We start from the raw sequence: 72,089 nt of genomic DNA, 5'->3' as shown, positions 1-72,089 counted from the left end.
CGCCACCGGCTCCTCTCCCGCAAACAGAAACGTTCGTGCGACTCGTCCCTGTGAACCGAAGCCGCCGTCCCTCCCGGAACCAAAGGTCGCGCTCCCTCGATCCCATTCCTCCGCTCGCTCGCTCCTCCTCGGCGGCCCGACGCTGCTAACCGAGCTACACTCTCCGCTTTCTCTTATCCCCACTCGCCTAAACCTCCAGGCTCGATTCTCTCCCGGCCTCCATTGAAGAGCTTTTAGGAAGGTGAACTCTATATTTTTTTTTTTCTTCGCAAATTGTTGCTTGTCTCTGATGTGTAGATTAGGTTATTTGAGATTGAACGCCTAAAACTTTTTTATGCCGCTCTTCTTTTATCTGCACCTGTTTAAATCTTTAAATTTTGCTAGTTGATGTTGATTTGGATGAAAACTGGTCATAAGTTGAGATGTTAGCCAACCAAACAGCCTTAACTTTTTTTTTTTTTAATGTTTGGCCTGATTTATTCTTATTTCTTATTTTCCTTTAGACACTCAAGTGCACTTTCATTCTCTGAATTTCACCGTCTTTCGATGTTGACATTTTCCTGCTATAGTCCTCGACATCCAGATTTATCTTTTTTTTTTATCACAGTCATACAATGACAACAAAGATAACATAGAGATTCCCATGATTTCTTGTATTAAAAATGGAAATTGATGCGATTATCAAATCAAAAGAATTAGCAAATTTCAATCTAAGCGCCATCAAAGAATTTCCTCCATTTAATGAATACTTGCTAGGAGAACAGCTTGGATTATACGACGAAGATTGAACTGGCACCCAGATCTTCATTTGGAACTTCGATAAATGGGGTTCAGACTATACTTTAGTATGGAATGATGGAAAGATTACTAAGCTAATTATATTATCGTCTAGATTTGCATTCCAATACATCATTGATTAAAAAATACGTACATAAAAAACACGGTTCAAAGGGAAGGTTGTAATTGTAGTGGGTTTTCCTTAGTTGTTGTTCTCTCACTAACATGAATACCTTCTTCCCTGGATTGACCACTTGTAGCTCGTAAATTTGGGAAGCCGTAGAGCTGCTTTTCGGAGTGATAGGAGGCTTTGTTAGCACTATTTGGTCTTAATAGCTGCTGTCCGGAGTTATAAGAAGTTGTATGACCACTACCCAAAGCTCCAAGCCGCTATCCGGTGTCGTAGAAGTGTTCTAGGTTGTTGTCCAAGACTCCAAAACCACTGTTTGAAGTATGGAAGCGCTATAGGCTGCTGTCTAAAGCTCTAAAGTCACTGTTTGGGTTATAAGAAGCTGTAGGACCACTACCCAAAGCTCCAAGCCGCTGCTCGGTGTCGTAGAAGCGCTGTAAGCTGCTATCCAAGGCTCCAAAGCCACTGTTTGGAGTATGGAAGTACTATAGGTTGTTGTATAAGGCTCCAAAGCCACTGTTTGGAGTATAGGAACGCTGTAGGACCACTGTCCAAGGCTCCAAAGCTTTTATCTGGTGTCGTAGAAGCCACCTATGAGTTGTCCACCACTGTTTGTGTTCGTTGGAAACCACCTAGGTGTTGTCTATCGCTGTTTGGGTTTGTAGAAGCTATCTAGGTGTTGTCCACTAGTGTTTGGGCTCGTAGGAAGTCACCTAGGAGTTGTCCACCATTATTTGAGTTTCTAGGAAGTCATATAGGTGTTGTCCACTAGCGTTTGGGTTCGTAAGAAACCATCTAGGAGTTGTACACCACTATTTGGGTTTGTTGGAAGCCATATAGTAGCTGTCCACCACCATTTGGGTTCATAGAAAGCCATGTAGGTGATGTCCACTAGCGTATGGGTTCATAGGAAGTCATATAGGCGCTGTCCACCACTGTTTGGGTTCGTAGGAAGCCATCTAGGTGTTGTTCATTGTTGCTTGGGTTCATAGAAACTCATACATGTGCTATTCGAAATTCCTAACTATTGTCCGGAGTCATAGAATCACCATACACACTTGCTAGTTGCTTTCCGGAGCCGTAGGAGATCGTATGATCACCGTACTAGCTTGTTAGTTGCAGTCAGGAGTTGTAGGAAATTTTAAGATCACCTATTTGGAATTTCTAGCTGTTGTTACGACTTATTCTACCGCTTACTATTTTCTTCTTTTCTCTGCAATCTACTTAAATTCCCTACAAATTATATTGTGTTTTGTGAGTTAAACCTGCAACAGTGATAACAGCAGCAGATACGTCACGTACACATGTACATTTATCATTTATTGTTTTATCATTGCAATTTATTCTTCCTCTAACACATCATGCAGGTACTGAATACAATTTTATTTTCAAAACAAAACAATTTTCAAAACTTAAACAATATTTTCACAAAAAAAAACATAACACATCCTTTTGAATTTACGGGAATCCCTCGGAGGAGGTAACCCACGGTTGCTAACGAGATCTCCCCGGTTTAAATTGATTTCACAATTCATTTAAGCTAAGTAAATTCAAAAGAAAATAGTGATACCAGAATGAGGGAACCGTAGAATCTTAACAAGTGTCGCTCTAATCAACTTTAACCCCCCATAATGATAACAAAACTGAGACATTGAAACACATTGAAATGAAACACACATGGTACAACCTTTTGAACCTTAGACTTTATGACTGCTACTTCGACGAGGAACTTGGAGCTACTTCGTGTGCAGCGCGGCAAGGAGTTTGGCACATACTACAAGTGGAGGTGGTCGTCATTCTATAATAGTAAAATAAGTCTACACCAGCTAAACTCTTTTCTTATTCTAAATAACAATATATAGGATTTCAAGGTAACTCGCCCAGCGCAACGAAAATTCTCACCCTCTTCTAGGCTCATGCACAGTCATACTGAGCAGTATAAGTCTTAACTCGCCTTAGGTTCCGAGGTTGTCGTCCACAACAGCGTAAAACCTCTTATATCTGCGGGCTATTTGCATAACCAGTTATTATGCAAGTGTAAGTCCCGAATGAATAAAATTGACAGGATTAAACACTCAAATAACATCCTCTCCAAAACACAGCCACACAGTATGATATTTTGGGAAGTCACTGAGGATTCCCCTCAGGATCTATGACGTTCCCTACCTTTTACTTCCTTTGAACTCCTAAAAGAATTGTTTCCACTTGAGTCACACTCACTTGTTTTTTTTACGTCCTACCTTGAAAACCTAAACTTTGAATTTTTGAAGACTAGAACCACTGATCATTATCGAGAGTTTTCTCAAGTGACTTCCGTCACTTGGGATGTAATTAACTATAGGAGCTTGTCTCTATGGGGAACTTGGAACCAAGGTAAAATAAACTCTATTTAATATTTGTATTAAATAAGAAAATTTGTCAGTCACATATAAAAGATTTGCAGACCAAATGAATGTCACAAATCTCTTAGTTTGCAGGATTGAATCTATCACCGAGATCTACACTTATCTCTTGGAATGTATAATATTCAGGGTACCAGACACAATTATACAAATAATTGGACTAATGAGATTCATTCGGTCTCATTTTCTAAAAAATTAAAACGCTACTTTCATAATCTAAACTATATACTTTATATTTAAATTAAATTTTCAAAACAAATCAAATCAAATCAAATTTCTGAAAAGTTGACTGACACTACCTTTACTCCAAGATTCAAGTTTCTCTTATAATCGTTGTCAAATCAAAGTAGTGGTTCTTCATCATCAGAAACTTTCCGATAAAAGGGATTAGATTTCTCCCCTCAATTTGATGAGTTACTTTAATGACTATGGGTGATATTTTCAAATTTTCTTCTCTCATATGTGACAAGCTTCTGTTTTAGTTGGCGAAATTCTCTTCGCATGTCATTCATAGTGAGCTCCTAAACACAACTTTGCAAATTTTTCGTATGAGATATTGTTCTTTCTCTCGATCAAGGTTTCCAAAAGTTGTAGGGTTGTAGATAAAATGTTGATCGAAATTTAGGGTTATGGTCGAAGGGATTTGGGTGGACTTTTGTGGAGGCAGGAATGTTGGATTTTAAAAATTTTGAGTTATGATTAGGAATTACGATAAGGATGGTTAGGGCAGAGAATCTTTTGAAATTTTATATTTATGGGTATATTCCTAAAAATTTGGGGCTTGTCTGGATCTGATACCAAATGATATCGATATAAGGCTCCTAGATGGTATTCAGGAAGTGGGATTTGAGTGGAGGTAATAGTGGAATAGTAGGGGATGAAAACTAGGTGATGTTGATGGTGTTTGGCAGGAGATAGACGTCGATTGGCAGTTGTCACAACTGAAAATGACAAAAAAAACTCCTGATCGACGATGTTAGGACGACGAAGAGCTTCCACCACTTGTTCCTAGCCAAGATACTGGCAAACCACTTGCAACAGGAATAGGATACAACACACTATAGGTATAAACCAGATATTCTAATCTCCAAACTCACAAAACAACTCAAAAGTCCCCCAACCTAGAAAATTGCAACACATAAATAGCCTCTTCAGCAAAACTCTACATAGATATAAGAAAAATAGGAAATAAAGAAATATGAAATAATCAAAAGGAAAGAACGAAAGCTAAAATATGAAAGTCTTGGGCAGCTGTCAATCCCTCAATCACAAAAAATCCTAATACAAGATCACGCCTATCCCACAGCGGAATCATGAGTGCCCCTACAGTGGTTTTGCAATATGCTCTCGCATCATATAGGCACACAACTTGCAAAAGAAAAGATACAAAACTCATTAGTTCATAATTCATATAATACAATCTCTCAAAACCTCAAAAGCCAAAACTAAAAACACAAAACAACTAAACAATATATAAATAAACTCCTAGAAATAACCTAAATTAAAATGGAGAAATAATAAGAAACTAGAAAGGAAATAAGGATATAAGGAAACTTACTGAAAAATAGAAAAAAATAAAAATAGAATAAACTTGTTTTCCTGCGATTGCGGATCCGCGACAAGGGAATCGTGATAAAGATCGCAAGAGTTTTGCATGCTGGAAAAGAAGTGTTCTACGTCATTCTCCCTAGATAGAAGAAATTCTTCTTCTACTTCTCTACAAGGACTTAGACCCCACTATTAGTTGACCTATCCCACTAGACACCTAATGGGGTTTACAAAGTAGGGGGTCATCATTCTTAGCTGGCCAAGGTCTAGGACGACACTGTTGAAATACCTAAATTATTCCATATAGCCTTCTAAAAATATATTGGACATCCCTCAGTAATGGCAACTCAAAAAATTGATTGTATGTCTCAAAATCTTAATTTTTTTTTTATTTTAGGCTACCCTGTGCTGGTATCAGCTTCTCAAACTCATGACTCTTTTGGACAACCAATATTAGTTTTGTTGATGCTCCACTTAATGCCTGCAAAAAGATAATTCGTAGCACCACATCCTCAAACTTTGTATGAACGTTTGTTATCTCAGACTCACTTCTTTCTAAGACAACTAATGATAATCCGAAAAGAGTCTCTCTCTTGGACTCAACTTGAATTATTAGCATCTCTCCCTCGTCAAGTTGGCGCTCCTCTCCAATCTTCTCCTTTGGGTCTTCATCCTCTGCCTCCTACAAGACATCCTACTCGGTGAAATATATCATTATCCTATTTTAGCAATTTGATGTAATGTGCCCAAAACCAGTGACACTTGAGGCACTGCTTGGTTTGGATAGATTTGAGAGTGTTGGTGGGCTCCATCTTTTCTCCACTCCGGATTGACTTCTCCTTGAGTGTATTTTTGTTGCCTGACGTTGGGGTTAAACCATGCGAGTAAGGTGTGTCGGTCACTTGGTGACATTATATCTTTACCTTTAAAGCTAGGGTCTGGACATCGAGATGGCACCAACACGGCTGCAGCTGCAACACATTCTTTATAAATGACATTAGCCCTCCAAGATATCTTTCCACTGTATGTTCATCTAGTTCCACCAAATTGCATTTGAACATGAGTTGATCAAATTTTGTCGTGTTCCTCCAAAGAAAAATATCTTCGCAACAAGTTATGAATTTTTATGAACATACCATGTCAACAGTGTGGGGAAAGGTAAATGCACAACATCTCCCTTTTCATCTTAGACCATATGATGAACTTACTCTTCCCTTATCTTTGTCTAATACGCTTCAAGTTCTCTCACCACAATGAAATATTTTTTCTGAGTCTAATAGTTGCCAATTTAACTCTCCTGTCTCGAGGAACATTCTTGTACTAAGAAAATCCCTTCCCTGTTTGAAGTCACTCAATAAACCCATCTAGATCCATGCGCTCGTCAAAAACCAATAAATCCAACTTAACTCCAAGATCATGGCTTATTTGATACTACATGCAAAATCGTCGAGATAGTGGTTGTTTGTTACTGAAAACTACCTTTTATAAGAAATTCACTTCTTCTTGATCGACGAGTCGCCATTGTCGCTATGGGTGACTTCACCAAATTGCCTCCTCTTAAAGTTGACAAGTCTCTGTTGCAGTTAGAGAATGTCTCGTTGCATATCCTCCAAAATAAACTCCTAGACACCTATTTGTTGATTTCGTCTTGGCAACATGATGTATTTTCCTCTTGAATAGGTTACCGACTGATGTAGGATTGGAAATCAAGGCTGATCGAGGTTTGGGGTTTTGGTGTTTGGTGTCGAAATGAATTTTTTGTGGACGTACGAATGTTAGATTTTGAAAATTTAGGGTTATGGTTGGGAATTGTGGTAGAAATGGTGGAAAATATTTTTTTTGGATATTTGGATTTGGGGAAAAAAATGTAAATGCCCAAAAAATTAGGATTTGTCGGACTCTGATACCAGATTATACCAATTTAGGGCTTTTATAAGGTATTTTGAGCATGAATTTAGAGGGGAGGTGGTTGTGGAATAGCGAGGGAATGAGAATATGAGAGGTTGACGGTGTTTGGATGGGGATAGGCGCTATTCGACAGTTGTCCCAACTGAAAATGCAGGTCGAACAGCAAAACTACGAGATACAAGCGGCAAGGAGATTTTACCATCTATTCCTAAGTAAAATACAGACATACCAATTGTAAAAGAATATGAAACATCATTCCTTAGTTCATAATTCAGAGAATATAATATCTCAAAAAACTAAGATCAAACACTAAAACAACCAAACAACATAGTAATAAATATTCGGCCTAGTTACCTGATCACGGGAGCTTCTCTTGCGGGAAAATCAGTGTCCCATGTCAACGAGCCATGAGTCTAAAGAAGAAAACTTCATGACAATGAAGTTGACTAAATAGACTGAAGAGCCTTTTAACTATCAGATCACCTGACATGCAATTGGTACTTGAGCCTTATTTGGGATCAATTTTTTTTTTTTGTATTTTTTGTATTTTCTTTTAATTTTAAAAACATGTTTGTTTAGATTTTTTATTATATGTAATTATTTTTTATTTCTAAAATCAAATTAACATATTTTTTTAAAATACTCAGAACAACTTTTAGAAATTTTCAGTATTTTAAAAAACAACATATCTTAATCAAACATGCAAAAACATGTTTTATTTCATATCAAAACATTAATAAAATAAAAATGGAAAACAAAAAATAAAAGTGATCATAAACAACATCTAACATATCAAACAGTACTGTAACAAAATCTCAAATGACAATTAAATTTTCATCACTTGAAATGTACTCTACCTTTAACAAGTTTTAAGAATAACCCAATGGTCTTAATTTTTTAATTCTCTTGATCAACAAGATCATTTACTATTAATGATTAGATCTTAACAGGAAGGTCCCAAAAAAGAAAAAAACTACTTTATGATGTGCTACATAAAGTGAAAAATATCATTTAAACAAATGTATTTCTAGGTTATTTTTAGTTTTTCATATGAATCAGTGCATGCAAAGGAAAATTAAACTTAAATTACCGCTTTGAGTTGACTATAAGAAGGTGTCATCATAATTTTGGAGTTGCTAGTTATCTACAATGACAGCAAAACTACAAGATACAAGCGGCGAGGAGATTTTATCATCTATTTCTAAGCAAAATACAGACACACCAATTGTAAAAGAATATGAAGCATCATTCCTTAGTTCATAATTCAGAGAATATAATATCTCAAAATACTAAGATCTAACACTAAAACAACCAAACAACACACTAATAAATATTCGGCCTATTTCCCTGACCACAGGAGCTTCTCTTGCGGGAAAAGCAGTGTCCCATGTCAACGAGCCATGAGTCTAAAGAAGAAAACTTCATGACAAGGAATTTGACTAAATAGACTAAAGAGCCTTTTAACTATCAGATCAACTGACATGCAATTGGTACTTAAGCCTTATTTGGGATCAATTTTATTTTTTGTATTTTTTCTATTTTCTTTTAATTTTAAAAACATGTTTGTTTAGAGTTTTTATTATATGTAATAATTTTTTATTTCTAAAATCAAATTAACATGTTTTTTTAAATACTCAGAACAACTTTTAGAAGTTTTGAGTATTTTAAAAAACAACATATCTTAATCAAACATGCAAAAACATATTTTATTTCATATCAAAACATAAATAAAACAAAATTAAAATAAAAATGGAAAACAAAAAATAAAAGTGATCATAAACAACATCTAACATATCAAACAGTACTGTAACAAAATCTCAAATGACAATTAAATTTTCATCACTTGAAATGTACTCTACCTTTAACAAGTTTTAAGAATAACCCAATGGTCTTAATTTTTTAATTCTCTTGATCAACAAGATCATTTACTATTAATGATTAGATCTTAACAGGAAGGTCCCAAAAAAGAAAAAAACTACTTTATGATGTGCTACATAAAGTGAAAAATATCATTTAAACAAATGTATTTCTAGGTTAAACAAATGCATTTCTAGGTTATTTTTAGTTTTTCATATGAATCAGTGCATGCAATGGAAAATTAAACTTAAATTACCGCTTTGAGCTGACTATAAGAAGGTGTCATCATAATTTTGGAGCTGCTAGTTATCTGCAATGACTGCAAACTCTCAGAATCTATGAGAACTTTACCTGTAACAAAGAGTGAAAAGTATAAATATTTTTTTGTCTAGAATGATAATCGCATCCTTAGTTTCATTATAATGCAAAACTTATAATATAAGCTATCATTGATATTAGTTGTATTAAGTAACATCAAAAGCATATTGGACAAATCACAGCAAGACGCAAAACTTGATTGAAAAAATAATTTGTATATCTGACCAACCAATTTTTGAAAACATAATAGAATCCAGATCACAAGAACAATTTATATCTAATCTTGAATTCACAATTAGAAGGTAAAAGAGAGATAAGAAATCTGTTTGAAATTTATGCAAGAAGCAGTATGTTAAGAATTTCCCCTTCTATATATAAGATTAAAATAATTTATAAATATGATGATTTAGTCTTTTCTCATATGTTTTAGCATTGAGGTGTGTGCAAGCCAAATGCACTTTCAGTCTTTTAACACCATCAATAATTCTCTTACATAAATTTTATACTTTAAATAAGCATAAATGTTTTTTGCACCTTCTTTAGCTAATTCAACTTGAGCATCATATTTCAAGTTGGATCTCTTTATCCAAAACCGCTGGCCATTATAATAAATTTGAAAATAACAATACAAAAAGTTAATTAGAAAGGCAAAAATCAATCAATAGAAAAAATTAAAATAGATGCTTTTAAAAGATAACAAACATAGAGCTAGAAAGGAAAGAAAATCAATTTAAAGTAATTAAAAAACCATTTAAAAAGAATGAAAAAAATGTATATTTAGCATAATGCTAAGTTAAGTGTTGTCGAGATGAGAATCATTAGGTGGATGAGTGGCTTTACACTTAAGAGACAAAATGTGAAATGAATATATCTGTGATAGGGTTGGTGTAGCTCTTGTGACGGACAAAATTAGAGAAAGTCGTCTTAGATGGTTTGGTCACATTAAGCGTCGACCATTTGATGATCCGATTAGGAGAGTAGATGTTTTAGGTTCTACTTTTAAGAAAGGGTTAAGAAAGGCAAAGGTAGACCTAGGAAGGCTTGGGCTTATTGTATAAAAAATGATCTTAATTTTTTAGAACTAAATGAAACTATGACACTCAAAAGGACGCAATGGAGAAAAAGGATTCATGTAGCCGACCCCAAGTAGTAGGATTAAGGCTTTGTTGTTGTTGCTGTTGTAAGACCAAATAAAAATCTAACTAGTAATACAGTCAAAATAAATAAAAAGTAAAAAAAAATCAAATGAAAACTGAAAAAAATCAAATTGCAAAAATGCATATCTGGCATACATAATAAATTTAAATTGGAAAATACTATATGAGGTATATCATAATTTCATAAAACAAAGGAATTTTTTAAATTTTGATTATATGATAATTTGAGGCATCCACCTCAAGGCAAAAAACGTACACATCAAAAACACGTAAATCTTACTCAAATCATTACAATGTAAGCCAAAGCTGATTTTTGGGTGCCTCATTGTAAGGTGTGCCTCACCCCATGTTCCTTGAATGCCTTCTTAATCCATGACTTTTATTATAATATTATCATATGATTTTAACTTGATAGACATGGACAAAATAAATATCTTAAAATTATAATTCCACAATGTGAAAACTCAATTACATGATTCAATCAAAATCTCTACTTTTACACTGAACATATTTGTTGTGTCCAATAAAATATTATTCAACATTGTATAAGCTTTTAGTTGTAAATAATTTCTCATTAACTTCATTGTAAAAGTATTATAAAACTGTAGACTTGAACAAAGCCCAAAATCTAAATAATAGGCTGAACAAATACCTCTTCATTTTTTTGTCATGTAAATAAACTCCATAAATATCTCAACAAAGTTAACGAAATAATGCAATTAGATGCAATTAAATTCCGCTAGTTATTAACAGTACAACTAAATAAAGTAAGAAAAAACTAGCACCGACGGTGGTGTTGAATGAGTAAATCATATATGAATCATAATTATTGTGATCAACAATAATAACAACAAAAAACCTTTATCCCACTAAGTGGGATCGATCATAAATCTTTTGATCATTTAAAAAATAATTAAATATTTAAATTTAGTGGTCTTTAAATACTCACTCACATTTGGCTTTATTCTTCAATTTTATATTTGAATCGTTCCACAAGGTTAAACTCAGTGCAGTAGAGATTGATTGTTACAACATCACCCTTAATTGACTCATCATGACTTAACCCTTAAATTAACCATAGTATATTGAAAGTAGAGAAAGGTGGACAACAATAATATCTTTTAAGTAGCAACTTAACATATGAATGTAAAAAGTATTGTCTTATTAAATTCATTACAAGGACTTCAAATGGAAAGACATGAGATTATTAAGAATACAACAATAACAAAACCTTTATCCCACTAAGTGGGGTCGGCTACATGAATCATTCTCCATTGCATCTTATTTAGTGTCATATTTTCATTAAATTATAATAAACTAAGATCATTTTTTATACAATATACCGAAGTATTCCGAGCTCTACCTTTGTCTTTCTTAACATAAGTCGAATCTAAAACAACTACTCTTAATCAGATCATTAGATGGTAAACGTTTAATGTGACCAAGCCATCTAACACGACTCACTCTAATTTTGATTGTCACTGGAGCTACATGAGATTATTAAGAATGAAGCTTTAAAAAAATAAATAAATGCTGCTTGTCCACAAGAAATTAAAGGAAAAAATTTTCAAGGATGTTGTGGAAGTTTGAAGTTATTATGCATTAGAAAGATCAACAATAAGAATGGAGTTAAAATATTATCTAATAAAGATTTGAATGATAAAACTATTGATGTGGATAAGATTAGTGATGTGATTATTTTTAAGATAATTATTAGTGAATATATTATAGGCATTGTTTGTGATTATTCCCCTCAATTTGGAGTAAAAGATAATTTAAAAATCAATTTTGGCAAAATATTGTTCAACAACTATAGTGTGTACCTAAGAAAGAAAGGATATTTATTGGATATAATTTAAATGAACAAAATAATAAGACAAGTTTAGAGAGGATTAATGATGGTTATATAAACGAGATAGAAATGTAATTAGAGAAGTTATACTTGATTTCACAATATTGAATACATAGCTTAAGAAACAAGAAAATCATTTACTTATATAAGCAAAGGATCTAAATCACAAATAGTTTTTTTTTTCTTACTTATAAGGAAATAGAAATCTTCTTGCAATATTGTAAAGTGATTCTAAGAGAAAATTTTGACCATACAGCATAAAGTAGTTATTATAAATCTATATTAAAAGTTGTAAAGAAATAATTGTCATAGAATGGAGTGATCAAATTTGAAATATATATATATATATATAATATATATATATATATATATATTAAAGAGAAAGGGGTACAGATAGGTTGTATGAGTGGACCCAAAATAAGCACCCAACTCATACGGTACAACACACACAAAAAGAAAAGAAGAAAATTAAAAACCCAAAAGTAGATGGTACATAAAAGATCAACCAGGTCGACCCACTTTAGTACTGCCTCTGCCTCTAGTTCTCGAAAAATAACCAGCTAGCAGATTGGTGAGTGTGTACCATTGCCCGAAGTAACCAAAGTATCTTCCATTAGATTCTTTATCTCAAGTAGATCTCAATTCTTCTTCTTCCTCCTGGAAGTGTAGACCTGTCATTCCTCATCCGAAGATTTTTGCTCATTCGGATGAGGTGGTAGTGTTGCGGTAGAAAGATTGCCAACAGTTGGGCTAAGAAGTGTAGGTGAGGTAAGAGTTGTCACCTCTACCCCTGATATTTCCTGAAGATGGGTAGTTGCAAGGTTCTCTTGATTATTAGTCCGTGTAGGTAGGGGTCCAATAGGTTTTGAAAGTGTATGTTGCTCAGCAGGGTCAGCTAGCTTCTCATCGATCGCGAAAACAATATTTTCAGGGAAAGGGTCCACAGGGGAAGTTGAATCAGATATCAAATCTTGTCATGTGGTAGTTTTCTCTCCAGTAGAACAGATATATCCTTAGATCCATCATTATTCACTTGATCTTTAGATTTCAAATAAGGATGGAGCTTATGTCATTTAACAAGGGTATGCCCAAACATCTTACAAATAAGAACAATAAAGAGGTCTATGCTCCATGACAATTTGTTGTCAATATCTATTATATGTTGTACCCAACCAAACTTCAGTAACATCAGACAAAGTAAAATCTCTTTCCACGGGTATTTTAGCCACAGAAGATCTGGTAAGGTTGAAACTAGGTAGATCTAGCTTTATAGTGTTTCCAAGTATGGCACCAATAGAGTAAAGAACCTGATGATGAAAAAAGTGTAGCTTGTGACCAGATAAACTGAACCATACCGGTACAGTAAGAGGTTTATGATTGGTATCAAAATCAGGAGATCACTTGAGTAACTTCATTGGTTTACCATACCGGTACAGTAAGAGGTTTATGATTGGTATCAAAATCAGGAGATCTATATATATATATATATATACCTTCAAAATTAGGCTATTAGAAGAAGCAAATTAGAATTACCTAGTTGAGCCAAACAAGACATGAGATAAGACGCACACTAAGAAGATCATCAAATAAGAGTTGGAATGGCCTTGAAATAAGTCATACAATAATAAAGAAATCTGATGGACTAAGCTAGAATAAGAAAAATAATATATTTTTATGGGGGGTAAATTTTAAATATTATTAAAGTTCTTGGAAGAGACAAATTAGAATTACTTAATTGAGTTGAACATGATATGAGAAAAGATGCCCACTAAGAAGATTATCACATAAGAGTTGGTATAGTTTAGAAATAGATCGTACAATGATAAAGAGGCTTGATAGATTGAGGTGGAATAAGGAAAACAATGTATTTTTTAAAGGTGGAAAATTTTAAATATTATTAAGTGTTGTAATGATTGTAAGAAAGTTAGAAGTCCTGTAAAGAGTGTAGAAAGCAAGGAAAAAAATGCAGATTTACATATAACACCAATAAGCCTTTATCACACTAAGTGTGGTCAACCACATGAATGGTTTGCTCCATTTTCTTATAAAGTGCCATAATTTCCTTTAATTCTAATAAATTAAGATCGGTTTTTATACAACATACCCAAGTCTTTTTAGGTCTATCTCTACATTTCTTTGTGTAAGTCAAATCTAAAACATCTAATGTAGGCCTAAAAGACTCGTGCTCGAAAAAAAGTTCAAGTATTCAGCTTTAGTTCAACTCAAATAAAGGCATATAGACTCTAATGTAAACCTCCAAAATTCAAGTTTTTCCTAATTTTTTCTATTCTCATCAATAAGAATGATATTATGAGTGATTTTCCAATAAGAGCATCCATACTAAAGCAAAAAGATGTGATCTTAAAGTCAAAAGATATGGACTTAAAGGTCGATCCCTAATATAATCCAAGCAAAATATGAAAATACTTGGTCAATCCTCCTGTTTGAACACAAGAAATAGTGTTAGTATACATATCTTTAATGACTTGAATATAAGTCCAATCAACACATTTCTTTTCTAGAACTCTCCAAAGAACCTCTCTTGAAACCTTGTCATAAGTTTTTTCTAAATAATAATTGTCATATGGAGATCCTCCTTACTCTCTCTGTACTTCTCCATCGAATCTCTCAATAAATGTATAGCTTTCATAAAAGACTTGCCGACATAAATCAACACTGATTAGGAGAAATATTTATATCATGTCTTATCCTATGTTCAACTACTCTCTCTTATAATGTCAATATATGATGCATTAACTTAATTCCTCTACAATTTGTACACTCTTGTGCATCCACTTTACTCTTAAAAATGAGGACCAAAACACTCTTTCTACATTGCTCAAACATTTTTTTAATTTTTAAAATAGTATTAAAAACTCCCAAATCTCCTAAATATTTTCACATTTCTATTGGGATACCATCAGGTCCTAATGATTTTCTACCCTTGTTTTTTTTAAGCCTCCTCAACTTCATTTTGCTAATAAGACGATAAAAATAAAAGGTTTTATTATTATTAACGATATTAAGATCACTCAGGTTAATCGTATTTTGAAAACTTCATCGAAAATATTATTAACATGTCTCGCCTGCCTACGTTGAATATTTTCATCTAAGAAAAGTATTATTTGATTTTTATCTTTACTACACTTTATTTGAATTAAAATTTTACTTTACTTTATCTTTTTTCATACTCTTTAGTATCTAATTTATTTTAAAGATTACTAAAATTAAAATTCTTAACATCACAAATTAATCTCTTAGAATCCCTACTAGTCACCTTATATGTTTCCCAATTCTCTAAACTTTCACATTCAAACCAAATTTTATAACAAATTTTTTTATATTTTATATTTTTTTGCATATTATTATTTTATCATCAACTATTTTTATTTATATTTTTTTTTCTTTTGATTCTCTAAGCATATTTTTGGTGACTTGTTTAATCGTATTTGTTACTTTATCACACATAAAATTAGTTTCATCCCAAATTTTAAAATCTTAAATTTTATTCATAAAAATAATTTGATTGTCTTTTAGGTGCCCCTGTCTAATTCGATGATAATATTTCATTCTCTTTTTTATTTTTTAATACTTCATCTTAAAATTCAAGGCTAATAATTGTGTTGAGTACATAAACTTTCACTTGGAATGCGCTTACAATCTTTACATTCTCAACGATCTCATTTTTTTATAAGAAAATAATCAACTTATGTTTTAATAGATTCATTCTTATAAAAAAAATATGTTCATCTCTTTTATTAAATAAAGTATTAATAATGAAAAAATTATAAGTTAAAGCAAAACTTAATATAGTTCTACCTTCATCATTAATCACTCTAAAATTGTAGTCACCAAGAATATTTCTATAATCTTCTACAACTCTACCAACATGTCCATTTAAATCAATAAAACTTCTTTCTTTAAGAGGTATACTTTGTATTAATTCTTCTAGATCATTCAAAAAATTTTCTTTTGAACATATATCTAAACTTATTTAAGGAGCATAAGCACTTATAACATTAAAAATCTTAATATCAACAACAAACATTAGAGTTATAATTCTATTAATTTTTACAACATTATCTTTCAAACATTTACCTCTAATTACATCACCTTTTCTAGTGTGACTCTTACTTCAATACTAAAGTTTAAAATCTAAGTTATCAATCTCATAAGTTTTTTTCTCTAGCCCATTTAATTTCTTGAATGCATAAGATATTTAACTTCCTATAAACCATACTATCTAATAATCTCATTAATTTGCTTGTGGAGTACCTATATTTCAAAATATTATTCTAATATTAGTTTCATGAACTAACATTTTTGCCCACATCTGTTCATAATGTAGAAACCTTATTTAACACCACACCCGAGTGTCGGTGTAGTCATTGCACTTTTTTCAGTGTTTCATGTCATACAATGTGTTGCTTTCAAGGGACGTCCAGACATTTACACATATACTAAAAGGATTCATGTCATGATTTTCTCGACAAAAGTTTTATGATGGTTGTCAACTGCCTAAAGCCCTAACATTTACACAATGATATATAAAATATACATGCAAATAAAAAAAGGAAAAAATGAGAATATATAAATAGCTCAGGAAAGAGATTGATCTAGGGATTTTAATCATGTCAGATACCTTAGAGGTGAGGATAACAAAATATTGATTAATGGTGAAAATAATTGAGAAAAAATGAAAATGCTATTTTCATAAATTATTAAATGAACGTGTTAAGGACGAACTACATTAAAACCTCGCTCCTTTCCAGAACCCTCATCTACCTCACTCCTCCCTCTCCTAATTTCGTTCAAATCATCTCCTTTATGACAAAACCCTCCCTTCGTACAATACTGTTGCGTTTAGAGCTAGCTGAGAAGGCAATGATGAGATTTCAGTGTACAAATACCACTGAAACTTCTGTTTCTCTAATTCTTCTACTCTGTTCTTACCTGAAACCATTGAGGAAGATAATTGTGTTTTTCTCACCCTTCCTCTAAGTCTTCAGCTTCCTCCTTGTCTCCTCTTCTGCCTCAAGCATTTCTAGATTTACTAAAAAACACCAAATTATTGGATTTGCTAAATTTGGTTTTTAGCCAAAAATGGACAAAAAATGAATTTAGTAAATTCAAAGATTTAAAATATCCAAAATGATCAACTGTCTTAAAAGATTTAAGTTAAACTTCACTTAAATCCTTCCTTAAATCCAATACCACACAAGTACCACACAGCCCCTAAAGTGGTTGGTATCACAGAGGCTTGATGACCAACTAAGAATCACTATTCTCTTTGTTTCAAAAATATAAGTTATAGAAGACTATCAAAAGATTACACTTTAATTAATATGAAATTGGGGCATGCAAACAAAAATCTTTCCTTCCTACAAGGTCACTCATACCATAGCCAGAGCATCACTTATCATTAAGGGGTTGTGTGGGATGAGATTTAACTTAATTAGGATTTAGCAAATCCTGAAAATCCGGATTTAATAAATCCCGAAAGAGTTAAATCCTAAAAATTATTTGGCAACTGATTTAATAAATTTTGTTAAATCCTATAACAATGTTTGGCAATTTCTATAAAGATTTAGAAATTTGTTATGGTTGTTATAATATAACAATAAATCACAATAGGATTTAATAAATATTGAAAATTCAATTTCTTAAAACAATCCAAAATTATCAAAATTTATTAGTTTCTTAAATTCAATTAATATTTTATTTTAAATTATGACAATTATTAATTATATATTTACTAAATTAAACAATTTTTAATATTTTTTATTAAATAAATTGTTAAAAAGAAGCTTAACATTTATAAAAGAAAAATTAATTAGTTATTATTCATATCAATTAATAATTACTTATAATTTTATTTAATGAAGAAAAACTAATATCTATTTTTTAATAATTAATAATTAAAAACAATTATAAATTTATTAATTTATAATTAATATGGTAATATTTTAATAAATTTATAATTATTAATTATCAATATTAATAAAATAAACTTAAATAAAATTAAATTAATAAAACCTTCTCCAACATCACTCCCCTCGCCTTCCTAACTGAACCCTCGTGATACAGTCGCAAGTGGAGCTAGCTGAGAAATCAATGACGAGATCATGGCTTATAGAGACCCGAAGCTCCCACTTTTCTCCTCCTTCCTCCTCTCCTACCAAAACTATTGATAAAGATAACTTCACGTTTTCTTTTTCACGCGAGGCGTCCGTCCCGGATTTACTAAATTCACCGATTAAAATGTGGATTTATCAAATCCCACGCTTAATTTTGTCCAAAATGACTGTCTGCAAAATTTAGAGGGTGTTTGGTGGCAGACTTTTAATATGAATTAAAACTGAATTTCACCTAAATCCAGCGAAACTCAAAAAAATAAAAAGAGAATCAAGTACAACTCTCCGTGAAATCCAAATCTCTCCCATTCCGTCTGTTTTTCCTGGAGTAAATCCGAATTTATCAAATCTGAGTAGGAGGCGGATTAAGCCGATTTACGTCGTCGTTCTCGCCTGCCGTCTCGAGCTAACAAAAATTCGCAGATTTAATAAATCCTTTTAACGTAAATCTTCTTCTGCAGCCAAACGCTGCCTGGCTCTAACTCCTTTTGCCCAACAAAAACCAAAATAGAAAAAACAAAGAAAGGCTGTGCCAAGAGATTGAAAAAAACGAAAGAATTTCTCTAAAGGTGGCTGTAAAGGGAATATGTTCTCCCTCAGCGGCGTACCTTTATATATAAGCTTCTGAGCGAGAGGAGGGGTGTAGGTAAGAGGCTGGAGGCGGGACTTTAGATCCCCAACGGTGGATTCAGGAGAAAGGGAGATTGGGATCTTTTCGCCGCGGAACTTCACATTGACAGTGATGGAGGGGGCAGAGGGGGAAGCCTGTGAATCGCCGCCGGCAGCTTCTATGCTTTTCTCTGTCTTCTCCATGCCGGCCACTACCGTTAAACGGAGCAGCGCATAAACTGTTGCTTCCAGCAATTAGCAGAAAATCATTTTGGAAGAGCAAAGAATACTCGAGTCTATTTTGTTGCGAGTTCGCGGCTCTCTAGCAGCGGAATCTCAGCATGAATTATGTAGTTTTTCCCGCAAATCCTGTTCAACGGTTGAAAATTTCAAAATAAATCCTAGAACTTTTTCAAATCCTATTTCATCTCATAAATTTGAAATTTATTTAATTCCTCGGTTCGGCAAATATATGGAATTTACAAAGCATAGAACATACGAAAAGGGTTGAAGAAAAATGAGGGCGGTTTACCGATAGCTTCCCCTGTATCTTGACCAGACCAACCCTGGCTTTGGCTTCGAGATGCCATGGACTTCACCAGCTCAGTAGCGGCAATGGAGATTTTCTAGGAGTTCTACACGTTGATAAGGTTTCCTAGCTTTCCTGCAGCCGTGAACTTGATGGAAGAGAAGGAGCCACTTGAAGCTCGTAGCGATGTTCCTGGGTGGATTTGGAGATCGCATAATAGATAAATCCCATCTTCTCCTACAAGAAAATGGTTGTCGTCGAGGGTTTCGTGCCTGATTCTGCATGGAGGGTTTTGGGTATTTTGGCGGGAGAAAGGGAGGGGAGACAGGAACCAACGCACCGGATGGATAAATCCTGTCTTCTCACTATAGGTATAAGCAGCGAGAACGGAGCAGAAGGAAGCACCGGAGGAAAAAGAAGGGCTCCGTGCTGAAAGAAACTGAGAACACGAGGTTTAGAGGGAGCTGCGAACGAATTATTCACGTGCTGTGTAGGGCTGTGAATGAATGAATCAATGCATTTTGATGAATCAGTAGAACTCGGCTCGATTAAGGCTCAGACCAGGCTTGTACGATCTTTAAAATTTTGAAGTTTAAATCAACCGTATTCATTTATATTTACGAACAAATTTATTTGTTATTCAATATTTAACTTGTTAAATAATTGATACGAAGCTCCATCGAAATTTGTATCGTATATGATATATTATTTAAATAATATTTAATTAACTTTAATATTAACTTGATATATGATATATAAATACTCAATATTAAGTTGTTATAGGTTTTAAAGTTATCATTTTTAGGTATTTGGCTAGATTTAGGGTCTGTTTGGAGAATTTATTTGGTGCGACAGCGTTTTGAAAATGCACCTGGTCTGTTTGGGTAAACTGTGTTTTGGCAGCTTATGAGTTTTCAAAAATGTTGTAAATGGCATTGTAAACGGTGCTTTCACACCGCGCCTATCTAGGTGCGGTGGCAGCGGTCTAGTTTCTCCAAAAAAATAAAAAATTATAATAGTCACCGCACCTAGCTTATCAGCAGATTATTTTTAATCAGCTTATTATCAGATTATTTAATAAGCTTCTGCCCAAATAGACTCATAGATTAGATCATGCTTAAATAACACACAAACTATTCTACTAAACAATTTCTAAGCGAGAGATAGGGCACAATGAAAAAAAAAAAGATATTTAAGATACTGTAGGGTTTTTAATTTATAACCGATAACTTAATAGAGGCGATCAAATTTACAAAATTTTTTATTGAATTTTTTGCATGAAAATCCCGAGACTTGTTTGAATTATTAACTCGTTTAAATGCTCTTTCATTTGTCATAAACAAATCAAATACAAATCAAGTTCAAACATTAAAAAATATAAATAACTAAAGCTTGAACAATATATGAATGCTCGATACAAGCTCCAACTGACCATGAATACCAAGCCAAATCCGAACTATGATGTACTCGGCACGGGGATTAACATACACAACACTTCAAGGGCATTCTTTCACACACAATAAGTTTCTTGAGAAAGAGGAAGAGTCAATAAGAAGATCCGGTCTGTTGTTTTGGCCTTTCGGAGCATATTTTGGGTCGATTGTTTAGCTGCACCAGGATGAGCGCGTTCCCCGCACCACAAACCGCTTCGTGAGCTTTGGTGATTGTTTGGCTTGGGATACATACAAGCCATGTATTACACGCATGCCAAAGAATTCTGATTTATTTACATATCTCACAACTAAACTTTAAAATGTATTACATACATACAAATCTATATATACAAGAAAAAATTAAATCAAAATTTTGCATAATTCTGTAAAAATATACAAAAGTTGGTGAATTCTCTTTCCAACAACATGAGCATGAAGCGCATAAAAAATTTTATATAATATGATTAGAGAGGTGTTTTAGATATTATCCACAGACAGCTTATTTTAAACAATATTTTTCGAATAGAATAAATGTTTCTAAAACACTAGTTTTTAAACAGCAGATTTTTTAGAGTAATTTTTGAACTGAGATTTTATATCGCCGCAGTTGTTTCAAACGCAGATGAAATCAACAATTTTGTTCGAAAGAGGATGAGGCAACGGAGATGAATGTAGCGTGTTTTTTATGTTTATTAGGAGATTTTAGATGCTCAATTCATAAATAGAAAACTTCTTGTAAATACTTATGTTTTGAATGTCGGGTATGTAAATCTCATTTTTATATGATATATGTTTGGATGTAGCTTTTAAATATTTTTTAAAATTTAAACAATAAATTACTTAAATTTGAACAGTTTTATTTCACGAATACTTTCATTTATTATTCAATAAATAACTTATTAAATTATTTTTATTTGTATGGTATATTTTTTAAATAATTTTTTTACCTAAACTTTAATTAAGTATAAATTTAATAATTATTTTTTATTTAATATCAATATATACATAAATTTAATCTATTTAAAAAAAATTAAAGAACTAGTTAGTACCTATGGATATTATTAAATTGTAACCAAGCTATTTTATAGCATATATATTATTTTATTTATTTGATATAAAATGGTTAAAAAAGTAATTCAAAATTTATTCACTTGCTTATTTGTTTATATTTATAAAATAATTTGTTAATAATTTTATTATTGAATCCCTTTTTGTCCATGAATCACACATAAAAAATAGGGCATGGGAAAGTACTAAGAAAAGAGTGACAGAGATAGAGAGAAAGAGAGAGAGAGAGAGAGAGAGAGAGAGAGAGAGAGAGAGAGAGAGAGAGAGAGAGAGAGAGAGAGAGAGAGAGAGAGAGAGAGAGAGAGAGAGAGAGAGAGAGAGAGAGAGAGAGAGAGAGAGAGAGAGAGAGAGAGAGAGAGCTATGAAATATTGAGTTAACTTAGTGACGAGCAAGACTTCAATAATCAGAATTGTGCTCTCATTTCTAAAGTTGGAGCCTTTGTTTTACATTTAATACCCCTTTTATAAAGGTTGTATTTTCTTAAAAAATAAATATAGGTATTCCTTGTGCCTAAGTCCCTGGAGATAAGTGGATGCCTTTTTTGGTCACATGATCATTAAGTTAGAATCTTTTGATAAGATATCCTCTTCATAGTCAACTAAGTAGTGACTAATGACAAGGGTTCCCTATACTTGATACCCTTTCTTTCGGCCCTGAGTACTCGACCTTAAGTACCAGTCTCGAGTATTCAGCCCTGAGCACTTAGCCAACCATTGTTTGAGCATCTGACATCGTAAGTTCTTGGTTAAGCTTCTCTGGGCTTGCCTTTCTAATAGGCTTAAGTTGAGTTCATGAAGGCCCAAACTTTTGTACTTTGATGATCTTGGTAGCTGATTCTGATTATACATATATAGTTCTCCGATTTTCTTATTTCTTATAAACTATTATGCAATAAGAAAGAGATAATTAAATTTTAATTATTGAGAAATTTATTTTAAATGATACTTATGACGTGGACACTCCCTTGAATTCCAAATCCAAGCTCTTATAAGAGTGATGAACTTCCCTTGAGTTTGTTTGCACTGAAAAATCATTATTACCTCTTAAATTTTGTTGCCTCTCGTTTGCCTAAATCCTCATGGCAAATCTTACACATTTGAACAAGGATATTCCAAACAAGGAACTGTTGCTAGGTATGTTTGTTAAGCATAAATGATTGGCTGGTGAGAGCAGACACAAGATATCAGTGAAATGGAGATGAAGCTCTGTCCTCTAGCTAGGCAGAGATGTTGAGAATGACTTCCACAAAGGTTACCACATGGGTGGTCATCAGGGAAGTGTATCCGTTTGCAAGAGATCTAGCTAATGTGATGGCATTACAAGTGAATGTTTCTGCTCCTAAGGTCATGCTCAACCATTGGGAGGCAGGAAGGCGAGAATGAACCCATATAATTTTGGAGGTTTTGGCTTATTTCAAATCAATAGGTACATTTAGGATGTAATTATTTTGTTCACCCCGGGATAAAACACACATTTCGTTTACTTCTCTTCTCTTGCTTTTAGAATTGTTTACAATTGGTGAATTTTGCAATCTCGACCATTACATAGAGAATGTTGGTCGACTGAATCTAAGTGTGGCACCAAATGTCCTTATATGAGGAGATAGGTAAGCATTTGAGGGTTTTAACCAGCCACTCTCTCCTTAATGAGGTTGGGAACATTTGACTGCATCCTTTCACTGTTGTATCTGCTAAGGAAATGGTCAATCAAGTGGAATGATTATGTAACATATGGAGGGATGTTGCTGCCCTGAAGGAGATGGTTGCTAATTGCACAAGGAGCGGGAAGACATGAGGGATAAATGTTTGGTGTTTCAGAATCATGTTGAGGTCGAAGAAGAATTTCTGCCACAAAGGCTTATTTTGTCGGGTCACCTCCTGACCGAGATTATTTCACAACCCTGCGGAGTTGTTTTTTTTTTCTTTCTTAGTTCATTGTATGTGATTTTTTGTGAATCGTTCGTAATAAATTATAGTGTTTTATTTGAATAAATTTTATTTTGTCTGATTCAGTTTTGTGATGGTTTAAATGCTTTATTAAATGTGATTCCTTGCCTTCTTGCATGAAAGGCAAGAAAATCGAATCTTGCATTTTTCTTTCTTGTCCTTTGATGGCTACAAATATTCTCTTCATATAAAAAGGGTTTATGTCATATCATTTTCCCTTTTTCTATAAGGTTTTTCTATTTATTTTTACCTTGCATGCCCCCCCTTTGCTTTAAACCACAACATTCATTTCAACTAACTACCCTGGTTCATCAAAGATAACCTATGAGCAGGTTCAACAGGAACAAACTGAGGTATGTCTTTGATTAATCCATTCGGTTGAGAGTGGTGAAGAAGGACAATAAGATGAACTTGTTGTCTGAAACCAAGTTAGTATTATATGAAGATCAAATTAAAATCATGTTGTGGATGTCTATGTGCTAGATATTATTTCGCATCGTCAACTTTTATGGGGTCATTTCAGTCCAGATGATCTCGAACTCGGTAGCTACTAAAAACCTCATTTATGTTGAGCAGCTCGATGAGGGTAGTCATTCAGTAGTGTTCTCAGATAACACCTGGAAGGTCACCCAAGGAGCATTAGTACTGGCTCAGGGTAAGAAATCTGACACACTATATATGACTACAGGTTTACTCTGCACTGTTGCTACTACAGTTGCAAAGAACACGATAGATTTGTGGCATTACAGGCTTAGTCACTTGAGTCAGAGGGACATGAAAGAACTTCAGTCCAGAGGCAAGCTACCAGAACTGAAGTCAGTTGATCTCAGCATGTGTGAGAGTTGCATTATGGAGAAGTAGAAGAATGTCAGTTTCTTAAAAAGGGACAGAGCTCCAAAGGCAAGAAAATTGAATCTTGCACACACAGATGTGTGGGGACCTTCTCCAGTGGCATCTCTTGAAAGCTTTTGTTATAATGTCACATTCATTGATGACCAGAGCATAAATCAGATGTATTTAATGTGTTCAAGACTTGGAAGGTCATGGTTAAGACAAAGACAGACTAAAAATTGAAATTTGAGGTCTGATAATGGTGGTGTGTTCATTGATGGTGGGTTCAAGGAGTACTGTGCAGCTCAAATTATCATAACGGGGAAGACCGTTCCGAGGACACCACAACAAAATGGAGTTGCATAACGTATGAGCAGAAACATTAATAAGCGAGCTAGAAGCATGAGATTGTACGTCAGACTACCACCAACTTTCTGGGTAGATGCAGTCAACACTGCAATTTACTTTATCAATAGGGGGTCATATATTCCATTAGACTGTAAATTGTCCAAGAAGGTCTGGAGTGGGAAAAAGGTCAAATTTTCTCACCTTAAGAATTTTGGTTGTCTTTCTTATGTTTTTATTAATCCTGATGCTCGTAGCAAGCTCGAGACTAAGTTAAAGAAATGTTATTTCATTGGTTATGGAGACGAGACATTTGATTATCGTTTCTGGGATGATCAGGATATGAAGATCAAAAGAAGCAGGAAAGTGGTTTTTAATGAGAAGAGTATGTACAAGGACAAGTTCAATATAGTTTCTGAAGTGGCTCCTCAGGAATTCGGGATGGTAAGGTTTGATGACATACGAAATGTCACAGTGCAGGTCAGTGATGAAAGTGATGAGAGAGTGGGTCCGGGGCACTCATTCTTATTATTCCATAGTCAGTTGCAGAGCCGTCCACTCCTATAACTACAGTTCGTAGGTCGGTTAGGAAGAAACATTCTCCTCAGTGTTACTCACCGACCTTGAACTATATTTGCTGACAGATAGTGGAGAACCACATAGTTATGAAGAAACCTTGTAAGATGAAAATTCGAGCAAGTGAGAGTTGGAAATGAAGGAGGAGATGGATTCCCTGTTGGGAAATCAGACATGGGAGCTGATAAAACTTCCACTATGAAAGAAGGCATTACACAACAAGTGAGTGTTCCGGGTGAAAACTATGTTTGATGGCAGCAAGAGGTACAAGACGAGACTTGTTGTAAAAGGCTTTCAGCAGAGGCAAGATATTCCTCATGTAGTAGGAGTTGTAAGCAAATACATAAGTAAACCAAGAAAGAGTTTGGAGGTATAAGACTATGTTGACTAAGGGTGTTACTCTTGAGAAACTGAAGTAATGTGTAGCTTCAGTTGGTCTTCTAACATGAAGACATGAGCTTTGAGTTGCATATGTGAAGGATATCATATTTGAGGAAAAGATCAGTACAGCCAACTGACGTCGAAGTCAGTAGATGAAGCAGTCATTATCCCAATCTCCAAATAAGAGATTTTTTTAGTAGATGGAGCCCAATCCACTACTAATTTGGTGGTTTTTGCTTTTACGAAAGTTACTTGAATTGCTTTCTTTAATTTTGTTTAATCTATTTGTTTCTTTTGTAAAAGAATGAACTATCTGCGACTTTCCTCATAGGGATCCCGCCAAACTTGTTTTTCCTTTGATGAGGAAGGGTCCCACCATCTATTAAGGTGAACAGAAGAAAGATTTGGACGGTGCTTCTTCCAGGTGGTCGGTCTCCAAGCAGCTGAAAAGGAATTCCAATTTTTGGCTTTAGGTGTGAGACACGAGAAGAACATGCGGAGGAATATCCAGAAGAATTAAATCGCAGGCCTCTTCTTCAGCTGTTGCTCACGGGTAAAGAGAGAGAGAAGGAGAGAGAGAGATAGAGTTCTTTCTTGTAATCGTTGAAGCTATCGATGTTGTGTAATGCTCAAGCTAATAAAATCTTCTGCATCTCTGTGGATGTAGGCAATTTGCCGAACCACATAAATCTGTGTGTCTGCATATTTTCTGATTTGCGAATTTTCTCAATCTATTTTTCGCTTTATTGCCTTCATTTTTCACAACAACCTTGTATTCCATTTGTTGCACTAATACATCTTCTTATTGAGCCATATGATATTGAACCTGATACTTGTACTAACACCAGTGTTGGTCTGCATATTGGCTTGAATGCTCAGTCATGCTGTATGACTCTCACTACATAATAGCTAAATCTTGGAAAAGAATGTTGAAACACTCAAATATAGCAAAAATAGACCCAATAAGTCTAGGTTGAGGAGTGGGTCGAGAGGAATGATTTGTATGAAATAAGTGATAGTTTGTTACATTTTCTTACATTTTCCTTATTTATCTGTTATATATTTATGCTTTTTCAGGTTTTTTTTTGTGCAATTATAGAGTATATTAGACTTTTTGGCGCTCGGCCTCTGTGGTTAGTCTTCCTTCATAACATCCGTGTCTTTGTCACTTGCCCGACACATTCGACCGCTCATATAGCAGAAGCAATTCGATAAATCCCACTTGTGCAATATTACTTCCGACTATTCTTGGGCTGGAAGATTCTTGTAACATACATCAACATAATGGAATCATGTGAACCGGGGTGGTCCCCACGATTTTCATTGTTTTGAATTTTTCATGCAAAAACACATGTTGTCAATTCTATCATTTTTTTTTACATGTGTGTGTGTTGAATATTTGAACAACACTAAAACGTTAATATATCACTCTATCATGCAAAGTTGTCAACATGCAATAAATAAAAATAGCGTGTTAAGGATATCCATCATCCTCTTTCTATTAATTTCTCCCTTCATTTCATTTTTTTTATTATAACGTGTCAAAATATTCACAGAGGTAGAGTAATAATTTAAAGCTTTAGAGAGCACAAAGATCCATCTCACACAAAAATAATAAAAAGTAGCAGATGGAGATAACAAAATTTTTTACGTGAAAAAAACTCTTAGAAGGCAAAAAGTCATGGAGCCAGCCCAGTCAAAATAATCCATTGCATGATTGTACGTATATAGGTCCACTTTTCTCCTAAATTAAAGAAAATGAAATTATAATATGTACAATAATAGTTCAAGTATAGTAGTCGTAATTTAGCTACAACAAATGTGATTGATCATGAAGATTATAGTTAGTGGTTATAATAGTAGAAAATGGTCAAAGAGGCTATAGGTGAATGTTGTGGTAGCAATTAACCACATAGGATGTATTTGGTCACATAGACCATAGTTGGTGAATGCAATAACGTCAACTATCCATAAAGGACATAGCCGGAAGCTACAGTAATAGTTAGCCACATAAGCCGTAATTGGTTATATTGGTAATAGTTAGTTAATGTGACATTAGTTTGTCATAGAGACCGTAGTTGGAAGTTACAGTAGCAGTTGACTACATAGTTCATAGTTAGTAACATAGATCGTAATTGGTAGCTGCAGTGACATAAGTTGATCACATATGTTATAGTAGTAGCAATTAGCCACATGGGTGGTAGTTGATCACATTGGTCATAGTTAGTTATTAAATTAGCATTAGTTGACCACATGGGTTGTATTTGGACACTATAATATCATCAGTCGGTCATGTAGGTCGTAGTTGGTGACTGAAATATCAGTAATTGGCCACATAATCCATAATTATGACTAATATTATTTGTTGGCCACGTAGACCATAGTTAGTGACTGCAATAGTAGTAGGAAGCTAGAGCAGTAATTGATCAAGAGGTTGTAGGTAGTGTTTCAACCCTTAATTTAAGAATATGCTTTTATAAATAAAAAAAGAGAGAATAATAAATTTATATATGAAAGAATTTGAGGTATATATGTAATTGCCCCTTCGAATATTTATAATTTACTCCTCAATTAGAATATTATATGTTAAATGAATGAATGTTATTATTATATCGTTTTAGTTATAATAAATTAATTTCATTATTTATTTTATTTTATATTTAATTTTGATTAAATCTTTAAGTTCTTGATTTTCTTTTTCTGATTTGGTTTTCAAAGCTATGGCTAGAAATAAAATTGCCAATTTTAAAAGCATTAGGCATAATTATTTTCAAGAATAATAACTGATGCGTCGTCCATAGAATCTTAATAGACTGCATGGCAAAGCTATAATCAGAGCTCAAATACGTTGACATGCAGGTAGGATGGAAATTTCCTCTTAAAATTTCTTACAGAAATACCTGTAAGGAATTGTAAATCATCATTGATTCTTACATCAAAATGTCTTAATAATTGCTATCACTAATGGAATAATGTCATAAAATCATAAATCTGTAAGAATAATAATAGTAATAAGGAACACCTTCTTGTGCATATTGTAATAATTCTGGGACATTCACTCATGGAATAAGCGCTTCACATGAAAATAGTGGGGCCTTTCTCAAGAGGTTGGGGTTGGAAAAGCTTTATTTTACAACTTGACACAATTAAGTGTGGTGACCATCAAAAAAACATTGGTCTAATATTTCAAAAATAATGAAAAAAAATACAGGTTTCGTAAGAGTCGCAATAACTTAAAAAACAAGTTCTTCTGCAACGGCTTCACAACTTCAAATAGTTGCAATTGCCCCAAACAAACCCCAAGAGTTTATTTAGAGTGGTTGCAAATTTTTTGTAAAATTGTTGTAAATTTATATGGGAAAATAAAATTTAAGAAAACTTTTGTGAGAATTATGTTATATTTTTTTCTTACCAAAATAATCAAATAGTAATTTTCTTACAATTAACGTATTTTAACTGTTAGAATTGCATGGAACAATTCATGATCATAAAAAATTTCTAAAAAAAAAATCTTCAAATAGAACTCTAGTGCCAATTTGAAACTCAAAGTAGACATAAACTATCCCAAACAAATCCCACGATTAAAGACAATATAATGTTGATCTAAACCCAACACTCTACTCAAGATCGAGCCGAATCCAATCGAGCAATCTCAAGTAAGCAATACTTGACTACTTATTTGTTCACTCAATCTCAATTATTCCAAAGACTTGGTCATTCTTTTCAAATCAATCCTAATTTGAACAACAATCAACAACATAGTATCATTATTCATTAGATTGAGTTGAGGAAGAATTTGGAAGAATATCCTTTCAGATTCATCACGGAATAGGATTACATAGATTCGAGAAAACCAAACAAACTTATGAACATAAACACAACAAAAAAAACCAAAAAAAACACACAAGAATTTAAGAGAAAAAATCCGAGAACCGGAAAAAATCACAAAGCTACAACTCAAGAAAAATTCCACCATAAAAATCAAAGTTTTTACATAGAACACACTCAATTTCCTCTCCACACTACAAGGAAACTTACAAGACCTCACTCACACCAAACTTTTCCTTCTTAAATCCGACGCGAGAAACACACGTTGAAACTATTGAAATCCTCCTCTCCGATACTTCTCACATTATCCAAAATTTTTGTCGAAGAACAACACAGAAAAACTTACATACGCTGCTCAAATTCGTCCTTAAACCACAAATCACATGATAGCTGTTCTAAGCACATAAGCTCTCGCAATTGGGCACCTTAGCGCCAACGGGCTCTGGAAGAAAAAAAAAACATGCCTAGGGGTGTAGGTGCAAGAGCTCTCGTACTGGGCACTTGAGCACCCAATATTGGGCGCCTAAGAGCCCATAGGGGGGCGCTTAGGCACCTCCCTCTCGGCTGCTCCAGAGGGAAGGGCGCAAGAGTGCCCGAATCATTGCTCATAAGCACCGACTGCTCGGTCTGTGCAACTTGTGGGTGCTCGAATTCAGGCTCTACCTTTAACAATCTCCCACACGGAAACTGATAACACCCAACACCAGTCCTCTATACCCACACCTCCATATGAATCACATTCATAGTCACGTACGGTGGCGTGGCTCACCGCCGGTTTCAACATTCATGAAATTCAACTGAAGCCAAACATAGCTTCTGTTTCTCAACAGTCCACTTTCGTCAACATATCCGCAGGATTCTGAGCTGTGTGTATCTTCTCCAGGAACAACTGTTCATCTTCTAGGAGAGAGCGAATAAAATAATACCTCAGTTGAATGTGTTTCGTCCTAACATGAAAAGTATTATTCTTCGCAAGGTGAATTGCACTCATGCTATCACTATGAATTATTCCAATTCCTTGCTCCTTGCCTGCCATGAAACTCTGTAGCTAAATTAACTTGTGAGCATTAGTGATAAAAATGTATTCGACTTCCACAGTTGAAAATGCAATTGCCTTTTACAACTTGGAAACCCAACTATCCATTGTGTTCCTCAATGTAAGGAAATGCCTTATTGTACTCCTATCCACATCTCCTCCCAGATCTGAATCTGCAAATTCCAGTAGAATGATCCCTGCACTTCCATAGCAAAGTGCTCTGTTGATTATTCCCCTCAAGTACCTGAAAATACACATTATCGCCTCCCAAAAATGTTTGTCTATATTGCCCATATACTTACTGATAGCCAATTGCACATGCAATATCGAATATGGTACAAATCAACGCGTACATCAAACTTCCAACAACTAAAGCATACAAAGTTCTCTCCATCTGTGCTTGCTCTGTTTCAGAGTTAGGCGATAGCTCCGAAGATAGTTTGAAGTGACTACTTAAGGGGTGCAAACTAGTTTTGCCTCTCCCATGTTGAACATTTATAGGATCTTCTCAACATACTCTGCCTAAGAACTTCAGTAATCATGCACTCCTGTCCTTGCCAATTCTCATCTCAAGGATTTTCCTGGTTGGACCTAAATCCTTTATCTCAAACTCACTTGATAATTGTTTCTTCAAGTCCCTGATTTTCTCCATATCTATCCCTGCAATAAATATGGTATCCATATACAAAAGAAGCATGGTATAAAAATTACTAGAGTGTTTAATGAAGCAACAGTGATTTTTCAAACACTTCGTGCATCCACTGTCTAACATGAACATGTCAAAACTCCTATACCACTATTTTGGGGCCTACTTCAAGCCATAAATGCTCTTCTTCAATATGCAAACCAAACCTTCTTTGCCTGAAACCTTATGACCATCTGGTTGCACCATGTATAGTTCCTCCTCCAGATCTCTATGTAAGAAAGCTATTTTTACATCCATTTGTTCTGGTTGTAGATTTTCCTCTGTTATCAGACTCGGTACAACCCTGATAGTTGTCATTTTCACCACTTGAGAAAAGATCTCTGTACAATACACTCCTTCCTTCTGTTGAAAACCCTTCACAACAAGTCTTTCTTTGTAGTACGGCTCATCTTTAAACAAGTAAACCTACTTGTTGTTTAGTGCTCTTTTACCATATGGTAATATTGTCAAACCCCAAATCTAATTTGATTCTAAACGCTGCATTTCTTCATCCATAACAAGCTTCCACTTTCTTGAATCTTCAACTTAAGTGTCATCCTCAAAGCATTCAGATTCACCACTATTAGTTAGAAACAAATAGTGAAACGAAGAAGAATACCAGTGTACGAGTTCTATCACTCTGTTGAATATTCTAACTTCTAAAACAGGTGACTAAGGAACTGCTAGTGCTCCTTCTAATCAAGCACAACTTCTTTCTCCAATTTCTTGATCACAAGTGCTTTTTATCTTAATATACTTGGACTCTTCAGAAGTAACTGACGGGCTGTCCTGAGTTCATATCATTTCTGTGTACATCTCCATCTCATTGAAAGTGACATCTGTGCTCCTGATGATTTTTTTTTTTATTTTGACAATCTCATAACTTCAACCCAAACTCATCTGAGCAATATCCAATGAAGGTGCACTCAGACATATTTTGAGTAAAGTCAGACCTTGCATCAATATTGCACATATGCAAAACACCAAATTACTCTTAAATAAGATATATTTACCTTTTGGTCGCTACATGCTTCTTCTGGTAAGCCTTCCTATAAAGGTACAGATGGACAATGGTTAATCAAATAAACTAACATTATTTACTGCTTCAACCCAAAACTGTTAGGACAACTCTGCATGTAGTATCATGCTCCTAGCACGCTCCGTGATTGTTCTGTTCATACGCTCAACCGCACCATTCTGTCGTGATGTTCTTGGGATAGTGAACTCATGCATGACCCCCTCTGTAACACAAAAATTTTAGAAGTTATGATCATGGCACTCACCCCCATTATCTGATTTGAGACACTTCTGCTTCAAGTCTGTCTCATTTTCTATCATAGCCATCCACTTCTTAAAGACCTTAAATACATCGGTTTGCTTTAAGAAATAAACACAGATCTTTCTCGTGTGATCATAAAAAACTTAACAAAATAGTGAGAACCTCAAATGGATTGAACCAGAGCAGGACCCCATACATCAGTATGCACTAACTTCAATTTCTTTAATTTCACCACCGATCCGCTCTTAGAGAAAGAGACTTTCTACTGTCTGTCATATATACAATTTTCACATAACTTTAGATCAACTGATTTCAAATTATGATGCTTATTTTTAGAAAGTAGAAACTCGATACCTCTCTCAGTCATATGGCCAAGCCTAAGATGCCACAAACCTGCATCAACCTTGGTTCCAACCACATGAATGAAATCAATCATTTCATTGATCAAGTAAAGAGTGCCTTCAATATTGTCCCGAGCCACCACCAGTTCCCCCTAGTTACCTTCCATGAATCAACTGTGAAAGTAGTGACGAGTATTGACTTTGTCAGCTGGTTCACAAAAAAAGTGATTTCTCTCCATACTTGAAACATGTCCAACTTCAGTAAGCTTCCAAACTGTTTTATCTGACAACCTTATATCCACATCACATTTCGCTACAATACTGAAGGCCTCGTTATCTCTAGATAAACCTTCCATGGATTACTATGAGTGTAGTTTTTAAACATTGCTTTATCAGCAAAAATATGAAAATAGACACATGAATCTATTATCCAAGATTCAATACTTACTAGAGATAACACTAGAGAGTCATTTTAGATTTCACCTGTAGAGACATTTATAGATAGATTTCTTTCCCATCATCTAACACCAACTATCTTTTAAGTTTTACTCTTTCTTGAAATGTCCTTTCTTAACTCAATTCCAACATTTTCTTTTGTTATTTCCTTCGCTTGACCTGAACTTTCCTTTCCTATACTTGAATGTGCCTCTGCTCGTATTCTTGTCCAGAAGTTTTAGTTTTCAACATTTAATGTGAAATCTGAAGACCCACCATTCACAACTTTTCTGTGAAATTCTTCATTCAGCATTAAACCCATGATGTCATCGAAGTTCAACTTCAAATTCTTTGAAGAATTACCCACCGTCGTGACCAAATCATTCTAACTGTTCGACAATGAAATTAGTATCACCGGTGTTCTGATCTCATCATCAAACATGATCCCCACAGAACACAACTAACTCATCACAATATTGAAATTATTCAAATGTTCTGTTATTGAACTGTCTTCTATCATCTTCATGTTGAACAACTGCTTCATCAGAAGAACCTTTTTGAAAGTAGAAGATTTTTCATACATTTTTGTCAGTACTACCATAAGATCCACCATAATTTTCTCATTTACTAAGTTGAATGCAACATATGAGAAAAGTGATAATAGAAACAAACCTAATGTCGTTCAATCCAACACTTCCCATTCCTCCATAAGCATATACTTGGGCTTCTTGGTAATTCCTTGTAATGACAATTATGACTTGTTCTGATGCAGCAAATCCTATACTTGCATCTTCCAAATTGCAAAGTTCGTCCCATTGAACTTCTCTTCTTTGAATCTTACTTCGTCGTTCATTGCTCCCACTTGAATCAAACCATGCTCTGATATCACTGTTTTGAGGAAGAACTTAGAAGAATCACCTTCAAGATACACCATGGAATATGATCGCATGATTCAAGAAAATCAGAACAAACTTACGAACAAAAACACATCAAAAGCAAATAAAAAAAGAACACAAGAATTTAACGTGAAAAAAATTGATAATGGGAAAAAAACCATGAAGCTACATCACAAGAAAAATTTCAATATGAAAATCAGAGAATTCTCTTCACACTACAAGGAAACTTGCAAGACCTCACTCCAAACTTTTCTCCAATCTGACGCGACAAACACATCAAAATCATCGAAATTTTCCTCTTTGATACTTACATTCATCAGGATTTTGTTGAAGAACGCACAAGAAGGCTTACATATGTCACTTAAATTCGTCCTTAAAACCACAAATCACATTATAACTATTCTGGATGCATAAGCTACCGAAATTGGGCACCTTAGTCGGAAAGGAAAAAAAAAACACACGCATGGGGACGCTGGCGCAGAAGTGCCCAAAGTGGGTGTGATGCTTGAGCGCCCAATATCGGGTGCCTAAGCGCCCATAGGGGGATGCTTGAGCACCGCTCTCTCGATTGCTCCGGAGGGAAGAGCGCAAGAGCACCCGAATCAAGGTGTATAGGCGTTGGCCGCTCGATCTGTGCAACCTGTGTGTGCTCGAAATCAGCCGCTGGCCGCTTGGTCTGTGCAGCCTGTGGGTGCTCAAAATCAGGCTCACACATGCATAAACATTTTAATTTGATCTCGGCAACTCATTAGTTGTCAAGCAAATTTTATGTCCTTAATGATTTAAAAAAAAAATTTCAAGTAGAATCAAGATTCATATTAAAACATTCAGGTAAAAACGTTATGGCAAAAAAATTTATAGCTAACATATCTTTCGATATTCATTTGACATTTGTTTGAGTCACAGTCATATCTATATTTTGCATTTATAGATGTTGAATCTTCAAATAACCAATCAATTTAGCCTCCATATGGATCAGCAGTATGAAAAAAAATCAAAAAATTGAAATAGAAAAAATAAAACTATTCAGCTTATACTTATCATTAACTCTTTCGTTGATTATCATCATCAAATGATTTTGCTGATTCAAAATTAAAATCAAGTGTCTTTTGAAGCTTCCGACGGTGGCGAACATCATATTCTTCATATCCATCCATCTGCCACATAAAATTTCACGTGCTCATTAAAAAGGAAGGTATGAGAATGAAGAATTTGTACAATTTCTCATAATAATTATGGAGATGCAGTTGGCTCAGGTAGTTAGCTTTTCTCTACCATCCGATTTGCTTTCAACGACTGAGATTAAAATCAACAAAATTAAAAGAATAAGAGATATCACTCAATTTTTATGCATTTACATAACAAACAAATAAACATCAATTTTTACACATATGCCACTTCATCTATACATGAAAAGGTGTACATTACTTTTTTAAAAGTAAAAATAATGTTTTTGATGTGTATCAAAGATTTGGGTGGCGTAAATGTAAAAAAATAGAGTTTAGGTGTTAGATATGTAAATATATAAGAATTAGTGGTATGTACAGAAATGCCCCCAAAAAGTTTTGAGAAATAATTTCTAGATTCAATCTCAGCAATTCATAATAAATTAAGCGGTTTCAATACCTGACGAAGATGACTAACTGTGATTCCTGTGAGATCAACATCAAGTAAAATCAGTTCTCTGCACATTTCAAACAAATTTGAAGGAAGCGAATTTAGGCCACCATTGTTATCCAGATGCAAAATCTGTAAAAGAAAAATGTCAGCTTTCAAGCAGCGAGAAGTTAAAGCACCAAATCATAAATGAAATATAAGGATTAACGCAATTAAATGAATAAATTCAAGAAGGACCAATGTCGTGATCAGCTCTACCGAAACAAATAGAATAAATTCAGTGGGCATCAGATGAAAATTCGAATTTTGAATTATAGAGGTGAAGTAGAAAATAAAATTTACTAAATATGCCATCTAAATTAGTCAAAACTATTTTTAAAATTGATATTCATATGAACTGTGAAAAAATACCAATAATCTGAAAGATAAATGGATGAAGCCAGAGAATTGAAACATTATTTAGGAAATGCCTCACTATTTTTAGCTGCCAATGATAACTACTTCCTAAAAGAAAGACTATGTTACACAAATTCAGATTATTACTACTGCTACTCCAAATTCAGATATATGGCTAAATTGCTAGCTAGACCATTAACTAAAAAAAAACAAACAAATTACCAAATTGTTATTGCATACTTGATTAAATACAAACTTGACACTAAATTTTCTGAATAATTTGTACTGATGTTCTGTTTATAAAAAAAGATTTACATACATACCAATTAATTCTTTATGAATTTACATAAATAACACCTAAACTTCAATGTTTACATACATGCCAACTTACCTACACATGAAAAGGTATATTTCACTCTTTTAAAGTAAAATGGTGGAATTTTTTATGTGATATGAAAGAATTGGGTCTTATAACTCTAAGAAATAAGTTCAGGTATGAGATGTAAATACACAGGAATTGGGTGGTATATATGTAAATGTCCCTACAGAAAACATGCTACTTGCAGCTGCAAAAAGAAGCAGACCTTCAAACTTTTTAAATTTGCAAATGTTTCTGGTAATTTGGTCAAACAATTATTTGAGAAATCTATCTGCATAATTAGAGTAAAAAACATGTTAGCTATGACACACATGATAATTGCTTGTATTAACTGCAACTCATGGAAGGAAATTAAAAAAAAAAATGAAAAAAGAAGTAGAACCTCAGCAAGGGAGGAACAATTTCCAATTGTTGCAGGCACCGAGCTTATACTGCCAGTCAACAATAAAAGTCAACTAAAGAAAATGTGTTCAATCTACAAAGCAAGCCATCCCGCCATGTTCAAATAATAAGATGAAGGTTTACATAGATACCACTCAATTCCTACATATTTACATATCTAACACCGAAATTACAATTTCTACATGCATAACACCTTACCTATGCATGAAAAGGTGTATTCCACTTTTTTAAAGTTAAAATGGAAAAATTTTTGATGTTATATGAAAGACTTGAGTGGTATAACTAAAAAAAAAGGGGGCATTATCATAATAGCGCACAATTTTTATGTATATACATATCTCACACCTATACTTTCATATTTACACACATAAAATTCAGATATTCAATATCACATCAAAAACATCACTACTATCACTTTTAAAAGTTGAATACAGCTTTTCAAGCATAAATTTAAAGCACCAAAGTACAATATATGTAAATAAGAAAGTTTAGGTGCGAGATATGTAAATACATAAGAATTGTGTGCTAAGTATGTAGATTTCGAAAAATAAAATTTAGGTGTTAGATATGTAAATACATAGGAATTGTGCGGTATGTATGAAAATGACCCTTATTTTATTCCTTCTACAAGTTTCATGGGATTAAAATTATATATAATTTAAATATGAGTAGGGACATCAACTAGAACAGATAACTAATTTTCAAGTTGTGAGATATCTGGTAAATATTCCCAAAGACATTAAATAAAATAAAAAAAAACAAATTCACTCGATGACGAGGAAATGTATAGTTATTATGAAGTGTACTAGCTGTATATTAAATGCTACCTATTGCAGTTTGCCTTAAGAACTCGAAGCTGATTCAGACAACCTAGTTCATCTGGTATGCATGTTAATTTGTTCTTTGCAATATGGAGTTGAGTAAGAGAGGTCAAGCTACCAACAGAAGGTGGCAAAGTAGCTAATCTGTTAAATAAAATGAAATGAAATCGCTATTAGTTAAAATTTCATAAAATAAACAAAATTGGTGAAAATCACATAAATATAAGCAACTTTAGTCATAAATTGAAACAGCTTAATTTATTAGAGATACAAGTATTCTACTATGTCAGTGTCTAGCCTAAGGGCAATTTTGTCTTTAATTAGCCTAACAACAATTTAGTCATTTATTATTTATTATTATTTACTATAAAAAGACTCTAATAGATTTAGGGTATGCATGATTTTCTACCTCTTGAATTGTAGGAATTGGAAGAGATCACTTGTCGGAGTTTAATTAAGTTGATTAAACTTATAACATCAAAATTTTATATCTTCTCATGTGTTTTAAATAAATGCATAGTATTATATATCGAATCGATCTATTTGATGTGTAGGATTTCATAAAATTGATTTGATTGAATTTCAGGGAATGCAAAACTTGAAGCGCATTTTAAAATTACCAACAGTTGCCTCAAATTTTGGGTGTTTCACCAAAAGAGTTAGCCTTCATGTCAGGAATTTGAATTAGACATAAGACTTGTATTTTTTGTTAAATAATTTCAAAATAAAGGAGAGTTAAATTGTCTTCATTGTTTTCTAGAAGTCAAGGGTTCAATTGAAAAAAATGATTTATGAAAAAAGTCGTGGACACAAACATAAAGAACTAGAATTTCAGTCATTGAAATAAAGGAAGACAAAAGTTTTTCTTAAAAAGTGTGGAACAAGTTCAGGCTGTCTAAGGGCACACTTCCACATGATAGTACCTTCCAAAAGCCATGGACTAATACAAGTTGTTTGTTTCTTTGCGAACTAAATGCTCTTAAGTGTTCTTTCAGTTTGTCCTACAAATTAACTCGGGTAGTAAGCTTGGAGAAAACACTGAAGCAGATTTGGTAGCAAGACTAACAATGCATACAAAAAACTATAAATAAATTGCACAAGCCAAAATTATTTAAGAAAGAATAGTTATCAAGACTTAAAAACTAAATGGAGTTTCAAATCTAGTTGAATTTCATAATTTTTTGGCTGATTTGCTCGTAAGCTACTGAGCAAACTAACTTAAAAGTATCAGAAAACAGACTTGCCTGTTACTGTTAAAAGATAATATTGTTAAAGACTTCAACTGCATAAGGCCATCCCAGTTAATCTTCTCATCAGATAAATCATTTGAATTCAGGTAAAGTTTCTGCACAATAGACATAAAATACTCTCTGTTTAACATTTTGTGAGGCAAACGCTCCAAGGCGAATCAAATCTTCAAAGCGACTTTCAACGAGTAGAAAAAGCAAGCTTAAAACCAACTTAAAACATGTCTAATAAGAAACATACATTCAACGACTTTAAAGTACCAATTTTCTCTGGCAATTCTTGAATGTGATTGTTGCTGATATCCAATATTCTAATATACGATGCACAATTCCAAACTTCATCAGGAATATCCTGCAAGTTTAACATAAAAAGATGCTTTTAAGTACTAACCAGCGGTGCAGCAAAAAAAGAGGATATTTTACGAGTCATCAAAAAAGATAAAGAAGCAATAAAATAGTTTTGCTTACCACCAATTAGAATCAATTGGTTAACAGATAAATTATTTTGTTCTGATGATGATATCTCAGTTATACAAAAAAAATGTGGAAACAAAGAAATTCACACAATAAATGATTTATGTGGTTCAATATTAAATTGATTTGCCTACATCCACGGGAAGGGAGATTCCACTAACACCATATGAGGAGAAAGAAAACAGCTTGGGGTTACAACTTCTACACTTCTCACCATGAATCTCTCAAGAGCACTAAGTCCTCTTTTATAAAGCCATAAATAAAGCCAAAAAACTAAATTATCCCTAATTATAATAAAAGCCACAAATATAGCAACCTCCATCTCATGTCTTACTTTCAGATAAGTGAGAGATTATTAAATGAGCTCCAAACTTCAAATCAGTTGCACCAAGATGGTTAGCCATGCACCCTCCTCCAGAAGTGATCATTTCAAACAAAAGTTTCCTATTTCCATTTAAAAAGAATTTACATTTTCCTATTTTGGAAACCAAATTCCAAAAAAAAAATTTTGTTTTAAAAATTCAGTTTAGAAAATAATTTCCTTTCCCAGAAGACCTTCATTCGAAATTACCTGAATTTACCTTTCTTAAGAAAAAATATTTCTTTTTTTTCTTCTCTGTTATCCATGCAAGCTTCTGCCTTTCCGTGAAGCTGCCGTCGAAACCCTTGAGCTCATCGGACCCCACTAGTATGTCGTCGAAGCCGATGCCAGAACAAAACTCACCGGACTTCCTCTTGAGCCGAGCCTCTTCCTACTCGTCAGATATTTACATCTAAGTCGTCGACTTGCCACAAGTTTGTTGCCGAACCTCTGAATCTGCCGGCAAAACATTTGACCACCTGTTGCAGAAAACAACGGCAATACACACCAAATTTGCTGTTGTCGAAGCCGAACCATGCTCTAATCACGAACTGGATGCTCTAATATCAATTGTTATGCAAAAAAAATGTGAAAACGAAAAATTTCACACAACAAAAATCAAACACAAACAATTTATGTGGTTCAACATTAAATTGATTCACGTACGTCTACGGGGAGGGAGCTTCCCCTAGCACCGGATAGGGAGAAAGAAAATAACTTATCATTACAACTTCTACAATTCTCACCATGACTCACTCATGAAACCTAAGTCCCCATTTATAGAGGATGATTAGAGCATACAAGTAAATAAAGCAAAAGACCAAATAACCCTAATTACAATAAAGTCCAGAAATACAACAATCTCGGCTAAAGTTAAAATAGCAAATGGATTTATGTTCATACAATTGGTGTATAAAATGCCACTAAAGCTAACTCATTAAAGGATAAATGATGAATCGTACTAAGTTTAGGCAACTACAATTCTCTAAGGGAAATTTGATTCACTCATACATTGGATGTTATATTATATCAAAATAATCATCACTAGTTTGGCTTATTGAAGCCTTAAAATTTCAACAATTTAGATATCAATTTAACCAAGATGGCTACAAAAAAAAAATCAGCAAATTCATCCTGATCACCCTCCCTGAACATCTGAGAGTCAATAAGACGTATGTCAACCATCCTCGAACATCTCTTAGTCCAAGGATATATATATATATATATATATATGCCAATTGTAGATATTAGTCTAACCAAGGCGACAGTCATATATCGGAAAAAAATTTAAAAATAAAAACAATATTGGAATTAGTGTCAATATTTTCAGCTATTGAGTTTAACACTAATGAAGAAGTTTTGAATATAAAATATATTCAACGCCCAAATAAGCAAGGTAAAAAATTACTAAACAAAACACCAAGAATCAAATGCAAGCTAATAAGTTCAAAAAGGCTATAATTTTCAAAGAAATTGAGTTGGTATGGATCATATTGAAGGAGTGATTTCCTATAGGTTTATTTAGAAGCATAAGGCTAGAGCTAATAGCCCATTTGGGATTGTTAAAAATCATAATGATAACGCCTACAAAATTAATCTGCTAGCAGACTATATGCTACTTCTAATGTCGTTGACTAATCATTGTGCTACGAGGGGTTGAATAATTCCAAAGAATAAGTTAAAGTCTCTCTTACCCGAGAAGAGTGACGTAGAATCGCCAATTTCACGGAACTCTCGTGTATGTGGGAATCAGGACGAGATTCCATTTGAGAAGTCCAATAGTGAAACTTTCCTGTTGGGTTCTGCTGTCAGACCCCGGGGCCCCCTTTCTATACTATATGAGGCCTAAATAGAGTTATTTATAAGGGAGTCTAATTAAATGTTGTTATTTCATATTTTTGGGGACTTTTGCTTTGGTTTATGTATTAGAGACTACTTTTCTCTAATTTTCTCCATTTGATTGTTGCATCTTTTGGTTTCTCTCATTTTATGTGCTTGTAACTTGATTGGATTGAGGCGAAGATCTCTTCTAAATGTCCAAATACCTCCTAGAACGCCACACCTGCTGCCAAGTGCTGTTTGACCGCAGAATTATGTTGTTTCCCTGCAATCAGACAGCCCTCCAACCGCCAATTACACCGAATTTCAGCCTTCATCACTCCCTCATCCACTCTCCATCCTACTACTCTCCTAACCCAGCCCTCAACCCATCTAGGAACCCTAATAGTCATCATTTTCCCAGCCTTCCATAAACCATAACCAATCCACCATCTTTCGGCAACCCCAATAGCTTCTTAACCCCGCCCAATCAAGAGCACTAAATAGGAATGAAAGGAGAATGATGACTCGTAATTGCAACAAGAAGAAATGATGACCTCTTATCCAACATCCCAGAAGTGTGGAACATGTAAGGTGGGTTGTTACATTCATATCCTCCATTTAGCTCAATCATTTGGGAGAGTTGTTTAGCCATTGTGTTTCAACTATTTGGACAAGGTTGAGGGGCAGCAATGATTGTTGGAAAAAGTGAAAATCCTATTATGAGTATGCTAAATAGGTAGAGTCACCTTCTAACACAACAGGTATGTCCCAAACATATCAACTAGTAAGTTGTGCATTCTGCCCCTCTTACTGGTTCAGATTTTTTAGGTAAGTGGTAAATACCTACTGGTTCAGATTTTTGAGGTAAGTGGTAAATACCAATGGTTGTTTAAACACTCTATCCATTTCCTTAATATTTTATTTTTTTGTAAAGTAGTTTGCTTTTAATCATATGAAATGTTAAATTCAAATTTAATATTTATTGTACATATATACTGAATTTTTGTTGAATTGGCAGATAATATATTTAAGGACATTTATTTTTCTCCATTAAAGGGCACATCTATCTTGCAACAACTTGTTATATAAACCATAGCTCAAATTCTTTCATTTAAAATAATAAAATGAAAAGTTTTTTGAGCTTGAATAGGATTTGAACAATTATTGTTAGAAGGGAGTCATCATAAGCTACAAAGGACATATCTGGATCAAGATAAAAACACTTAAAATAATCACCTGGAATATTTGATAAATATAAACCAACTCCCTCCAAGAGATAGGCCATATTCATCCATGCAAATATACATATAAAAACTGATTCTTAGAATAAACAATGATACTTCATACCTTCAAGTTGCGCTTTCCCAAAAATACAACACCACTTATCCTCCAACGTTGAGATGGATTTCCTCCCATAGACAATGCAACTAAAGGATGTGTCTTCATTAAGTTTGGTACAGCAGATGACGCAGTTTTTGTAAGCGGCGCATCCTATTCAATATTATATGCCAAAATAGAAAAATAGATTGCATAGTTAGAATGCAATTATAAAAATAATATAAATGAGATCCAAAGAAAAGAAAAAACCTAAGAGCTCCCACCACAAGACATGAAGCTAAAGAAGAAAAAACATGACAAAGAATTTGATTAAATAGACTAAATGCCCTTTAACTATCGGATCAACTGACATGCAGTAAATACTTCAGCCTTCTTTGGGATCAATTTTGTTTTATTTTTATTTTTATTCTTGTTTTATTTTTCCTTTTTCTTTTAACATATTTGATTAGTGTGTGATACCTTTCTAGGGCTCGTAGAAGGTGTGAAAGGATAAAAGAAAGGGATAGGTAAGTTGTAGGAAGGGTGAGGGAAGTGAGATAATGGATGTCGGCTGAAATCGAGCATGAACCGTTAAAGGACAGCAAGCCGGAAGTAGAAATTGTCGTTTTCTGCTCTCAAAAATCACTAGACAGCAAGTTGTACGATAAAAAAAGCCTTTGAGCGTCCGAGAGATATCACCACCTCGATCATATCATGTTACAAACACACCATCTGAAAGAAATTTAAGAATACAACGCTCCAATAAGGACAATTAGGAGAAAAATCTCTAAATAACACAGCAATAGCCAAAAAGCCTCAAAATACAAAAAATAACAAGATATAGGTAGTTTTCTCGAAGAAAATAACATAATTAAAAATAGGAAATAAATAAAAAAAGAACGAAAATCAAACATAATTTGATAATAGACTGAAGTCGCTTGGTTCGGTCTCTTCTGTGATCGCAAAAATCTTTGATTTTAGGAGATCATGGAATTACAAGAATGGGGTTGTGGAAATCATACAGTCAGGATTGATCGTGGAGATCACATGAACCGGATCGCGAGATGCTCGTTCTCACGTCATTCTCCCCAATTAAGCAAGGTATTTTCTTTTTTCTCTGTAGCCTTCTGGACTCGATCTACCATCATATCAAAGTCATTATACTATTTTGGTTGCGAAAGCTGCTGTACAAAGTCTATGCTCACATCCACACAAGACAACTCTGAAACATGTATGTATTTCTACAGTCTGTCCTCATAAAATAAATAATCATCCTTTAAAATAATATAAGCTAGAAATGCATATAGACGGGTATTCTCACGAACCAAGCCTCGAGACAATAAATCTATAACATGCTTCTACCACTTCTCATACTCGATTAGGCACATTCTAAAAATAAGTTTGTCTAGAGGAACTAACTCTGGAAGAGAATCTCTGACATGTTGAACCCCTCTCAGGGGCAACCACCCAAGAGGTAAACCGTTGGCCATGATATCTGACAACTCCCTCAATAAGGGCTGCCTCTTTCTGGTATTGGCTTCTCAGGCTCACTACCTTCTAGAAATTCAGTTGAAACATATCTCAAGGGCTCAGTCTAAATCCCTAGTCTCTCTTCCTCTTCGACAAGAAGTTGAGACTCATCTCCGACGTCTTCATCCTCTCCTATGTCATTGTTACAAACTAACATGATAACTTAGAATAAACCAAATCAGGAACAACATTCAAACGGTATTAACCTTTCTTTTAAATCATTCAATAATCAATCATAATTTCTAATAATAAAAAGAGACATTAAAAATTACAATAAACACTAAATGAAAATTTAAATCATTCAGAAAAACAACAAAATCTACAAGTAAAATAACAATTCAAACCAACACACAATAGTATATCACTACACATAAGTACACAATACAATAATTATAACAACAATATAAGCAGTAGTCCTATAAACTAAATCACTCATGTCAGACATATAAATCTTCATTTTTTCCTTAAAAAAAAACTAAATTCAACAATAAATTTTCCACCACTTAGTAAGCATTTACAATCTCATTATGTATTAAATTAATATGCAAATGTTATGCATGAATGTTTTAAGGGTGTGAAATTTATTGATAAATCAAAAACTATAAGCTTTTATTTCTAATTGAACCCTTTCCGTTATAATTTAAGTATTTATCATTTTCAATCTTCTTAAGAAGTCACAATTACCTTCATTACTAAAAGTATTTCAAAATTGTACCCATAAGTACTCTCAAATTTTTTGCACCCGAAGCTACATCTTTATCATTCACTTTCCTTTCTTCGTGCACAGATACATCACATCCTCCGACAGTACCATTTAGAAGTAATCCTAAAAGACTAAACCTTCATATTTCATTTTCTTTAAAATACTCCTAAAGATATTGAATAATCATTTTCCCTTCTTATTATCTCATTTCATTCATTTTAATAATTATTTTAACTTACAACATGTAATATAATTATAAAAACAGGTATTTGAAGCAATGAAGAGAGTCTTTATTAAATAAAACATCAATTGAATACTTATAAGAAAATAATTACTCACATTTATCTTAAAAGACCTTTGTAAGAACTTATTCGCTGACTTCACCTCCTCTGAATATCACATACATCAGTTAAAAAGTGCATATATTTATAAGAATTTCATCATAAAAAGAAAGACTTAAATAGAGCTAATTTTTAAAAAATATTTTTCTTTCAAATACCTTCCAAATAAAAAACTCTTCTAAGTCTTACCACTAATTCTTCTCATAAAACTGAAAATATGTCTAATGACACAATTAAAAATGACATATAAATAAGTACAAAAATCCTTACCTCAAAAGGCTTGGTTTATTTTCCTATACATAATCTCTTTTCCCGTTGCACTTAGATTTGATTCAGTATTTGATTTCATTTAGCATTTTATTTTTCTTCCTTTAATTTCTACTTAATTTAAACCAATTGTTAGCATTTTGTAAATAAACATATAATTTAAATAGATACCTTATTAAATCATTCGATCGCACGCTAACTCTCGATTGAGAGCTCTATCCCGCACGCATGAGCTGACTCCCTTCTCTTCGTTCTTCCTCTTCTTCGATGAGACACGAAACCAAGCACAATGTTGCCTCCTTCTCCTTCCTTCTCCTTCCTTTGGTTAGGGCACGACATCGCCTACTCCTTTGGCTACGCAAGCATCGAAGCCTCCAACACACACACAAACAGTGAATCATTTGTTTCTCTATCTTCTTCTTTCTTTTTCCTTCTCCTGTCTATCAATCTCTTTGCTCTCTCCTCCGCTCTCATGGTTTTGTTGGTTCGAAAAGGGTATACATCTACTAACTGAGTGAAATAGATCATCCAATCAACTTTTAGTCGTAACTGAAAAGTTGAGCTTATCCTTGGTACCCAATCATTTTATATAATAATAATTATTTTAATTATTATAATAATTATTAAAATTATTATTAAAATTTTAATTATTATAGTCACTGCCCCTTTTTCCAATTGCTCCCTACTCAATGAAAGAGATAATCCTCATGTTCAGGTAATCCAATGTGTTGACCCCAAAAATAAGGCACTCGACACACAACTGGGATGGATTTGTGAGCGATGATTGGCTCTACTTGTTATCCCCTCTTCGTGGATGGTCTACTAGGTGTATACTTGTTGCTTGATCCTGGGATCGAGCTCTGTCGACGTTTGACAAACCCGACATCAACACATGGGGACCTTGGAGATTTATTGCAAAATGGTTTACCAATGTTGGCGTGCACAAAATGCGAAAAAACATGACATACCTTTTGGTACTGCTACTGTTCTAGCCTCTACTTGTCTTGAAGCTTTGACCACAATACACAACTTCCAACTTCTGGAGCAATGGGACACTAATCAGTCCGGTAGACTATCACAAACTCCTTTTTGGTGTCCCCCCTCCCGGTTGGCTCAAGAGCAACTTTGAGGGCGGGCCTTCTTCCCTCTACATGGATGACATTGGTTTGGTTATTAGAGATGAGAAAGCTGACATTATTTTGGCGGTGGGTCATCCGGTGGAACATTGGGACAGCACACACGTGGAACTTGGGGCAATATTATCTATCAAGAATCATGTGGAACCATGGATGTATAAAGTCAAAAGTATTATCATTGAGAGCGATAACCAAAATATTATCAGCACTCTGCAGCAATCGCTGCTTGCTAACACTTGGAAGATTCAACCACTTGAAGTGGAAGGGTTCTCTTTTTTAGCTTCCTTCAAACAGGACCTTTTCCATTATATAAACATGAGAAAGAATATTGTTGCTCATACTTGTGCAAAAAAGGATATACATTTTTCTTTTTGTCATAAGAATGTTAATTGTTCATATTTTCTATTTCCTTTTGTTCATTTTGATCGAGCCCATATTTTGTTGGGCTAGGTTCTTTCTTTTTCTTTTATATTTTGTAATCCTTTTGTTTTAGTAATGCAAAATAAAAATTTCAAGGGATCAAACTCTGCCTATAAGGTGTGGTGGTTACCCGATAATGTTGCTACTTCTCCAAATTTAAGGTTAGAGTTTGAACATCATCTAAGGATATAACTGTACCACTTTGTCTGTGAACAGTTTCAATACACTCAGATATCAAGCAATGGTGTTCTCCTTGGGCTCTATTAGTCTACACTTCAACATAAGTTACTTAAACTCAGTGATATATTCCTCTACATATAAAGATCTTGGTGTTGTGGGTGTTTAACCCTAAAGAATATATCATATTTGTAATATACTGACAGATACTTGCAATGCATTTCTCGTTCCATTTTGGACTAGATATTAATTTTATTCTTCCAATTTCGTTGTCAAAGATGCTTTAGGTGTTCTCACCATAAAAAAAAACATTCTTCTTTAATTTAATGGTGGCTAGTTTTATCATTGTCTAGTTAGACATCCTTATACTCATAGGCATGTTCCATTATCTGGGGTCACTCAATAAATTCATCTAGATCCATGAGACCATTAAAATCTGGTAAGTTGATATTCACTCCAAAGTCATGACTTCTCATTTGATATTCAATGCCAAATCAAAGTGGCATTGATAGTTCATCACTAGAAACTTCTTGATATCCCTTCAATAAACCTGGAGAGTCACCGTTGTGGCTACAGTTTACCTCACCCAATTGTCTCCTCTCAAAGATGACAAGCATTTGTTGCATTTGAAGAATTTTTTTTTGCATATCCTCCATAGTAAACTCCTGGACATCACTTTACAATTTCTCCTAAGCAGCTTTGTGTCATTTTCTTTCATTTAAGGTTTCGATGGGTGTAGGGTTGTAGATTAAAGGTAGGTCATATTTTGGGATTTTGGTGGTAGGTATCGGGGAGAAAATTTAGTGAAGATAGGGGGGTTGAGTTTTGAAATTTTTGGGTTATGGGTAAAGAAGACAAATATCTAAAAATTTAAGGTTTGTCGTGCCTTGATGCAAGATGATACCGTTCAAGGAATCCTAGAAGATGTAAAAGGATAAAAGTAGATAAATGTAGTTTGTAGGAAGGGTGAGGGAAGTGAGAAAACGAAAGTTGGCTGAAATCGAGCAAGAATGGCAGAAGTACAACAATAAGAAGGCAGAAAATTGCAGCTTTCTGCTGTTAAACAGCAATAGGCAACAAGTTCAACGATGAAAGAAGCCTTCAAACGTCCATGATCACCACATCGATCCTATCAGGCTACAAATACACTACCTACAAGAAATTGAAGGATACAATACTCTGATAGAGAAAATTATGAAAATCATCTCGAAATAACTTAACAATAGCCAAAAGTCATCAAAATACAAGAAATAAAAAGATATAAATAATTTCCGCATAGAAAATAATATAATTAGAAATATTGAAATAGGAAATAAATAAAAAAAACAGAAAAAAATCAAGCATAATTTGATAATGGGCTGAAATCACGTGGTTTGCTCTCTCTTCCATGATCGCGGAAATCTTCAATTTTGTGTGATCGCATAATTGCACGATCAGGATTGCGAAAATCATGTGATCGGATTGATCATTGGAGCACGTGAAAGGGATCGTAGGATGCCCGCTCTCGCGCTTCTGCGAACGCTCCCGTGTCAATCTATATGTTAACATTTTATAATTTTTTATTTTTAAAAATAAATTAACATATTTTTTTAAAATACGCAAAACAACATCTAGAAGTTTTAAGTGTTTTAAATAATAAGATATATGAATCGAACATTTCACACATATTTTATTCAAATCAAAACATAACCCCAAGAAAAAAAAAAAAAAAAACATTTCAAGGTTATTTCTTGGCTTTCGTATGAATTAGTTCATGTAATGGAAAATTAAACTTGAGTTACCGCTTGGAGCAAACTAGGAGAAGGTATCATCATAATTTTGGACCCGCTAGTTATCTCCAATGACTTCAAACTGCTAGAATCTGCAAGAATTTGGCCTGTAACAATGAGTGAAAAGTAAAATATTTTTTGCTTAAACTAAATAGTAAAAAAATGAAAACTGAAAAATCAAGTTTAAAAATTGCATAGCATACAAAATAAATTTAAATTGGGATATACTATAAGCTATATTACGAATATTATAATTTCATATAATAAAAGAATTTTTAAATTATACGATTATCTGAGGCATCCACCTCAGGGCAAAAAGCGTACATCTCATTCAAAAAAAATGTAAACCTTACTCCGTCCATTAAAATATAAGCCTTAAGCCAATTTTTGGGTGCCTCATCGTGAGGCGTGTCTCACCACACGCACCTTGAATGCCTTTTTAATCCATTATTTTCATTATAATATTATCATAATGTAATAATAATCTTTATTTTAAAATCTTTAAATAATTATAAAAAAATATGAAAATGAATTGAAATTATCTGTTACGACACTTGAGTGTCGTGTCACATGCATACTTCGAAAGGAAAGCTATCTGTCACCTCCCAAAAGAGCCCTTGTGGGTGGTGGGTAGCCCAGGACTTAAATACTGCTTTTCGGCCCTACACTTAACCGATGTGGGACTATTTGTCTGTGGCATTCTCCTCCACCCAATCACGTGATGCCCTCGTCACGGATCGGCTCCACCGAGAGTCCCACTGGACCATGGAGAGTCCACACACCTGACAGACAATAATCTGCTCAGATATCACTTGTCACCTCCCAAAAGAGCCCTTGTGAGTGGTGGGCAACCCGGGACTTAAATACTGTTTTTCGGCCCTACACCTAACCGATGTGGGACTATTTGTCCGTGACACATCGCTCATGAAAAAAATATTGCTCAGAACTCCATGTAGAATTACGTGCAGAATTCAATGAAATCACGCCACATAGAGGTGATTAAAAAAAAATCTTCGGCCCGATAACACGGATATATTTCCCCTGTATTATTTCGTGTTATTTAGGTGTTATTGTATGTCATTCAGGTGTTATTGTGTTCTGAAAATATTCTCGATGCTATAATAACACAATAACACTTGAATAACACACAATAACACTTGAACAATACATAATAACACTTGAATAACACATGAGAAATATTCTCATGTGTTACCAGATAGATTTTATTTTATTTTTTTCTGTCACCGCCACATGACGTGATTTCATTGGACTCCGCAGTGACGTGATTTCATTGAACTCCGCACGAACTTATAGGGTCCTCATGCAATATTTTGGATTATTCATCGCCCCATTCAAATCCATCCCACACAAAAGAGAGAATGCGAGAGAGTGGGAGAGAGGAAGAGAAATCGAAGCCATGGCGGGGAGTTGAAGCCGGTAAGTCCGAAAGAAGACAGAAGAGGCAGAAGAAGAAGCAGTAGAGGAAGAAGAAAAAGAAGCAGAAGAAGGAATGAGGAGGAGAAGTTCAATTAGGTTCTGAATATCCAAACGGCTGGCCCGAGCAAAAGGAGCAGGACTCGTATGGCGCGAGCGATTCGAATAAGGCACCCCTGTGCGTCGTCAATCGGCTCGCAGAGGCTTGATTGAACCCCAAAAGCTCAAAAAATCAAAGATATTCGTGCCCTAGCTCTTCTGCAGGAATATTGAAGTATCGTAACACGTCCGTCCGGAGGTAACTCGTATTCCGACTTTCGGACGTTGCAGAGGAAAAATTGCGGTCTCAGATCCTCATCGACCAAGGCGACCAAGGCGATCAAAATTTAAAAAAAAAAAAAAAATTTAAAGTGGGCACCACTTAAAATACATCCTAACCGTAAATTATCATGATTTACAGTCAGCATCTCTGTATGTGATATGTGTATGCAATAATTTTTCGTAGAAGAGTGTGAGAAGAATTGAAGTGAATTTTTCCCTAGGGTGCAGCTTGCAGGGAACTAGACCGAGCCTCATCTGTTCAGTTCGAAATTTTTTTAGAAATGGTAAAATATTAAATTATTTTAAGCTATTAATAATAATTAATTAAAATAAAATTTTTAGAAATTATATTAAATTTATTTTAATTTTTTTAATAACTATTTAAAGGTACATGGCGAGACGTTGAAAGCAGGTAAAAGAACCTTGTTGCAGAAAGGAATTGGGATATAAATTTTAATTTAAATGTTTAATTATTTTTTAAATAATTAAATCAGATTTAAAAGCCAAATTAAAGTATTTTTAAGTTAACCACCCTAAAAAGAAATTTATGAGAGGAAATTTATTTAATGCTACATTTTATAGTATATAATAATTCAAATTAATGAGGTAGCTTAATATTAAGATAAAAATATGGCTAAATCAATTAGTTATACGTTTCAGAAAATTAAAAGAACTTTGGATGACTATATTTATATTGGTGCATGTAAATGTTTATATAATTAAATAAATAACTAATTAAATAAATAAATTATGAAAATAGTAATAGAAAATCTAAATTAATAAGAAAGAAGATTAGCCTGAATAGAAGTTAATTACATCTACATCGTGATTATAAATGCACCTAAGAATTAATTTCACCTAAAAGGAAAGGATAGTCGATTAGTCATACATGTGGGTAATATATTTTTATTATAGAATAATTTTGTTTATTTGCTTGTCTTTCCTGTCACCCGTCTTTTTCTTTACAATGCAAAAAATCGTATTTTTCTTTTAAATCTTAAATGCAAGAAAAGTAATAAAATATAATAGATGCAGGCATATCAAGCTTAATTTAGTTTAGTTTAATTAGTGATTCTTTCATTTATTAATAATAGTTATAAAGAATGAATATATAGAATTTTTAATTCACACTATCCAACCCTTTGTTTCCGTCTTTGTTAATTTCAAGCTCCGAACAGACTCGTGACATTCTCTCTAGCTATGCATTATCATTGTCTAAATAGGGAAACGAAAAATATCCCTAGCAATTTCTCGACACATAAAAATCTATATATCTCTCATTAAAATAACTAAGGTTTTCTATGAAATAATACTACTCCATCTCAATAAATTCCAACAATTCTACAAAAAAAAGCTGAAAGGCAATAAAAAAAGAAGCCTTCCAGACAATCTAAACTCATTTACCCAACATAGGCATTTTTTTATTATTTAATTTTTTAGCAAATTTAACTACTCCATCTAAGTAAATTACAAGAATTTTGCACGTAAAAACAACTGAAAAGGCAACAAAAAAAGAATGCTTTATGAAATTCTAAACTCATTTAGATAACTTGAACTTTTCTATTTTTTTTTATTTTTGAAAGAATTTAATCGCAATGGCACGCACACTATATATACAAGATATTAAACCCAACAACTCTTAGTTGAAAGTCTAAACACTTAAGAAATAGACTAGGTTGTTTAGTAATTTTTTAGATTTAAGCTATTAAGATTTATTATCTTATAAATTTGGATTTAGTAAATCATAAAAAGATTAAATCTCATAAACAACTTAGCATGTCCTCTAAAATTATTTGACAATTTCTATCAAAATTTAAAAGCTTATTATATTAGTCGAAATAAGGATCATAATTAAAATTTATTTGTTTTATTAATAATAAAAACTAATTAATTTTCATCCTATTAGAGTAAATAACTTGCTCACATATTTGATTAAATAAGTTATTAAGTATTTTTTTATAATTATTCAGTAGGTTAAATTATTAACAATATTAAAGTTATTTAATTTCAGGATTTAAATATTTTAATAATATAATTATTAAATTGAATTAAATTAAAGTTTAGTTTATTTTATTCCTGTTAATCTACAAGTAATTATATATAAAATTAAATGATCATTAATAAGAATTTTGTTAAACTAGTCATTTATTAAACAATAATTTTAACACTTATCAATAAATAAGTAAATAGTTAATTATTAATTTATTATACTAATTTTAATATATAATTTATTTTAATAAATTAATTATAAAATAATTATTTATCACGTCTAATTATCTTTTAATTAAAGTTAAATTACATCCAGAAGCCTGAAGCCCATCCCAACTTTCCCCTCTCCCGCCCAAAACCACGCCTAACTTCCTCCTTCATCTCCCAGCTTCACCCAAAACCATCGCCCTCGTGACAGAAACCCTAGAGATACGGTTACGTTTAAAGATAGCTACAAAGGCAACGATGGGATCGTGTTGTACAAAGACTATCGGAACTCCCATCCCCATCCTCCTTGCGCTCCGTTCCTACCCGAATCATTAAGAAACCTAATCGTCGTCTTTTCTCCTCATTCCCTTGCTAAATCTGAGATTTATGACGAAAATGGGCCAATTATTGAATATCCAAAATGAAAGTCTGGGAGGATTAAAGTTAAATCAGCTTAATTTCTCCCTTATTTGCTAAATGCGGCCTCCGTCTCCAACAGAAATGCGGCTGATGTTGAAAAATTAAAGTTATAACAGTAAAGGGAGATATTCTCGCTAGGCGGCGTACCTCTGCATATAAGCTTCTGAGCGCGAGGGAGGGTGTCGGTAAGGGGATGTAGGCTGGACTTCAGATCCCAGACGGTGGATTCAGGAGAAAGGGAGACTGGAATCGATTTGCCGCGGAACCTCACTTTGACAGTAATGGAGGAATCCATTTGCTCTTTCTTCTCCATGCGGGCTGCTCCTTCGCTTTGCTCTTTCTTCTCCGTGCGGGCTGCTCCAATTAAACGGAGTAGCCATAAACCGTAGCTTTATGCTACGCGGATTTACTTGATTTAGGTTCGATTTTAGCGTACATTCACCCAAATTTAAAAAATAAATAAATAAAATGAATATTTGCTAAATTAGTATAGTATTTCTCTCCTTCCTATCTATTTTTTGACATAAAGCCAAATTTACTAAATTTAGATTTCATGTTATATTTAACAGATTTAATGCACAAAAAAATAAAATATTGAAATAAGATGTTTAAAACGTCAAATAGAAGTAAATTATCTTAACTAAACTAAATTGTTGAATACTAGTTTGTTGATGAATCAAACCCGAAGGGAATAGAGCAGAGGAGAAGAGAAAGAAAGAGAGAATAGTGCATTGTAATGAACAGTAATTGGTCTTATTGATTAGTCATTTCTCAAAAAAATGATTCCTCTGGTTATAGAGAAGGGTGTACAGTGAATGAAATTACATGTTTATCTTTGCTTTAATGAGGTCGTTACAAGTTAATTTTTATATTTTACATATGTGAGTCTATGGCTCGGCCACCTTTTTGGTTGGTTGTTTGAGCAAGGCAGGCTTTAGTTCGGCAAGGCATGCCCAGTAGCCCATGCGGAGCTTATCGTTGATCGACCTTTGATTGCCTTCGAGTCAGTGTCGGTTGGGCTGACTCAGTAGGCTAGACTTTGTCAATTAGTTGATCTAGTCTGGTTATCATCCCTCGATCTCTGGTGAGGAGCTCTTATCAGAAGAACGAGACTAGGCAATCGAGCAAATGGTGAACCAACATAGTCTGATACATAGTTCATTCCTTGATGAGAGGGTTCTTTGGGATGATTGTTGGCTATGTTATTGTCAATTCTTGGCCCATGATAATAAAACTCTAGGGCTTCCATGATATGGCTAGCGATATTGAATTATTTCCCTAAGTAGGATTGCGACAATAAGCAAGTCGACGCGTTCACTTGGCTTGATCAACCTTTGTTCTTGGTTTGGCTAGTCTGCACTTGATTGGCGTCCCGCTCCATTTTAAGGGGTTGCATCTGGTCAGGTGAATCATTTGATCTTCCGTCAGTGGGTCCTTCTTTGTTTTAATTCATTTCTTTTTAGTTGTTATATCTTCTTGGAATTAGTGCTGACATATTTCTAATGTATGTATTTTAGTTTGTGATTCTCTTACTTAAGTGACAATTACGATAAAAATAAGAAAATTTAATGTAAAAGTAGATATCATCATGTCATAATTAAACCTTCAATAATTGAACTCCTTTGATTTTCATGCTCATGATCCTTATAAATAGGGTGTGACAAGACCCCTTTAGCATTCTATATTTGTTTTACATCCCTTGAGTCGGTTGACTTCCAAACATCTTTATGGAGAACACTCCAAACCCTACAGATGAATTGAGGAGGCAAGTGATGATTGAACCCTTCAGAATGTTTATGGTGTGGAAGAAGAAGGCTTTTATCTAAGAATACCGAAAGGAATAAGAAGCTTTTCTCTATGAAGAAGAAGGTTGCAGAGCAGACAGTAATAGTAAATGCATTTGGTTTAAAACAAACAAAAATATTAATATAGCATAAGAAAATGAGTACTCGGCTTAAGTCGCAACTTTCAACCAATGAGGAGTAATTCAAGTTGAGCCCACGAGAGAGACTCCAACTGAATTGCTTGTTCTCGAAGATAGAAAGTCCAACAAACCGATAGCAAAAAAAACTGATAACCCCTTGTTTAGGGGGGGCATTGGATATCCTAATTTACAGTTTAGCTATTGGGTGGTTACCACTCAGAGTAGTTCAGCATGCCAAAATATTATTTCAAACATAATTCCTCCAAACATACTTGTTTATTGGATGTGCCCAACCGAGTAAGAGAAGTGAGAGAAGCAAATTAGATATTTAAGAACTCAAGACTTGATCACGAGAATACCCATTTATATGCACTTCTTACTATTGTTGTGCCAAAAAATAATGTTATTTATTTTATCGAGACACAATTTGGAAGAATGCATGTTTCTTTTAGCTATCTAAAATGGATGAGCATGGATTTTGCAGTAGGACTGCCTTAGATATAGCAAGGCAATGATATTGCTATAATGATGATATATCAATTCTAGAAGCATGCAAAGAAGAAGAAGCTTCTCCTAGCCAGGGAAATTGATGCAAAGCATCTTGATGCAGTGTCAAGAGCAACGTACTGTGATCCCGATCATGATAATTCATGAGCCGCAAAATTTAAACCTCTGCAATCACGGATTTAGACAGGGGAAGGGAGTGTTGACTTCCAAAATTTAGCGTATTTTTTATTCTATTTTCATTTATTTTCCTATTTCACTCTTTCTAATTAGATTTTTCTGTGAGGGAACTATATATATGTTGTTGTTTTGCTAGTTTACATGCATTTTAAAGATTGTATCTCTAATTTCTACCCTAATGGAGGGTTGTATCATTTTTATTTTGTAAGTAGTTTGTCTATAGCTTGTACACGAATAGGTTATGAACCTCACTGGCATCCATATGTCATCCTTTTGGTACTATTTTTTGTTGTCTTCAGCCAGGACAGTCACCGAGTTATATTTATCCCCATTTTAGACTCTATCAAACTCACGTATTCTCTTCCCCTTGAGATTCCACAACCACCTCCTTGAAAAACACTATTCCTAAAAACCTTCTAGAAGCCATAGAATAGTATCAACAAGTCTTAAAAGAAGTTTGATTCACTCTTACATTGGATGTTATCTTATGCCATAACAATCATTACTAGTTTGGTTTATTGAAGTCTTAAAATTTCGATAATTTAGATATCAATCTAACAAAGATGGCTGCTATAAAATGTCAGCAAATTCACCCCGATCGCTGCAAGATTTTAGGAAAGCAAACTAGAAAATCATATGTGATTAATATATATATGGCATTAATAATTTTAGAGTAGAATATAGCTGAGCCAAATGTAGATGTCAATTAAATCAAGGAAACTTTCATATTTTGAAACAATTCTCCTAGATCAGAAAAAAATTTGAAGTAAGAAAAAAAGACGCTAATAAAATTAGCATGGATATTTCAGCTATTGAGCTTAGCACTGAAGAAAAAGTTAAGAGTTAGAAGTATTCAAGCCCTACATTAGCAAAGGACCAAAAAATGCTAAGCAAAATACCAATTATCAGAAGCAAGCTAATATATCAAAAAAGACAAACTTTCAAAGAATGTTACCGATTCATTTAGAAAGCTTAATCCTAGAGTTGATAGCCTATTTAGGATTGTTAAGATGAATAACGACAATGCCTTAAAATTGCTCAATCGAGAGACTGATATTTCTGCTGCTTTTAAGGTGGGTTATTACATTCATATCCTCGAATAAATACAACACCCCTGAAGTGTGAAACGTATAAGGTTGGCAGTTACAATCATATACTCTGCTTAGCTCGATCATTTGGGAGGGTTGTTTAGCCATTGTGTTCCAACCATTTGGACAAGATTGCAGGGTAGCAAGGATTTTTGGAAAAAGTGAAAATCATGTTATGAGTAGGGCTAAAAGGGTAGAGTGGCCTTCAAAATCAACAGGTATGTTCTAAAACATATCAACTAAAAAGTTGTGTGTTGTGCAACCCTTACCGGTTCAGTTTTTCAGGAATCGGTTAATACCAATGGTTGTTTAACCACTTGCCATTTCCCTAATAACTTATTTTTGTAATTAATTTGTTTGGACTTATTAAAAAGTTAAAATTTTTCGTTCCCATTGTATTAATCGTAAAAATAGGCATTACTATTAAAAAAAATTAATTTTAATAGTCATCATACATATATATTGAATTTTAGTTAAATTAACAACTAATAGATTCAAACACTTATATTTCTCCATTAATGGACATAACTGTCATGCAGCGACAAGTTATACGAACCACAACTCAAATTATTTTATCTAAAATAATTTAGTGAAAAAAAATTTGAACTTGAATAGGATTCAAATCATTGTTGTTAGAAGGGAGTCATCATAAGCTACAGAAGACACATCCGGATCAAGATAAAAACACATACGCCTGAAATATTGGATAAATTTAAACCAATGCTCTCCAGAAAATAGATCATATTCATGCATTCAAATATGCATCTAAAAAGCAATTCGTAGTATAAAAAATGCTACTTCATACCTTCAAGCGGTGCCTTCCCAAAGCAACAACGCCACTTATCTTCCAACGTTCGGATGGAGATTTTCCCATAGAAAATGCAGCAAGAGAAACACCTAAGAGCTACCACCACAAGCCATGAAGTTAGAGAAGAAAACTCATGTCAAAGAATTTGCTAAATAGACTAAGAGCTCTTTAACTATCAAATCAAGTGACATGCAGTACATACTGAAGTCATGTTTGGGATCAAAGTTGTTTATCGATTTTGATTTTATTTTACTTTATTTTTAAAAACACATTTGTTCACTAAATCGTTTACATATTATTATTTTTCTCGTCTACAGACAAATTAATATATTTTTAAGAATACTTAAAACAACTTCTAGAAAACCGAAGAGAAATCCAATCTCGCCGTGGAATATCCCAATCATACCGAAAAACAACCCAATAAATACCGAAGAGAAATCCATTCACACCGCGAAGAGCTCCAATCACGCTGAGGAGAACTCTAACCACACCGAGGAATAATCCAATCACACCATGGAATATTCCAATAACAATGCAGGGAACTCCATTGACATCGCAGAATATTCTAATCACACCGCGGAATATTGCAATCACACCAAGGAATATTCCAATCACGTCGTGGATTATTACCTTCCTTGTAGATGAATGTCCATTCAGCAATGATCTTTAATCTGTCTGAATAACTCCAATTCCTGTTGAATATAGTGACTACCTTCCAAGGAGGTCCTTTTTTCTTCAAAATGTAATCCAGTTAAAAGGAGGGGAACCCATTTCACTAACTTGGCAAAGCACGCCTGAGGGAAAGGAGTACCCTCATAAAAGCAAGTTTTCTAATTACACGGCTTTTTAATCTTGAAAACGAAAAAAATTCTTTGCAGTTTCTTAGAAAACTATACATTATCAGCTAGTTCCATTAATAAGCTCGTATATGTTTCTGTGGGATGTGATATAGACAATTCATGTTATTTTTTTAGTAATTACGAGTGAGCTTAAAAGAGGGAGTATACACAAAAACAAACAACGTAGCGCAAACAGTATTGAATTTTTAGTTATGTACCAAATAAGACAATTTGACATTGCAAACAACTTTTGATCGCATGAGGGAACTGGATCTTGGCTTGAACAAGCTTCTTTTTCCTTTCCTGTATAAAATGTTTCATTTTAGGAAATGGTATTATCTAGATTTTTATACATTCCACTCAATACTTATGTATATATATATATATATATAGCTAACGTCTACTTTTACTCCCTTGTTTTTTCTCTCAAAAGTCTTTTAATCTTGAATTAGATATTCTTTTTGATCGCATCTTCGTTGGGTCATTCAAATTGTGTTTATTATTCGATGTCTTCTCTTATTTAATTTTGGTTTTGCATAAGGTTCTCTTCCACTCAATATGTCATCGACATCGATTGATAATTTCTTCATAGACTCCGGCACGCAATTCTCAGCCAATTCATTTCCTTGTAATTTTTTGCTAATATGATATACAAATTTTTTAACATGTGTATGAGTCCACTTGATGAACATGGTAACATTTGTGACTCCCCGCGATATCTATAACTATAGCTATTATATGTTCCCTTTTTCATGATTAGACCATCGCAATAAGAGATATTTATCAGGGTCCTTGGTTATATTTTCTAGGTTAAGAACACTTAGAACGTGAGTGCATAATAAACCATCATTTCAAATTTTTTGCAACTACATATTATTTCAGAATTATTTTTGTCCAGCCTCACATTCCAGGGCTTGTCTGTTTCCTTATTATTCAAATTTTTATTGTAAAATTTTGAATTCATATTGACAGAGCACTCCACAGCAAGACCACACAAACCAACTGGTAACTCTATTTCAAACACAGAATATAACTTCCTCGTATAAATTAAAGAGTCATATCTCATCATCGGACTGTTTTTTATAACGGAAACAATTACAAACTGTTGATATTTAATATCTCTGTCTTTCCCATTCGTTCTCCGTGATTTCATGACATTATCAGGACCCAGAAAACATTCAATGAAGGAGCTTGTTAGCTTGGAGACACCATAACAAATATTATTAGTGGACTCACTTCATTGAGTTGATAGAATCCACATCCCAAATATTTCTTTGTTGAAGGTCATTAACCACTTATGTCTGATATTGTACAGATCATCCAACCATACATTGTCGTGTAGATTACCTTAGTCATTTTACCCTAGATTTCTTCAAACTCTTTTTCAAAGTCACATCTAGTCATGCATTTATAAAAGAGGTCATTAACTCTCTTGCCACCTACATTAGAATGGACTTTTGAAGAAAACTTCTCGTATATATTTCAATTGACATAATCTATCTCATGTGTGGCACACAATATTCAATGGTTTTATTCATTGTTTGATCTTAATCAGTGAATATTGTAATTGGTTCATGCGGGCTGCTCCAATTAAATGAAGTAGCTTAATCAAATAACCTGTAGCTTTCAGTTATCTGCCGAAATCATTTGATAAAGAGCAAAGGATACTTAAGGCTGTTTTGTTACAAGTTACGAGCTATCTAGTAGCGGAATCTAAGCATGACCTATTTAGTTTTTCCCGTAAATCCTGTTCAACGGTTGAAAATGTCAAAATAAATCCTAGAACTTTTTCAAATCCTATTTTATCTCATAAATTCAAAATTTATTAAATCCCTCAGTTCGGCAAATTTACGGAACTTAAAACGAATGGAGCATGCGAAGGGGCTAAAGAAAATGAAGATCGTTTACCGATAACTTCGCCATTGACTTGGCTAGAGCAACCCTGGTTTCGGCTTCCAATTGCAATGGAATTCACTGGCTTAGTAGCGGCAATGGGAATTTTGCAGGAGTTCTACACCTTGCGAAGCTTTCCTGCGGAAGTGAGCTTTCGGAGAAGGAAGAGAAGCCATGTGAAGCATGGAGAGAAGTGATCCTTGTGCCTTTCCTGGATGAATTTGGTGATCGCATATCTCCTAGCTAGCTCCTGTCTTCTCCTATAACAAAATGCTTGTGTTCTAGGGTATTGGGCCTGCTGCTTCATGGAGGGTTTCGGGGATTTAAAAGGAGACAAAGGGAAGAAGGATTAATAATTAGTTAAGATCATTTTTTAATACTGTCATTAAGCAACCAAAATTAATAATTATGATTATATTGCATAACAAGCGGGGAAATTAACTAAAATATTCCAATAATATTGCTGTTTGCATTCCAGCGACCTTATTCTTATGCATTTACATGTCTATTTTAATTTTCATACTCCAGTCGTTCGGCTCAGTTTGGTTGAACACCTCGTGTTCGGCTCGTTCTTTAAGCCTAACGAGCCGAACATGAACAGATTTTTAAGCTCCAAAAAAAAATATATAATTTTTTTATAAAATAATATATTACATATATTATTTATATAATAATATATTATATATATTTATGTCTAAGTTTAAATCATAACACCTCATGTGGCAATGTGGTTAGTGTCTTATTTTGTATATATTTGATCCAGATTCAAATCCCACATTTTACATCTATTTTTCTAAATTTTAATTTAACGAGTCAATTTCGAGCCGAACACAAACACAAATATTTAAATTGAGTCGAACGGGAACACACTGTTCACGAGCCGATTTCAAACATGAGCTATTTCGAACGAGCCGAACACGAGTCAAGCCTAAGCTCGCTCAAGCTCGACTCGTTTACAGCCTTACCAGTCATCCATATCTTTCATATCATATCAAAAATATCACTATTTTAATTAAAAATAAATAAATTCAACTTTATAGGCATGAAAAGTTTAAATTATTTTTTTTAAAATTATTTCAAATTATTTTAAAATCATTTTAATTTTTTTTTGTTTTTAAATTATTTAAATTATTTAAATTGTTTTAAGTTAGTTTTAAATAGTTTTAAATTGACTTCATATGTTTTATTTTGTTAATTCATTTTTTTTTAAGTTTTGAAAGAGTTCTATTTTTTACAGGGTTTTGTTTTTTTAAAAATTAAATTAAATTATTTTATAATTTACTAAAAAGGGGTGGGGTTTCAATTATTTCTAATGAAAAATCATTTTTTAAAAAAATATTTAATTTTTTTTTTCCTTCTTCTTTCTCTTTAATGATTTTCTTACATATCGATCATCTAAAACATTTAATATAATATTTTAACCACCTAAACTATAAATATAAAATTTTAGTCATTTTTTTCATTACAAACACCCTCCTATGTGAATTACATTGGTTTACATGACTATCACATAAACATAACATGTGAATTGCATGGCTTTTGAATGGCCTGAGCATAGATTTTAGTTTTACATACAAATAACCTAGAATTCACATGAAATTTAAATCATCATAGCATGGAATTTAATCTCACAAAAACATGACTCATGCATTACATGGACCAAAGCATGGGATTTAACTTCACATAAACCTAAATTACACACATCACATGGATCAAAACATGGGATTTAATTTCTTATACCAATAACTTAGAATTCACATAAATATTTCGTAAACACAACATACAAATTATTATAAATTTAAGCGACTTATAATTCGAACTTGAAGATATAGTTGAAATTACGATGAAGAGAAAGTGAATAATATTTTATTTTGAAAAGATCTCCCAAATAGAAGTGAGTTTTGTGCAAAAGAGAAGAGAGAATGTATGATGTTGTGATATACAGTCAAGGAGGAAGGAATGTATCGAAGGGAAAAGAAAATAAGGCTTAGGGAAGATGAAACAGAGGACTTAGAATTAGTGAAGAGGTAGTGTGGTTAGAGAATTTGAAGAACAAAAAAAAGAAGAAGAACGAAGAAGAGGAAAAAGAAGAACAAAGAAGAGGGAGAAGAAGGCTTATAGTGGGGAGGAAGGCTGAGAACTTTGGATGGGAGGAGGTAGACCACCAAGTGAAGCACTAGAGTAAGGGAGGAGAGGAGTGAGAGAAGGAGAATGTGTGAGAGTCGTGGAGTCTTAAAGGAGCTGTGTATCATGCGTTTGTGAAGAGGGAGGTAATATATTTTGAAGAAGTTGGTGGTTGAAGGGACACATCAGTTGACCTATGAATTTAATAGGGACTCTAGGATCTCTAACGGCGTGGTCACATCATTGGTCGTGTAATTATGATGCTCGCTTGAGTGTGATTGCATGGTCACCCCGCTTGGCGGCGTAACTATGCGTTAGAGGAGTTTTTGCAGTGTGAGTACGCTGCGAGAAACAAGGATGTGCGGGTGTGTCGTCTTGCATGGTACAAATGCCTTGAGGGTGTTGGAATGGTGTGGGTGTGCCGACTCCAAGCACGGGTGTGCCAGAAACCGAAATTTGGTGTTATGCTCAAAATTAAGACGTGAATCTTGTGGAAGATGAAAATTTAAAGAACTCAATAGTTCAATCAATTTTGACTGAAGTTGTCTCTATGTCAAGGAAATTAAGGTCAAAATGTGTGCCCACTCTACTAGAAAAAATTGAGATTTATACTGAATATTCAATTCATCTTCAAATTTGTCGATTATTATGTTTTTTGTTCACTTTGATTATATTTTGAGTTTGGAGTTGATTTGAGTTCATTTTGAGGGAACCAAGAGTAATTATAATCCAAATTATTTGAATTATCAACTAAATTATATTAGGCTAGATGAGCCTCAAAATGGAGCCTGAACTAGTGACAGAATGTCTCGTCTGAAATATTTCAACAATCCAAATGTATTCGTTAAGTCTGTTTTATAAAATGACACTCCATTAAAAAAAAATTATAAGGGCTGAATTCTCATGTATGAAAGCTAAGAACGTAAAATTTCACATAATAGTTATGCAATAATCATTAATAATAAATCAATCTTAGCTTTGTAGAGAAGATGATCATTTTGGGGTATAAAAATGAAATTTTCATAATATTCTCTCATCGGGTTGTATTTTGATTCAATTTTAGGATCTGATTGAAGTTAATTATATTTGAATTTATTTTATGTCATTTATTTTAAATTTGTCTTAAATGTTTGAGGTGAATGAGGAGTTCACCCAAAGTGAGGTCAACAATTACAAACATTGTGATTAACAAATGGACTTAATTCTTCAGAAATTTCTTCACATCCTTCTACAAGGATTTCCATATCCATATGGTGTACACATCTATAGCCCATTCTCAAACGAAAAGGAAAACAAGATTCACCAATTGGACTATAATCAAAGGTTTGAATACTTGTCTTGAGAATGTTGGGGGGCAATGGGTTGAAGTACCCCACAACATCCTCTGAGCTAATCACACTACCTTCTGAAGTCCGGCCAGCGAGGCGTCTTACATAATGTACTTCGACACGAAGTATGTCATCCCAGTAGATATTAAGGCCTTGAATCCTCGAGTTCAAGATTTTAACTCGGACAACAAAATGGAGAAATTTGGGCAACAGCTAAACTTCATGATCAAGCCCAAAATCTTCAAGCTCAAGGATTCAAAAGAGAAGACCTTGCCTTGAACCTGAATATAAAGATTCTCTATAAGTACTGCCTGTGATTGTCTAGTCATGTAGATTTTATTTCACATATGTTATTTTTGCTCTATAATTTCCATTCTTAGTTCTTGTATTCACATTTTTCATTTTTTTTCATTTTTTTTCTCTAGCAATGCCAATGTACTCATGGTTTATTAAATGATTTGATTCTTTATCAGTTTTCTCTATACTGATAACACATTAAAGGAATATAATAGTTCATTTACGAGCTAATTCAAGCTCTTGACCCGAGAAATATGCAACTTTAGTTGCATATTAGTCAGAGCATGATCAATCCCAAGGGATTCGATCCAACCTCTTCTGTATGGGTTAATAAGTGAGTGACATTCAAACTAGCAAACTCAGAAAGTCCTTGGTGGAGTCTTGTTGCCTCTTTTGCACAGTTAATATCATCGAGCGATACTCTAATGCACAGATCTAGAAAGTCAAAAGCTTTTGTCGATTCTTCCCATAATAGCCTCCTTATGGATCAGAAGTTCTGACCAACATCTCTTCCCCACAACAAGAAAAATGTAAGTGAACTGATACAATCATTGTCATGATCACGCTTGACAACATATGAATGCATAAAGTAAAAGAAAACGCTCATAAGGCATATTGCTAATAAATAAAAATTATTGGATGATATCAACAATGACTACATTAACCAAACTCATACAACAGGCACAGATAAACATGCAAGAAAAAATAGAAAGAAAGAAGAGAATGACTACACTAGTCTAACTCAAACGACAAGATATTGATAAATATGTAGAAAATAGAAAACAAAATCAGAGTGCTACTTGAATTAAATGTTCTCCTCCCTCTCATCATTATTGGAGAACACCGTCTTCATCTTGCTCTTGATATCTTCACTGTTAGAATATGAAGGAGAATCCTCTAAAGCATGGCTGGGGGTAAGTCCCTCTATGATAGCCCTAGTATGACGCTGCACAACTCCCATTTAGGAAGCTCCTCATGATTTCATCATCGACACACTCCCTTTGCATTTCCTTCACCTCAACATCATATATATGATTGTGAGTCTCCTGAATGTGATCCCAAAGGATTCTTTTGAACTCAATTGAGCTTTTTAAGTACTCCACAACTCTCAACTTGAATTCATTTACATCAACTTCCTTCTCGGACCTCAATATCTTGACCTCCTCCTTAAGATTTAACATCTTTGATCTTATAACCTTCATACTCATGTTACTCTGGCACAGTTCGGCTTCTATCTCCACCAACTGCTCTCGAGTGCTCTTCAAATGATGATGATGCAGTGAAAAGGAAGTCAACATCGTGGACAATTCTATTATGCACTCTATTAGCTCAGATAATAGGGTCGTAACTTATGTAGCTTTAAAATCATATTGACACTTGTACTCACCTTGAAAGTACTTAACTTTGAAGAACTTGGAGTCCCACTCTTTCAAAGAAATGTCGAGCCCACTTGAAGGTCCATAATTTTTCCATCTGGAACAAATAACTCTATAACAAGCATATGAGACAAACATGTGACAACGAAATTTATCATATACTCACAAAGGCCTTGGCCTTCTAGAACCTACTGAACAAATGAATCAACACGTTCTTCGAAATGTGAATCTTGGAAGGAGTGGGTGAAGGCTTCCTCGTTTCTTCACTCCTCTTGCATTGCTTCTGAAGAAGCATCACATAATCACTACTCAATAAGGGGCACTTCAGAGGCGTCACGGGGGTTGACTCACGAAACTTCTTTCTAGATTTCTTTTACATCTTGCAAAAAATAGCCTAGGAAGAGACACAAGAATTTCACTTTAATTATGAATTTATTACTCACAAATTCGTAGATATATTACACCTTGATTTGTGTCCCCGTCAACTAAAAAATTGAGCAACTGTAGTTTTTCATCTTCAGTGACTAGGAGGGAGATGTGCAATTACTAAAGTTTCCCTCTTTCTCTCGGAATCTCCAATCGTCTATGCAAAGAAAAATCATACGAACCACTGGCTTATATAATCCTTCATACAAAAATCTAATTGTTTGCTTCGAAAAGAGACATGACCTTGTGTGTTGCTTGTAAATACACCCTACCAGATGAAAATCTCCAGCTTTAGCTTTAACTCATGTTTTTTGAATAAGGAAATTAGCCCAATGATGATTGTCACAACCTGATAAAAGAATCAAGTAAGATTCACTACGGTCTTCTTCAAACTGTCTAACAGCATAGGTGCCAAAGAAAACCGCAAACCAATCCACAGCGTTGCCTCAAAAATAACAACATACCGTCCATGAAGAGAATATGCTTGATCGTTTGGGACTGATAATTTCACCATTACATCGTTCGAGAAATAAAATTTCTTCTGGAATGGTATGGGGTCGTCCTCCATCAAGTTTGATATTGTTTCTTCAGGATTCTTGAATTTTCTTTGGGTTTCACTAAGCCGGGGTTCCCCAGATATAAACATGTCGAAACACTAAAAATTCTCTCCATAAATTGCAACAAATATATGTAAGGGAACTCTGTTGATCGTATAAATAAGTTGGGTGACTCCAAGATTAGCAATAACAACCAATAGAAGCTCTGTTGATTGCGCAAATGAGTTGGGCAACTCTAATGAGGGAAATAATGATTTTTAGGGGAGCTCATGTTGACAGATTAGGAGATTCTGAGATGGGCAACAAGTATGTCAAAGGGGGCTTCGTTAATTGTACAAACAAGCTGGGAGACTCCAAAATTTTCTCCACTTATGGCTTTTTCTAACCTCAAAAGGCCAAGAAAATTGGCTAAATAAGCCAAAATCAAAGTCTACCCCATGCATCCATCATCTGATTCAGCTTAATTAATACATCTCATGATTGTGATCTATGTGATCGTGCCCTCCAACCGCTGCCTTCGCTCCGCCTTTTAATCCTACTCGTTCGCATGAGTAAATTGTTGCTACTATATCTGATCCTGTGCAACACAGGCCACAGATCTGTGAGGTGGAGCTCCCTCGTACCATTTGGATATGCATCCAACCATGCATCCTAGGATCTATGATCTCTCGTGATTCCCAAGCCACAGATCAGATGGTGGACGTGTCGTTCAAATCATGTCCCACGCATTGCTGGCGCGGATCACCGACGTCTTTCTCCCATAGCCTGCATATCGTCCCGTTGACAGACTCGTGCATATGTATGCAACATGCTAACTCGAGTAACTCGCTCCAACTCGATGACTCGCTAACTGTAACGCGTTGACCCGCTCCAGCCTGCCGACTCGTTCTGTCCCGATTGTGTGAACTGGTTCACACAATCACTGCTACCGCCACCACCTGTTGAAGACTTCTAGCATCCGTCTACGTGTGTCATCTCTAGTTATTGCCTCTCGTAGCGAGGACTGCCTATCAACTCGCCACACGACACCTTTAGTAGCCCTAGGAAACTTCAAAATTTCCTCAATTTCTTAGAAAATTCCTTAATTTTTGGACAAGAAAGCAAAATCACCAAAAAAATTAAGTGGCAACTAATACATTATTAACAAATATTGGCATTTAGCATAAATCTCGAGGTGATTATCATGAATTTAAAAGTAACTTTTAGGCAAAAACATTCAAACTCCAATTAAAAATTTTTCCTTTCTGGTTTTCCGCATAAAAATCTTTTTTGTATCTATAAATATTAATTTCGTGTGATGGTAAGATGTTAAATAATAATTTTACCATCGTGAAGCTTTTGGCACACATCAGTAATGATCATGAAAACAAATAGATGCACATAAATTAGTCAAAATTTAAATTAATGTTAATAATTAATATAAATTAATCTAAAATATTAATTCATAAATACATATATATATATATGAAAAGTGATGAGCATATAAAAATAGTTATATCAAATTAACTTAATAATTTACTCATTAATATACTGAAATATTATTTTCATTGGTTTCAACAACAGTAATTATTAAAAAAAAAACTTTATTTGCTGAAATCAATAAATTTATTTTTCGGTTTTTTTTTTTAGCTTTTTTTGGGTTTGTTAACTTAGCTAATATAATCAACTTGTAGTACAAATTTTGATCAGCCATATTTTTTGCAAAATCATGTTTTTAAAAAAGAAATTCTTTTATCTTTTTTTTTTTTTTTTTTTTTTTTTTTTTGTATTTGGCTTGACAATTGTTTTAAATTTAAAGTCCAAATATTGATGGGTAGATTTCTTTTTTATTTAAAATTTTTATTTTTCAAATAAATATCTTAATTTTATTCTAATTAAAATTTTCTATTTTATCCATGTAATTAATTAATGTTCAAAAAATTTATTAATTTTTTTTATAAATCACTTAAAATTTTTGTTACATTAATTTTTGTAAATCTAATTAAAATAAATTTCTATAATGAAAAATAGGAAAATTCTTAGGAGGACATTTAATTTTTTTTTTTTTTTTTTTTTTTACTTTAACTTTGATCATAAATGTTACATGAAGAAGCAAAGGTGCCAATGCTAGAAAATAGCACTACACACTCAGCTAAATACAACAACAGAGCCCTTCATGAGTTCTAATATTGACTAAGTTGTTATATCTTTTCATAATCATTTTTAATTTGTGCATATTTATTTTCTACTTTACTTTTTTATTTTATTTATATTTTAATTCGTAATAAAATATTTTTGATATGTTTGATTTTAAAAAATCGTTTTTTAAAAAAATTAAAGAACATTATTTTGAGTAATTTCAAAACTAATATATTTAATTTTTTGGAAATAAAGATACAAATATGTAAAAAAACACATTAAAAAAATATGTTTTTAGAAATGAAAGAAAGAAATAAAAACATATATATACAGTAGGAAAATCAGTAGGTCTGTAATTTATAAAAATCAAGCATTTCGGCCAATGCAAAATGCTGCTTTGGGCATTCAAACTAGAGGCCAATATGAAAATAGGTTTACCTTCTATAAACAGTAATGCAACCAGCTTATATATATATATATATATTCAAAATAAGCCCTAAGAATATGTTTCCTTTAAAGCCTCATCATTGTGAATTTTTCATGCTTGAGAAGGTATCATTTTATAGATTAATCCTAGCATCCTCCTCTTCCCAAACGATACCCTCTAATATTAGCGATAAATTACAGTATATATATATATATAGTTAGAAGGAATGGTTGAAGACTATTAAACGAGCCCCGACCGTCCCTAGGTGTGTTAAATATTCAAGTACCATACCCTACACACGGGGGGATTAGAACTCGTGAACTGAGAGGACTTACGACTTTTTAAAGAGCCTACTCTATCAACAAGTCATAGTACACACGTGCACGCACACATGCACTCGTGCACGCGCACATATCATCCTTTGAGCCACTGATTTCAAAGTGAAATTTAAATGAAACAACTTTTAGATATACTTCTACTCATCATTTTGAACCACTAGAATAGAAAAAAAATTGATGACATAACTTAAAAAACTTAAGTTTCATAAATAAATGTTAGGGTTGAGTGAAATCTTCTTGGCTATACTTTAATTATAATATAATTCATTTCCTAGCGTAATACTTTATGCTCTCATGCATTTTCATTTTTAAAAAAAATCATTAATCTTTATTGATTAATCTCCTTTCCTGACCACTGGACCCTTAACCTGATAGTCTCTTAAAACATCTTAAAATTGGAATTGTCCTAATTAATGATCTAGAAAGTGGATTGAAAATTTTCAAGTGGTCAAATTGTAATCTTCTATGCACCAACTAAAGGAGCAAAAGAAGCCTACATGAACTCCCCAAATCCAACTAATTTTATGATATTCATCTAACTTCATTTGGAGAGCTACTAATCCAATTGTATCATACTTTAGGAGGCAGCTCTTTCTTTTCTTGGGTCTGCAGGTGGTGCATAGAATTTTTAGTTTCACTAAATAAAGCTTAAAGAAACCATTCCCCACAAGACAATTCTCAGCCCACAGTATCATTGGTCAGGTGACATTCTAAGAGATGTTCAGAGATCATTCAATTTCTGCAAAGCTCTTTCATAGTTTCTTCAACACAAAACTGAAAATCCCATAATTAAACTAATTGCAAACAAAAAACAAATGCGACATGCTCAATGCAAAGGCTAATGGTATCACTTTTACTTCTTTTTTTAAATTTTATTTTAAAAACATATTTAGTTGGTACCTTTTTTTTTTACATTTTTTAAATTTTTTTTTTATTTTCATAAACTTATTAACTTGCTTTAAAACACTCAAAACTTCTAAAATCTAATAAGTAATCTTAAAAACAACTAAACATTTCATTCATACCGAACATCTTTTATTTCAAATAAAAATATAAACAAAGTAAGAATAAAAATAAAAAAGAGAGGCTTATACTGGTAGCACACAGTTCTTTTATGTATGTACACACCTCGCACATTCATATTTATATATATATAGCACTTCCACACTTTAAGCCTATGAAGAAAAAAATAGTATTTCACTTTTAAAAAATGATAATTGCAGTATTTTTTATGTGATATTAAAGATTCGAGTACTATGTGTATGCATAAGAAAATTTAGATGTGATATGTAAATACATAAAAATTGTGTGCCTTATGTTATGTATGTAAATGCCCGAAATAAAAAATGAAAAATCAAAATCAAAATTAATTCCAAACGGCCCCTAAGAAGTTCAACACAAATCTGTGGAAGAATTCATTTCAAAGTTCAAAATTACCATCAACTCAACAAAATCCCTAAAAAAACCCGAGGAACCATCGGAGGGGCACTACCATGCCATTGGCCAAGTGCACTCCGAAGACAGGTGCAAGTAGCACCTGTACAAACATGAAAACTTTCTACACGACCTAATATATACTAACAATGACATTTAAGACCCTTCAACTTGACCTGGCAAAACAAAATCATAACAATAGCAGTATGATCAAAGACACGAAAAAATAGCAGATTTAAGAAGCCAGTACCCGTCCGATCATTCCCTGAGTCCACATAGCCGTCTCCTTCAACTGATCATCCTCAGAACTGAAGCATTCTCCCAAGAAACGAACATGAAAATTAGCATTTTTTAGCAGAAGTTTGATGCTGGGTCCGAGGGTATCAGCGAGATCACCAATGACAGCAACCGCCGCCTTCGTCACCGCATCGTCCCTGAATCAGATTAACAGAAGGGAGATTCTTTTTTATTAAGATGTCACAAAATTAAAAGCAATATTAAAAAGAGAAATTTGCATGCATGTCACACAATTCATACATATTTGAGTTCAAATCATTCATATATCAACAAAAAAATA

The 72,089-nt window shown here is 33.7% G+C and overlaps 3 protein-coding genes across 10 annotated transcripts in view; all 3 read right to left on the bottom strand.

The window, feature by feature from the left end:
- The window catches only part of LOC110028347 (LRR repeats and ubiquitin-like domain-containing protein At2g30105), a 60,228-nt gene extending 40,425 nt beyond the window's left edge, over positions 1-19,803 (bottom strand). Inside the window, exons 1-3 of one of the 2 annotated variants that reach the window (XM_020730166.1) lie at positions 19,225-19,803; positions 18,692-19,061; positions 8,879-8,973 (exon numbers count right to left, since the gene is read on the bottom strand). In XM_020730166.1, the coding sequence (XP_020585825.1) occupies positions 8,879-8,973; positions 18,692-18,896 (300 nt within the window). In that variant the 5' untranslated portion in view covers positions 18,897-19,061; positions 19,225-19,803. The remainder of the gene's footprint in view (positions 1-8,878; positions 8,974-18,691; positions 19,062-19,224) is intronic. The other variant, XM_020730164.1, reaches the window with a different exon arrangement.
- A 15,071-nt stretch (positions 19,804-34,874) lies between these two features.
- Positions 34,875-61,513, bottom strand: LOC110028367 (LRR repeats and ubiquitin-like domain-containing protein At2g30105). Of its 7 annotated transcripts, XM_020730190.1 has the most exons (12): positions 58,353-58,425; positions 53,999-54,247; positions 49,493-49,587; positions 43,168-43,311; positions 39,406-39,516; positions 39,162-39,262; positions 37,924-38,061; positions 37,077-37,125; positions 36,900-36,965; positions 35,929-36,051; positions 35,344-35,459; positions 34,875-34,980 (listed from the first exon to the last, which is right to left on the bottom strand). In XM_020730190.1, the coding sequence occupies exons 2-11, from the start codon at positions 54,162-54,164 to the stop codon at positions 35,346-35,348; spliced, it is 1,107 nt and encodes a 368-aa protein (XP_020585849.1). In that variant the 5' UTR covers positions 54,165-54,247; positions 58,353-58,425; the 3' UTR covers positions 34,875-34,980; positions 35,344-35,345. The 7 variants fall into 7 exon arrangements, with proteins under 7 accessions (XP_020585849.1, XP_020585848.1, XP_020585850.1 ...); XM_020730189.1 differs by lacking the exon at positions 34,875-34,980 and having other exon boundaries at positions 35,325-35,459; XM_020730191.1 differs by lacking the exon at positions 34,875-34,980 and having other exon boundaries at positions 35,325-35,459; positions 49,493-49,572.
- Positions 61,514-71,473: 9,960 nt separating this feature from the next.
- The window catches only part of LOC110028340 (importin subunit beta-1-like), a 13,245-nt gene continuing 12,629 nt past the window's right edge, over positions 71,474-72,089 (bottom strand). The window contains 1 exon segment of the mRNA XM_020730156.1: positions 71,474-71,946. Coding sequence (XP_020585815.1) covers positions 71,748-71,946 — 199 coding nt within the window. The 3' untranslated portion in view covers positions 71,474-71,747.

This window comes from Phalaenopsis equestris, unplaced genomic scaffold (assembly GCF_001263595.1).
Source record: "Phalaenopsis equestris unplaced genomic scaffold, ASM126359v1 Scaffold000511, whole genome shotgun sequence".
NCBI lineage: Eukaryota > Viridiplantae > Streptophyta > Magnoliopsida > Asparagales > Orchidaceae > Phalaenopsis > Phalaenopsis equestris.
The sequence above is the reverse complement of the archived record's forward strand: the minus strand, read 5'-3'. Positions and strand labels throughout refer to the sequence as shown.

Coding starts and splice junctions, on each gene's coding strand:
- LOC110028367 (XM_020730190.1), bottom strand. CDS start 54,164: ATGGAGAAGAAAGAGCAAATGGATTCCTCCATTACTGTCAAAGTGAGG. Junction 49,588..53,998: donor TCAGAAGCTTATATGCAGAG/GTACGCCGCCTA, acceptor TCATTGTTACAG/GCCAAATTCTTGCAGATTCT. Junction 36,966..37,076: donor ATTGTTCCTCCCTTGCTGAG/GTTCTACTTCTT, acceptor CTAATTATGCAG/ATAGATTTCTCAAATAATTG.